The following is a 72,089-nucleotide window of genomic DNA, read 5'->3' on the forward strand; positions in this document are numbered from 1 at the left end:
AGGCAGCAAATTTGTTGTCAGTAAAAAAATCCAAGAATAAACACAATCCAGTTCCTACCTTGATTAAAGCTCAAATAACTAAGATACAGGGATGCCTATGTTGGGGGTTCTGTAAAAAATCATCTAATAATTGTCCAAAATATTCATAATTCTGAAATTCCCTAATATAACTTTAGAGAAGTAGGTCATAAACTAGGGCTTAAAAATGACATGTAGTAATTGGGGTTATAATATATTTTACATACTGTTCTCTTATTTAATCTATCCTTCTGGTTAGTTTAATTTTAACCTTGTCTGCTTTAATACCCATGCAAGCTTATTTTTCTCTACACCCATTCTGTGGAAATAATAAGTATAAAATATACCCTTCATATACTGTTTCTTCACAGTATGGAGTAATCACATTGTTCCTCAGCCATATTCTAAGACTAAATTACAGCAGTGCTTTGGATTATTCTTTCCTTTTCTTTTTTTTCTGGTTTCTAGAAACCTCTTTTCAAACTTTTTATAAAAACTTTGGTTGTTTTTTCTCAGATTCTTTCCAGTTTTCCCAGGATGATGTTTGAAATGAGATCCAGAAATTTAGTGAGAACTTGACCCCTGTTAATTAGACATTTTAGGTAACTGTGGAGAACGTGAGAATGCTATTTTCTCGTGGAAATTTGCAACCCTTGGTATGTTCAAAGAAGATTGGAGAATTTCCAGTAGAGCAGAGCTCATTTGATGCCAATCCAATGATCAAATGGGTTCCTATCCTGTATTTTCTGCTTCGTTTTGTCTTCCAATTGAATCTGTAAAGTGAGGTGGTTCCTTCCATTAATTATGAAACTATAGAATTGATGCACCTGTGCACCTGGCTCCATAGGCAGGTGAATAAGATGGTGGCAAACATGGTGTGACAGAAACATCCAAAAGTTGCTTAAATAATGTCCTAGAGAAAGATTTCCTGTCAATAAGGATTTTTTCTAAATTCAGGAACTTTTTTGTATTTTCTGTGGAAATCTCTGAAATATAATATAAATTATTTTATCAGATAACTTTCTCTGAATGACTTGAGAGAACCAAGCGCAATGTGGAGTAGGTAACTGGAAACAGAAAAATACAAACCTTATCTCACTTTATATTTTGCTTGGAGCTGGTTCTAGACAGAAAATACTCTAGTAGAGACAGATAGACGTCTACTAATTCCTAACCACTTCGGTGGATGAAATGTATCAGTGTTCCCTAGTGTTTTATTTGTAATCCAATTGCACTCCCACCCAATGTTGGGAGTGAATGTGAGGGTAGAGCAGGGGAAAATAGATAAAACGATATCTTAGAATATCCTTTATTTTCTTATGTGTACCTATGATTGTTAAAAAGTCCAGAAGCAGTGTAATCCTGATTTCTCTTTATATTCTTTACTACAAAATGTGTCACGGTGGACTTTTGTACATGCCCCGTGATAGGGGTCATTATCCTTGGCCTCTTCTCTTGGTGATTAGCATCTCCTAGCCACGGTCCCCATCCCGAGTCTGATGCTTCCCTAAACTTTAAAGGTTAAGATTTTATTTTTTCTTATCCAATCTTCACAAATTTCTCAACCTCTGTGACCTGGGATAGTTAATAAAGACAAAGAACATGAATTTCTTTTCAATTGTTCCTAAGTGATCTGTTTCCTAACATAAACATTTGCAATAACAACTAACCCTTGCACAGTATATCAATTCATTGTTTACAAGGTATTCTTCATTCAATTGGATACATTATTGAGTTTCTGCTATGCAGTAAGCATTGTGGTGTGGGAACAAAGATGAACAAGAAATATTTCTTCATCTTGAAGGACTTAGCCATTTTTACTTGTGGTGTTCATAGACACATTATATTTGATTCTCAAAGCAACCTTGGAAGATATTATTATCACTATATTACATTGAATAAACAAAGAATAAAACTCAGCGAGGCTTAATACTTTGCCTGAGATTACTCCATTGGTAAGTGATAGCACTAGACACTGGATCTACATACTTCCTTCCCTTGTCCTTAAAGGATATTATTCTGTCTATTAAGATAATGGAATGATTAGCATGCTCTCATCACCTCATGTCCAGGTCATTGTCCCCCTTCTCAGTTTGTTGTGAATGCAATCTAAAAGCATTACAGCAATAAAGGGTTGGAAGAAATCCAAAATAATCCTTGTTCTATTGTCATAGGAGTGTACATTTACTACCTCATGAACTTGCTTCAATTATTTTCATCCTGAAATATGATTCCATAAACACTGGATTCATAATGTGACAATAAATACATTGCCTTTTGTCTTAAATCTCTCTTGTTCCAATTTAATTCTTTGTCTAGGTCACTTGGTATTCTCAGCTTGATGAAAACAAAAAATGATTCAAAGGTGACAGAATTTGTTCTTCTGGGCCTGTCATCCTCCTGGGAGCTGCAGCTATTTCTCTTCTTAATATTTTTGTTGTTTTACATGGCTATTATCCTGGGAAACCTCTTGATAGTGGTAACAGTGCGAGCTGATGTTCACCTGCTCCAGTCTCCTATGTACTATTTTTTGGGCCATCTCTCCATCATTGACCTGTGCCTGAGCTGTGTTACCATGCCTAAAATGTTATGGGATTTTCTACTGCAGGGCAAAACCATATCCTTTTCAGGATGCCTGGCTCAGATCTACTTCCTCCACTTCCTAGGAGCTAGTGAGATGTTTCTGCTGACAGTCATGGCCTATGATAGGTATGTTGCCATATGCAACCCTTTGCACTACCTGACAGTCATGAACTGCCAGCTATGCCTTCAGTTGGTTTTCGCCTGTTGGAGTGGGGGTGTCATCCACTCTATCACACAGGTCGTTCTGGTCCTCCAGCTACCTTTCTGTGGCCCCAACGAACTAGACAACTTCTACTGTGATGTCCCACAGGTTATCAAGTTGGCCTGCATGGACACCTATGTGGTAGAGGTGCTGATGGTCTCCAACAGCGGTCTGCTGTCTCTCATCTGCTTTTTGGTCTTGCTATTCTCTTATGTTATCATCCTGACCACCCTGAGAACTCGTTTTCGCCAAGGCCAGAGCAAGGCACTCTCTACCTGTGCCTCCCATCTAACAGTGGTCAGCCTGATTTTTGTGCCGTGTATATTCATCTATTTGAGACCTTTCTGCAGCTTCTCTGTGGATAAGGTATTCTCCGTATTTTACACAGTGATCACACCTATGTTGAACCCCCTCATCTACACACTCAGAAATGCTGATATGCACATAGCTATGAAGAAACTGAGAAAAAAGCATGTGGCATTCTGTTGCTTTATTAGAGGATGATCAGAAAATGGTGTAGAAAACATAAACTTTATTGGGGAACTCAACTCAATTTTGCTGATTTTGGTATATAAGAGAAAACCATTTTGATGACTGGTATAAAAGAGAAGACAGCATGAAAATGATAATGCATCACTCTTGAATATAGTCGGAAGTCATAGGTTGCTTTCTTGGGTGTTCAGTATTAATTAGGAAATGCAGGAGAATTTACCAGCCCACAAATGATAACAGAAATTAATTGAAGGCTAGAGTCAGAAGACACCTCGAAAGATTAGCTCTTCCACCTTTATGTCTATAAGTAGTCTTCATTTATTCAATTTGTTCCACTCTAACTCTACTCAAATGAAAGAAGATATTATATCTCCTTCTTTCTCCTGCTCCTCCAGGATTTAACAATTCCTAGTGTCAGACAGTTTCTTCTGATTTCTCGACAAAGTTTCTTCTGAAGCAGTGTGAATTCCTTTCGTCCTGTGACTAACAAAGCATGAAAACAGTACCAACAACACTCTATATTAGTGTTTACTTAGGAACTCTGTTCCATGTTATGCTAAATTTTAGAAATGCAATTGAACAACCCACTTGAAAGAACATATGCTCTTAACAAAGTTTATGTGTGAGAGAAAGTCTGAGAGTGCTGAGGTGATAGAAGCTATAACATTCTGTTGTAAATGCTTCTCAGGAAGAGGCATTGCATTGCACCTTGAGTTTTTCTTTGAGTGTAATTACAGTGGGGCAAGTTGATAAGCTAGCTCTTCAACTGATCATAATGTTTAAGAGCTCTAACCTCTAAAAACAAAAGAGGAAGAAATGAACTGTGGTTTAAAGCACTCTCCCTGTCCTTGAGGTGCTTATAGTTATTACCTCTTAGAAAAAGTGCAATCAACCAAGAAAGCTAGTAATTTTATAAAATTAAGCTATTATGCATTTTTTTTATACCCAGGAAGAGCATTTATCCTAATTATATGAACTAATTGCTTAATTTCTATTATACTTTTATAGGAGCTCCAGAGATAGGAGATCCCTAAAAAGTTCATGTAAACATTTATATTTAAGTGTACGTATTTCTGACATAAGCCTTCTTGCAATTTTTATGTCTGTAGAATGATATTTATCCTAATTACTAAATAGTATGTTAATGACAAACTTTTAGCAATATTTTTATATTTGCTCACTTTATTTTCTAATCAATTGCTACAGAGAGGATTTTCTGATTAGTTAAGTGAAAAACATATCTCAGGAAAAAACTATTTGGAACTTTACCTAGTATGTTCTAGGATTTACTGGATAACTTGCAGCACCTCCAGTCATGTAAGAACTTTCGTTATATGAGAACAAAGAGTAAGTTTTCATTTTTGTGCTGATGGTTGATGATTTTATGTTTAAAAAACTGTATGTATGTATGTTTATATTGCTACAGAAGAACCCCTCACAGATCAAGAAAAGAGCTGCCACTTGGGAGGTTTCCAAATAGGTTGGGTGAAAATGGGAATGGAATCCCTGGTACAGATCACATCCTCCCCTTTTCCCTTCACTCGACTCAACATTTCCAAAGATGTTCTTTGCCTGCAATGAATATCCCGAAGAGCAGGATAACATCCTAAAGAGAATATCCTGAAGAGGAGGAATCTGTCAGCCAGCGTGTAGTATATGTGTTGACACAAAGATTTATGTGGTGCTGTGGTTCAGCCAGGCACATGGCAAAGACACAAAGCTCCAGGCTTTCTTTTAGTATCAGCTGGCTACATGGTGTCCTTTTTCTGATGTTCCTCTTTTACAGCGAAATTTAAAGTCTTGACAAATCATTTTAAATGTCCTGTTGATAGCTGGTATTAGAAGCATTATATTAAGAAAAGCAAGAACCTTGTGTATTTCCCTTTGCATTTTCTATCCTCCTATATTTGCTTAACCAATTACTTATATTAAAATTCCTTTTATTAATAAACTGGCAAAGTTTCTGTTTTTTCAGCCTGTACTTGATTGATATTATCTGAGTGCCTGGCACTCTAGAGTTCCCTGCTCAGATACATGAGCACACTTCCAGAGCCTGCCTGAGACTCTTCTTTGGATCTCTCCAAAGAAGAAAGTGAACCCTAGGCTGAGGAGGTGGTTGAGACACAGTGTGTAAAGTGTGTAGACACTGGACATCTGGGCTGCAGGGTCCACATTCATACATGAGATGGACAAATGTGGTGGTTTGGGGAACCAGTAGAAGAGGTAAGTGGGGAGCTGAGAGCCAAAGGCCTACTGTCCACACTGCCATGTTCTGGTGCAGAAATTCAAAGAGTCTGAGGATTTTAAACTGAAGATTGGCCTTCCAGTAATTATGGTGGTATGAGAAGATATTTTAAAAATTGATAGCTCAATTTGTAGCTTTTAGACATATGTTACATGGGCTCCATATGTACTCTCGCCCTGTGTCCCACAGATATTAGGGGTGACTCTTTTTTCTAGTTCTTGTGGCCCTTTGAGGTACCGAAATAACTGAAAAGAGACAAAGACAAATTTGATTCATGAAATCACAGGAGAATTATTGACTTCATCTTTCCAAAATGTATCATGGGAACTAAGGTTATGCACATTTATACCCTGGCTCCAAAGTACACATTGTGAATGGGCCAATATAAATTAGAAAACCCTACCCTCCCATTGCCAAATTCATCTCTCTAAGAGCCCTAGAAACTAGAATGTTTATTAGAAGTCAGCATGCCATTACATTTACTCATAATTTAGAGAAAACACTTTCTGGAATATGGTCCTCTAATAAATAACTCCTAGTGATTTTTTCATCCTCTAATATCAATTAATTCATTATTAATTAATTCATTCACTAGTAAATTATTAAACATTTATCAATTCAACAATTATTTACTGTGTGTCTATTTTGTGCCTGGAAATGTGGTAGACATCTTGCCATTTGGGGCTTCCAATAAATTATCCAAATATCTAGATATAGAGTCTGTCAAAATCTACAGTGGGAGATGAAGAGCATTCTAAGGCAATATGTTAGCCTGCCCAGATGACTGAGGGGAGTAGAGCAGAGGGTTCTGAAATGTGGACTCTGTGGTCAATGACCTCATCATGGCCCAGCTCTACCACATACCGCAGGACAAGTGACTTAAGCTCTCACTATCCTTTTGTCTGTATAATGAGGACAATAACAGTATCTATCTCATAGGGTTCTCAGAAAAATTAAGCAAAATAATACTTTTAAAGCTCTCATAAGAGTGTCTAAATTTGGTCAGAACTCAATAAATATTGACTGATTTTGTTACTATTTTTACTAATTGTTCTGGTAAATTGAAAGGGAAACAAGGCTAAAAGAAAATTGTACAGTTGTTTGATCCTAGAGAATCATAGGACAGAGAGGTGAACTTGACTCCAGATCATTGCCATGTGACAGCAAAATCTCTAATAACTCCTCTATTCATAGTGAAACCAGACTTGACACAAGGAATTTCATGGTAAGTTATGAAATAACTTACATACATTCCTAAAGTTATGTAAAAAAATCATATTTTAATTGTTTTTTAAATGTTCTGGTTAACATACTTTCAAGGCTCTTATACAATCATTTTTTAATTTAAATAATTTTAAAAACTTTTCAATAGGTTTAGATTTACTGTAAAGTTGCGAAGATAGTACAGTGTACACTTCACGTCATTTCCCCTGTTGTTATCTTACTTTAGTAAGATACACTGGTACATTTGTCACAACTAATGGACCGATATCGATGCATTATTATTAACTAAACTCTACCCTTTGTTCAGATTTATTTAGTTTTTCCCTAATGAATAAGTTTACTTAAGTTGCCCATTTTTGACTTATCATGCCAGTTGTTGATTTATTGTTCTTATGCTCTTTATGTTCTCAAGAAGCTTTTTGTAATTATTCTCTAAAGAAATACTTGGAAGTGCCTGGTGCACTACTGTTACATGGAGGAAATGGTAAAATCTGTAATGTAAATATAGTGCAGTTCTAGTTCCTATCTCTTTAGTGAACAATACTTTGACTTCCTTTTTTTTTTCTGTGCTTGTCATATTTATTTGCCTATTTATTTATCTATTTATTTATATATTTACTTGAGAAATAAAAATTGTTTTTATTTGTCATGCACAACATGATGTTTCGAAATATGTCTACATAGTGAAATGGCTTGATTGAGCTAATTAACATATGCATCCTGCACCTACAAATCTCCTCCTCTTCTTCAAATCTATAGTTTCTCATCTGCAAGTTCTATCCTATCTCAGATTCTGGTACAAATATTATAATGAGATCCTGTAGGAGAAGGAGTATGCATGGGGTTTAGAAAATCTAGGATAATACTTAGGAGTTCCCATATTACTGACTTTATTACAGTAACACTGTGTACCTTGAGCATAGCTGTAGTGACTAAGCTTATTCTGAGACCAAGTCTTGATCCTAGTTCTCACTTATTGTCCCAGTCCAGTCCCATTGTATGAACCTCTGAACTAATTACAGTTTCCTTATATCTCTAAGCTTCTGAATTTGTTTCTTTCTGTGCTGGAATTACCGATCTAATTTTTACCCTCAATACTCAAAAGTGTCATCTTTTTGGAAGTCATCGCTGACCCTGTCCTTGTAGAGTTTTATTAACTGATCCTTGTATGGATTCTCATAGCATGCTGTGTTTATCTGTAATTAGCATAAGCCTTACCATATTAATTGCAATTTTTCTTCTTACTTATTGGGCTGCCCCATTATTCGGTGTCTTTGTATCTAGAGCATTCAGCTATAGCTCAGGGTAAATACTCAATAAATGTTTTTTTGCAGGAAGGAAGAAAAAAAGGAAATGAAGAAATAAAAAGAAGGAGCACGGAAGGAAGGAAATGAGATAAGGAAGAAAAAGAGAGGAAGAGAAAAGCATATGACACCATTCTTCATTTCAAAAGGAATTTGGGTAGAGAGACCTAGTGAAAACAGGACTGCCACAGTTAGGCATTTTCTTGTTTAAACAGCCCTTTTATTTGTAACCTAAAGAGTTATAGAGCAATAAAATGTTAATAACAACAAAAAAAAAAACCACTTTTGTGCTGCAACATGGTAATACCTTTTGCCTCTGAAAATCACTGTACCCAAGGTGAATGCTATCTGGGTTACTATATTTTTCCTGTTGTTAATGGTTGTGCCATTCAAACACTCAGAATTTTAGGCTTGACCTGAAAGTTCTCAATGTGATTTAGTGATAAATTTTACACTAAATTCAGAGGTGTAATCCTCAACTCAAGTCAAACTGCCTTGACCTAAATCCCTTAGAAACGCATTCATGTAATAATAGAGCTGAGGCAATATCTAAATTAAACATTTTGCTTGCCTACTTGAGCTGCCGCAAATTTTAGAATGAAATGAAGTATTTTAATACTCTTATAAGCAAATAGACTGTATTGTTGCTGGGTTAGTGGGCCAGTCTAGTGAAACTAAGCATCACCCTTTTCCTTCCTTTGCTCCAACTTTGAGTTAACTGTGCAAAACTCTGGAAATGGCCTGACTGTTAACTAGTTACTTGCCAAGTAGCCTTTAATATGGTTTTACAAGGAGTTGTTTTGTGGAGATTACACTTGAACTTTCTCTGCCTAACAGTACTCTCCAGCTGCTACCCAGTCACTAGCCCAGCAATTCTCTCGGGGTCCTGATGATGTGTGAAAATCGCTGAGAGTTTCTTCCTCCAGGTAGCCAGGAACATAGAAATAAGCTCTTGCAGGCCATGATCAGGATCCATGGCATGGCTGTAAACTCATGAAATCCTTTTTTGAGACAGAGAGAGAGAGAGAGAGAGAGAGAGAGCGAGAGAGAGAGAGAGCGCTCAGAACCTTTTCGTGGGCTGTAGGAGAGGAAATGTGACACATGTGAAGGAAGGGAAGCATCATGCAAATCTCAGTCTTTGAGTGTGAATATCCGGGTTTTCATTTATATCTCAGACAGGTTTATTGATCTGAAATCACAAGTTCTTCAAATTCTCGTTGTGGTACCACATTCAGGAAGATGGTCAGAGTAAGTTTTCCATCTGGAATGACACCTTAATGACCAGTGAAGGAGGCAAAGGAAGTTTTCATTGATTCAAATTATATTTAAGGATGATTATATTATAGTTTTCACCCACTTTACAACATCTGTCTTAATAATTCTACAAAGTAATTTAGGAAATAGTTTATCATAGTTTAAAGAGTGTATTGATATTATTTCAATTGGAATTTAGTCTCAGCCTTACCACTAACAGTAAAACTCAAATAATTCAATTTCCTCTCTGTGCCTCATTTGTTTTACCAATGGTTAAATGAGTGAAGTAAAATCAAGTGATTTCTAAGATCTGTTTAACTGCATAAGTATAGGAGTTTACATAAGCGATAGTCCAATTTAAGATAATTTGAGGAGGTTATTTAAAGATATTACTCTGAAATGAATGACTTTATGTCAGGAATTGGATTTTATTAATCTTTTTTCAAATATTTCCATTTTTTTATTGAAAAATAACTGATTATGGATATTAGTGGGGTACAGAGTTAACTATCAATACTTGTGTAAAATATGTGATGATCAAATCAGGATAATAAGCATATTCATCATTACAAAATGTAATAATGCTTTGTGTCCTTTAACCAATTTCTCACTAACTCCCTTTACCTTCGTCTTTCCCACCTCTAGTAACCAAAGCCCTTTTCCTGGAAGTTCAACATATTATTGTGATTCTTTCTCTCTTTATTATTTATTATTTTTATTTATTTATTTATCTATTTTTGTTTTTTATTGGGACATAATTGATTGTCTATGTCTGTGGAGTACAGCATTGACTATCAATACTTGTGTGTATTATGTGATGATCAAATTAGGATAATTAGTACATTCCTCATTATACAATGCAATCGATTTTTGTGGCCCTTTACCAATTCCTCCCTCCCCCTCCCCCTTTCCCACCTATGGTAATCTCAGTTCTGTTTTCTTCTTTTAAAAGTTCAGTGTATTACTGTGATTGTTGTAACTTTCTTTCTTAAAATTTGTCTATTTATTTATTTTTTATTAGCTCCCACATGTAAGTGAGGACATGTGGCATTTCTCTTTCTGTGCCTGGCTTATTTCGGTTAACATAATTTTCTCTATGTGCATCTATGTTGTTGTGAATGGCAGTATCTCATTCATTTTTTATGGCAAAGTTGTATTCCACTGTATAAATATAGCACATTTTCCTTATCCAGTCATCCAACAATGGACATTTAGGTTGGGTTCAACTCTTGGCTATTGTAGATAGAGCTGCAGTAAACATGGGAGTACAGGTATCCCTTGGCCATGATGATTTACATTCCTTTGAGTATATGTCCAGCAGTGGGATTGCTGAGTCAGATGGTAGTTCTATCTGTAGTTGTTTGAGGAACCTCCATACCATGTTCCACAATGGCTATACCATTTCACTGTCCCACCAACAGCGTAGAAGGGTTTCCCTTTCTCCACATCCTCACTAGCATTCTCTGTCTTTAGATAATAGCCAGTCTAACTAGTGTGAGATGAAATCTAAACATGGTTTTGGTTTGCACTTCCCAGATGCTGAGTGACATTGAGCATGTTTTTCATGTGTCTGTTGGCCATTTATATATCTTCCTTTGAGAAATGCCTGTTCAGCTCTGTTTTAGTCCATTTTGTGTTGCTATAACAGAATACCTGAAACTGGGTGATTTATAAAGAAGAGAGGTTTATTTGGCTTATGATTCTGGGACAGCTGCATCTGGCATGGGCCTCAGGCTGCTTCTACTCATGGAGGAAAGGAGCAGGCAGCCGGTGGGTACAGGCAGATCACATGGCGAGAGGAAGCAAGAGAGAGAAGCAAGAGAGAGAGAGAAGGTGCCAGGGTCTTTTAAAGCAACAAGCTCTCGAGGGAACTAATAGAGCAAGACCTCACTCATTAATCCCCCCCCCCCAGGGAGAGCATTAATCCATTCATGAGGGATCTGCCACCATGACTCAATCAGTTTCCAACACTGCCACATTGGGGATCAAATTTCCACATGAGTTTTGGAAGGGACAACACATCCAAACTCCATTAGTCTCCTTTGCCCATTTTTTGATTGGGTTACTTGTTTTTTTACTGTTAAGTTATTTGAGTTCCTTGCATATTCTGTATGTTAATTCTTTGTCAGATGCATAGTCTGCAAATATTTTCTCCCACTCTATAGGTTGTCTTTTCACTCTGTTAATTGTTTCTTTTGCTGTGCAGAAGCTTTTTAGTTTGATATAATCCCATTTGTTTATTTTTCCTTTGGTTGCCTATGCTTTTGGGGTTGTATTCATGAAGTCTTTGCCCAGTCCTACTTCCTGGAGTGTTTCCCTTATGTTTTCTTTTAGGAGTTTTATAGTTTCAGGATATATATTTAATTCTTTAATCTGTTTTGAGTTGATTTTGATATATGGTGAGAGGTACAGGTCTAGTTTCATTCTTCTGAATATGGATGCCCACTTTTCCCAGCAACATTTATTGAAGAGGCAGTCTTTCCCCAACCTACGTTTTTGGTGCCTTTATTGAAGATCAGCTGGCTGTAGGTATATGGGTTGATTTCTGGGTTCTCTATTCTGTTCCATTGGCCCATGTGTCTGTTTTTAGGACAGTACTGTGCTGTTTTGGTTACATTAGCTTTGTAGTACAATTTGAAGTCTGGTAGTGTTATGCTTCAAGCTTTATTTTTAATTTTTATTTTTTGCTCAGGATTACTTTAGCTATTCGGGGTCTTTTGTTGTTCCATATGAATGTTAGGATTGTTTTTTCTATTTCTGTGAAGAATGAATTTGTAGATCACTTTGGGTAATACGGACATTTTCATGATGTTAATTCTTCCAATCCATGAGCATGGAATGTCATTCCATCTTTTTGTGTCCTCTTTAACTTCTTTCAACAGTGATTTGTAGTTCTTATTGTAGAGATCTTTCACATCCTTGGTTAACTTTATTCTTAGGTATTTTAATTTTTTGGTGACTATTGTAAATGGGCTAGCTTTTGTCATTTCTTTTTCTGCTAGTTCACTGTTGGAGTATAAAAATGCTACTGATATTTGCATGTTTATTTTGTATCCTGAAACTTTCCTGAAATTGTTTATCAACTCTAAGAGTTTTTTTGTAGAGTCTTTAGGCTTCTGTCTATATAAGATCATTCATCTGCAAATAAGTTCAGTTTGATTTCATCTTTTCCAGTCTGGATGGCCTTTATTTCTTTCTCTTGCCTAATTCCTCTGGATAGTACTTCCAATACTATGTTAAACAGGAGTGGTGAGAGTGGACATCCATGTCTTGCTCCCATTCTTAAGGGAAAATCTTTCATAAAGACTTAGAAAATTATGATTTTATTAATCTTTTTATCTTCATAGCAGAGTACCAGATACAGAAAATGTGCTCAGTACATATTTGTTAAGTGAAAGAATGAATATTAGTGTGTATAAAATATAGAAGATCAAATAGATGATGCCTTAAATAGTCTCTTCATTGTGTTACATTAACTCTTCTGCAGATTTTTTTTTCAAGACTTTAGTTGCTCAGGTTATTATTTCATATCTTTTAGCTCATTGGTCAGTAAATTGTTTCCTCAATTGTGGCCAGTTAGAGAAACAGGATAGGACTGGTAGGTAATAAGGTGGTGGCAAGTCACTAGAGATGTGAAAACATGCACATGTGTCATAATGCCGCTATGAGGTATATTGAAGTCAAGGGCTTTCCATGGGGTGGAGCTTGAGATTAAGAAAGAGATCCAGAATGTTTGATTTCTGCTCTCTGTAAATTTTTCACATGAGGAACTAAAACTAAATCTCTCTCCCAAAGAATTTCAGAAGCTGCATTCTTTGCTAATTGTTTTATTTAAAATACAGTTTAGGGGTGCTGACCTCCCTACTCCCAGCCAAAAATCCTTATATAACCTGACTCCCCAGACACTTAACTGCTGTTGACTAGAAGCCTTACCCATAACATAAATAGTTGATTAACACTTATTTTATAGGTTATATGTATTACATACTCTATTCTTCCAATAAAGAAACTAGATTAAAGAAAATATTGTTAAGAAAATCATAAGGAAGGGAAAGTTTATTTACACTACTTATTGAAAAAATCCGTGTGTAAGTGGACCCACATAGTTCAAACCCATGTGGCTCAAGGGTCAACTATAATTTAGGTGGGTTCTTCAAGTTAAAAAAGGGAGAAACCTTGTTTTTATCAGCTCGACACATCCTATTATAACTAGTATATACTCTTTGGCATTATCCTAGAGAGATTAAATTTGACCTAAGAACCTGGGTAGACCAGTGGAAATAATTAGTCCCACTAAGGCTCTGGTCCACAGAGTTCAGATGTATGACACTGATGTTTCTGAAATTCCACCACTAAATTGACCATGACTTATATTTGCAGATTGTTTATTGCTTTTGTGTACGTTATTTAATTTGGTCCTTACCGTGGGTGGCATTATCTCAGAGGGTCTGACTCTGAGGTTAGTAGAAGTTAGGAAACATATAAGAGGCAGAGCTGTGAGTCAGGCCCAGTTGTTCTATCTTTAAATCCCCCCAGTGTTCTTTCTCCCAGTAGAAAGATCACTGTAGAAAGACCTTGGGTCCTAGACTTTCACTAATTTTATGAGCATCTGAGGGGGATCCTAGATAAAGTTGAGTTACCACTGGGAAAGAATAGAGGAGCTTCCCAAACATCTTTTGGTATCCATGCTTAAACTCCTAAAGGTAGCTATGGAAGGACATGGACTGTACTCTGTTACTGCTTCAGTCAGAGGATTATATTTGAGAAAGTGGGTGTCATCAGTAGATACACTTTCTAAGATGGCGACCAGCATAAAAATACATATAAATGGGAATTAGAATATGAAATGGTAAGGAGGTTAGTGTCCTAAAATGACTCCTATCCAGGCTTCTCTCTCCTTCCAGTCGGCATTTTCTCCAGTAGCTAAGAAGAGTAAACTTGAAATATGTTATGTACATAAGTTGCTTTATATGTAATGTATATTTAATCCTTATGATACTGTCTGTGATATGTACTAAGATCTATTCTCAATAAATTTCAAGTATAATATAAAGTATTGATAACTGTAGTCACCATGTTGTAAATTAGATCTCCAGAACTCATTCGGCTTGCATAACTGAAACCTTGTAACCTTTGACCAATATCTCCTCATTCCCCACCCCTCTGCCCTGCCTGTGGAAACCACCATTCTATTCTCAGTTTGAATATTTTAGATTGCACATGTGAGTGAGATCATGTAGTATTTGTCCTTCTGTGTCTGGGTTTTTGCTGAATAATATTCCATTGCATATATACACTACATTTTCCCTCCAGCTTTATTGAGACATGATTCACAAATAAAAATTGCATGTATTTAGAGTATAAAATGTGGTGGCTTGATGTATGCATACATATAAAATGATTACCACAATCAAGCTATTTAAAGTATTCATCACTTCACAGTTACCACTTCTGCCTGTGTTAAGAAAACTTGAGATCTACTCTCTTAGCATATTTTAAGTCTACAATACCTTATTATTAACTATAGTCATTAAGCTGTACATTAAGTCTACGGTATTCATTCATCTTAGAGCTGAAGGTTTGAACTCTTTGCCCAGTATATCTTCTTTCCCCCTAACCCCCAGCCCTTGGTAACCACCATTCTACTCCCTGTTACTATGTTTGTTGGGTTTTTGGATTTTTTTTTTTTTTTTTTTTTTTAAGATTCCATCTATAAGTAATACCAAGCAGTATTTTTCTTTTTGGTGCCTTATTTCATTTAGCATAAAGTCCTCCAAAATCCTCCAAGTTCATCCACATTGTTGAAAATAGCAGGAATAAGACTTCCAGTACTATATTGAATAGAAGTGGGGAGAGTGGGCGTCCTTGTCTTATTCCTGATCTTAGGGAAAAAAATTTCAACTATTCACCATTGAGTATAACATTAGCTATGGGCTTGTGATATATGGCTTTTATTGTGTTGAGGTGCATTCCTTCTATATGTAGTTTGTTGATAATTTTTATCATGAAAGAATATTGAATTTTGTCAAGTGCTTCTTTGTTTGTTAAGATCATCACAATTTTTATTTTTATTCTGATAGTGTGATGTAGCACACTTATTGATTTGCATATGCTGAATCATCCTTACATCCTAGGGATAAATGCCACTTAGTCATGATGCATGATCCTTTTAATGTGCTGTTGAATTTGCTTTGCTAATATTTTTTTGAGAATTTTTGCGTCTATGTTCATAAGGGATATTGATCTGCAATTTTCTATTTGTATTGTGTCTTCATCTGGCTTTGGTAGGAGGGTAATGTTAGCATTATAAAATGAGTTTGGAAATATTGCCTCCTTTTTAATTTTTTGAAAGAATTTTTGAAGGATTGGTATTCTCTTTTAAATGCTTGGTTGAATTAAGTTGCGTAGTCATCATTGTCTAGGCTTTTCTTTAATGAGAGATTTTATCACTGATTCGATCTCCTTAATTAGTACTGTAATATTCAGATTTTATATTTTTTATGACTGAGTCTTGGCAGATTGTGTGTGTCTAGGAATTTATCCATTTCTTCTAGGTTATGCAATTTTCTGGTTTATAATTGTTCATAGTATATCTTATGACCCTTTATATTTCTGTGGTATCAGTTGTAATGTCTCCTTTTTCATTTTATATTTTATTTATTGAGTCTTCTATTTTTTTCTTAGTCTAGCTTGTTACTTTTGCACTGCTCTCTTTTGGTTCCCATTTGCATGGAATACTTTAAATTTCATCCCTTCATTTTTAGTCCACATTTGTTTTTAAAGGCAAAGAGAGGAAATTGATACCACCAAGATGGTGAAATAGATAATTCCTGTCATTGCTTCCCTCCAGAAAAGACCAACTTATGACTCTTACAATGCAAAAACTGCCACCCTGAGATTGACAGAGCTCTAGGGAAGAGGAGGATGGACCCATGGAGTCTGTGAAGGCATGAAAGGCTGTGGTGAGTGGGAAGAGGAACCATGATCATTCCAAGCCTCAGCTGCTCCCTGGATCAGTGAGGCACCTGTCTGGAGATAGCAGAAGAAGATGGACCCATGGAGTCTGTGAAGGCATGAAAGGCTGTGGTGAGTGGGAAGAGGAACCATGATCATTCCAAGCCTCAGCTGCTCCCTGGATCAGTGAGGCACCTGTCTGGAGATAGCAGCACACTTTGTTTGAAGCTACTTGGAGTCTGCAGGTGAGGAGGGAGCCATGACCACTGGCTAAATAAATAAATAAAGATCACTTTGGAGAGCACCATTCCATCTCCCAGGAGAGCAAAGCCACTCACAAGCTTCCCTTGGGCCCACAAAGGAGGGAGGGGCCACAGCTGAGGAAGAAGAGAATCACCCAGAGGTCAGTGAGTCTTCATGTGGTACTTATATGCAGCCTGCCCCATGAGAAATATTTGCAGTGCTGGGGCTGAGGAGGGTAAGGGGGGTTCTGACCTGGCAGGGGAGCACTGGGCACAGTGTTGGCAGCTGTTAGGCCTTCCGTTTGGCATGGTTGCCACACTCTGGAGACTGGCCAGTGTGATAAAACTGCAGGGGGCACAGTTTGTGGAAAAGACTCAGTCCCAGGCTGGAATTTCCACATAGCCCATTTGTGTCTGTGGTGACCCCATGTGACTCAGAAGTGATTAAAAGGCCAACATTTAAAATCTGGTCCACACAAAAAGTTTTTCCCACTTTGAGAAACAGCTATAAGGCAGCAATTTAGTTCAGGCACAGAACTGATAATTCCCAATCTGGGAATTAACCACAGGACAGTAAATTAGTTCCTGTGCATTGTGTAAGTGACAGTGATTGCTATTAATCCACCACAGAATGGAAAAAAGAAAAAAAAAAAAAACAACCACAGACCAGAAACAAAGTTCTGATATTGAGCAGAAAATAGCTAACACCGCCAAATGATACCTATAAAACTTGGAAGAGGTAGCTGTCTCCTCAAATGTACAGGCATTAATGTAAAGACACAAAGATTGAGAAACAACAGAAAAATATGACACCACCAAAGGAAACCAACAAAGCACCCACAATGAAGTCCGAAAAACAGCAGATTTGTGAGATGTCTGACAGAGAATTTGGAATAAACCTCTTAAAGATGTTTGGGAAATCATAAGAAAATACGGATAGAAAATTAAATGATAACAGGAAAGCAGTCTAGAAACAGAATGAGAAACTTGACAAAGGAATAGATTAATTAAAATAAAAATGAATAGAAATTCTAGAAATGAGGAATATGAACTGATTCAGCAAAAGCAATTCTAAGGGAAGTTTATAGCAATAAATGTCTACATCCAAAAAGAAGACTTCAGATATACAACCTAATGGTACACCTCAAGAAACTAAAAACCAAGAACAAACTAAACCCAAAGTATATAGAAGGATAGAGAAAACAAAGAATCATAGCAGAGAAAAATTAATTAGAGATTAAAGAACATAAAAGATTTATAAAACAAAAAGTTGGTTTCTTGAAAAAATAAGCAATATCAATAAACCTTTGGCTAGACTAACAAAGACATTTAGGTTGTTTTTATATCTTGGCTTTTGTGAATAATGCTGCAATGAATATGGGAATGCAGGTATCTCTTTGAGAACCTGATTTTAATTCTTTTGGACTTATACCTAAAAGTGGAATTGCTAGAATATATGGGAATTCTTTAAATACATTGTTTTTCATAGTGGCTTCACCATTTTACATTTCTGCCAGCAGTGTACAAGACTTCCAATTTCTCCACATTCTGCTAATACTTCTTATCTTTGTTGTTGTTTTTGTTGTTGTTTGTTTTTATAATAGCCATGCTAACAGGTATGAAGTGATATCTCACAGTTGTTTGATTTGCATTTCTCTGATGCCTAATGCTGCTGAGCATATTTGTATATACCCGTTGTCCATTTGTATATCTTTGAAGAAATACTTCTTCAAGTTCTTCACTCATGTTTAATTTGCATCATCATTATTATTATTTAAGTGTTCCTTATATATTGTTATTGTATATTTGTTTTTCCTGTTACTATTTGCCTCAAATTTGTCTTTATTTTTAAATGGCTTGTAATCATTTAAATTTGAAACCTTTTTTTCTATATATTTATTATTTTTAATAAGATACCATTTATTTTTTAAAAAATTTAAAAAATAATGCAGACATTATTTCATCCATCTTCAGGCCTGCCCCCTGCTGCCCATCCACCTCACAAGGGCTCCGCCTCCTTCCCTGGCTGTCCTGTGTAATGAAGAGAAAACAATGAACTGGCTTAGTGACGCACAAAGGAGAACACGCAGACCCAGGGAGAGAAATAACGATGCTACAGTAACTTTGCCCTGCATCATGGCAAAGTCAAGCACGCTGATATAAAAAAATTAGTAGAAAAAGCGAGGAGAAGGTATGCTGGGCACAGCAATGAGGGTGAATTGCTTTCTTATGCTCAGAGACTTATGTCCCCCAGATAGAAAGACTGATAAAATGAGGAAGCAAGGGAGAGAGATGCTCAGGAGAGAGAATTCGGAGGGCTAGAGGCAGGGGCTTGGCAGCTTGGGAGCTCCCCCTGCTGCTTTCAAGTCAAGGGTACACCCCAATTCTTGCCCTGTCTCTTTCCTCAGGCCCAGCTGGACCACTGGCAGATATCTATGGACAGCAGCTTTAAGGGACCTGCTGGCCTGAGGTGGCACAAAACCTCAGCAGGTGACAGCTGAAAAGGCAAGGCTTATCTCCACAGCTCTAAGAGGGAGGAGGGAAAACAATTAAAGATAGAGAGCGGGTCCAGGGAGAGAGAGACAGAGACACAGCTGGAAGGAGGTGGGCTGAGCCTATTGGTCAGGAGGCTGTGATGGCAGTGCTGCCACCCCAGCTTGACAATCATCTGCTGGCAGTTGTTGCAGGATCGCTGGTTGCCCACCTTCTCCAGGCTGCAGATTGCAGATGGCCTCCACCGCCCACTGGCCCAGGGAGGAGAGGAAGGAGAGGGGAAGGTGGTGGCAGGCCAGCAGATAGTGGCGGCAGGCCAGCAGATAGTGGCGGCCCACTCTTGTTTGTCAGGTCAGGTGTCCACCTCTCTGCACTTCGCATTCTGCATGGTGCCCAGCTGCAGGCTGTGTTTCAGCAGCTGATGGGTGTGAGTGGGGCTGTTCCTGCCATTAGGTGCACTGTGGCTTAGTGCAAGAACACCTTGCTAGGTGAAAGCTGTGTGCAAGCCTGCACAAGCTGCCCAGTGTTGCTGGAAGCCAGCCAGCTCTGGGCTTGACCCATGTAAAGTTTCGCCCAGGGCCTGGCTGGTGCCTGCCTGCTTTTGCCAGAGTGTTCTCTGTAGAGAGAGTAGCAGGTCATAGGTGAGCAGCTGAACCACGTGATTGAGGGCAGGGTAAGAGGTGGTCCCGCTGACATTGAGGCTGCTCCATAGGTGGCCACTGGTCCTCTTGCAATGGCAAAAAGAATTCTGCTACCCATCTGTTCTCCTGGAGAGTGAGGCTTGCATGGTTATGAAGGTGTGGAAGACGACTTCACCAGGGGGTTCTCAGTTACTTCCAGGGCCTGAGGACATGCTGTGCTTTGGTAAAATGAGAGCACACAGCTATGTCATCTCCCTGAAGCCAGCTGATGTCCATAATGATTGTGGACATCCACCACTGACAGATGATGTCCAGAACAAGGGCTCACTTGAGAGCTCCAGCTGCTGGAGAATGGTGGGGTCATGATCCTCACAGAGTCCACAAAAGAATCAAGTAATTTCAGGCACTCCGGAGTACTGGAGAATTCACAACTCTCTCCTTCCTGGTCTCCAGGCTTCTTCTTGGCCTGAGGTTTCACCATGGATTCCATGGCTTGTTACAGCAGGTTCTTGCAGAAGGCCCAGTGGACCTGGCAATGAGATTGTTTGGGTTCCTCTGGGCATGGTACAGATTCTCCGTGGCAGCCGACTTCACTGACCAACTCTGCTCCATGAAAAACTTGCTGGCCCAGGGGCTGGCAGAGTCAGTGTAGGGAGTCAGGGACAGTATTGTGCTCAGGGCCACATAAACTCTGGGTTTGACTGGTCAAGTAGCTGGGCTCCCTGGTCTCCACACCGGGTCTTGAGTCCCAAGGCAGCAGTCAGATGAATCTCAGCTAGCATGCCGGGTGGGGATCTTCTCCTCTCCACATTCAGCCAGGTTCATAGCACACAAAGCCATGCATACTGCTGAACTGGCAGGTCTTTGCAGGAAGTTTCCCTGTGATGTGCAGCTGGTCAGCATGTGATAGGCCAGGGCCACATCCTGGGCATTGGTCTTAGCTTTGTCCTCAAAGCCCTCTTCAGTGGCTGTGATGGCCCAGCATGCTAGAAGACTTTCTTGAGCAGCCAGCGCACCGGGCACAGTTGCTGCAGGCTGTAGCGATTACATTCCAGGAGACGCTGCAGGCCAGGTGCAGGTGGGAGGGGGGCAGTGCCCAGCCCAAAACTGACAGGCAGGCTTTTAGATTGCCAGCAGTATCAAAATCCCCCCAGCGAGGTTCTGGTTTGCCTGCTTCTGGTGCCTCCAGAAGGTGACTGAGGACCGCAAGTGTGGACAGATCACTGGCTCCCAGTGAACCAGCAGCTTCACAAAGATGCTCAGGACAATCACACCATTTACCAGCCATAAGAGAAGAATGGGCATCATCCAGTCAAACCAGCTGCCGAAACCTAACTCAAATGAAAGTACGCTGCAGCCAGAGTCCTAGTATGGCTGCTGGTCAGAATCACGGGGCCCTCTCCATTGCAGCAGGGAAGTCATGGGGTTAAAGGAGAGGCACAGGAAGGTGAAGACGTACAGCAGAATTTATGAGCGAATGGACAATTTGGGCATCTCCATGTCCAGCACTACAGGAGGAGAGTCAAGTTGATATTTGACCTTTGCCGCATCCAACAGAAGGTTTCCTGGCTCATAGTCGATAAAGTAGGAGGAGAAGATAGCCTGGGACCTTGAGTCGGAGGCCAGGGGTTGGGGGGAATATCATTTTGTTTAAAGCCATCGATCTTCAGGCTCACCTCATTGTCCACCAGACTGCCTAAGTCGATACCATTCAGGAACTTGTTTTTCTGATTTGCTGGCTTCAGCACCATGTTTTCCTGGTGCAGTTTATGATTGACCTGCTGTAAGTATTGGATGTAATCAATGGCCTTCCTCAGAACAACAGACTTGTGCATTTTGGCATCTGTCCCCATGACCAGGTTCTTCAACCCAATTTTGTCGTTGATGGAGGAGTGCTATCACTTTTCAATGATATTGCGTGTCATCTGTCTTTCTCCTTCTTTGGGGGGCTCGAGCTGCTTGACCTCTCAGAGTACCTGCTTAATTGGCATTTTCTCTTGCTGCACCATCACAGGCATTGTGGTCAGAATGGTCCCATTGTGGCCCATAGGGTTGGTACTTGAAGGCCAGCCATCTGGATGGGGGTGGTGAGGGCTGGGTTCTGGACAGCAGATGTGACAGGGTTGCCCTCTGACTTCAGTGTGGTCAGAACAATGGAATCTATCTTGATGATCTGAGTCTGGATTAGGACCTGGTCCTGCTGAACCTGAGGTGCAGCAACCGTCCGCATCGTGGCTGGGGCAAGTGTTTGCAGCATGTCATTGGTTGTTTGTGTCAGCACCCGCTGGTTCCATACTGTCTGCACTTGTTGCTGGATGGTGACTGGCTGTACCTGGGAGGATGTCATCAGGCTTTGGACTTGAGGCTAAAGGACTTGAAAGCTGGTAGCCGCATTCCGGTAGTTCAAAGGCTGCTAGATGATTCTCATTTGCCAAGCAGTGCTGAACGTCCAGGTGATCATTACCATCTGTTGCTGTAGCTGAGGTTGAGATTGGGGCTGGGGAAGGGCTGAAGAACAGGAGTTGCCCTCAGGTGGGGTGGAAACTGTGGTGGGAGGGACCTTACCTGCAGGGCTGGAACCTGGGGGGAGGAGGCCGGCTGAGAGAAGGAAAGTAACGGGATCTGGCTGAGTGAGGGCTGCATCAAGGGGCAATGGCTCTGCCACTTCTGCTCCTGCCATTGCTGCTGCTGCTGCTGCCACTGCCACCACTACCACCGCTGCCAGGTAAGGAGCTACACAGCTGGTCTGAAAACAAGTCGGGGAACTCTCCCACTTGATGGCTGACAACCTGCAGCATCTTGATGGCTGACAACCTGCAGCATCTTGATGGCTGACAAACTGCAGACGTCCCGCCCCCAACCCTGGGTTCAGCTTGTTGCACAGCTTGTGAGGGTTTCCATGTTCTCCAGACTGCCCAGCTCTCCGCTCTCGTACATTGACTGGATCAGCGCTGAGGCCCCACTGCGGTCCTGCTCAGGGAGACACAGGGGTCGCACCGCCGCCACCGCCCATGACCCTCCCCAGCCCCCGCTCGCTACCGCCTCATCCGCGGTGCCGGTCACAGGTCACAGCCGTGCTGGTGCTGCTCCCCGGCCGCGCCTTAAATCTTGTTATCAAATATGCTACAGTTCTTTCTGCGGGGTGTGGGGGATATGCTTAAGAAATCCCTGTTTATTCCAAGGTAACTTACATAGTCTCTCTGCATTTTTAGTAGTTTTAGATTTAACTCTTTTGCAATTTATGTAGGTATACATTATAAGATACGAGTTTTCTTTCTAAAACCTAGCTAGTCAATTGTTACAATACAATTTATTGAGTGGTTTATCATCTCCTAATTAAAAAGGCCAATATCTAATTTGTCAACTGCTAAATTCTGTTATACTCAGATATGTTACTGTATTTGTTCCTTTAATATATCTTTATAAAGATATCACGATATCTTTGATATCAAAATATTTATATCATTATCTTGCGCTTACAAAATATTCTTGATTTTTAGCACATTTATTTATTTCCAGCTGGAATTTAGAATCATTTTGTCAGTATCCTCAAAATACTATTGAAGATTTGATTTGTACCTCTTAATTTTATATATTAATTTAAGAAAATTATTAATTTTCAACATTATTTCTGGTTAGTACCATATTATGTCTTTTTATTTATTCGAGTTGTTTACATATATCAGTAAACACTTTTTATTTATTAATACAAGTCCTTTGTGCTTTTAAAATTAGGCATATTTTTAGTTATCTTATTATTGTTGTTATTAATGTTGGCTAAAATATTGTAAATTGTAGAGTTCTCAAATACAGTTACAAGCAAAAATGGATGCAGGCTCATGTTTGTTGATCAAACTTTGTATGAATATTTGGCAAAGCAGTAAGATTAAAGTTGGCAACTTTTGTAAAAATTGAAATTAAATTAACATTGTTTGTGTATGTTGTGATCTTAAAATTCTCTAGGTTTTTGTTTTCCATGTAAAACATTTCGAAGTATATTGTCTTCTAATGATTGTTTCATGTTTTCTTCCTTTTCCATTTTTCTTAATTGCTTTTCTCTCAATTCATATTCATTATTTTATTTGAACTCAGTCTCAAAGAAGGAAAGAAGTATTCAAACTCTATGTTCTGCTTGAATGTCTCTGTAATCCTCATCTCAAAAAAATACCTGAAGGACTAGTTCTAGCAACTAGTCCACTTTCACCTTGTGCACTTTTATGTGGTCATTGGTCTGTCTTTTTCTTATCTTACCTGGCCCATTCTCTTTTCTAAGCAAATGTGACACAGAAAAATAAATCTTTCAGTGTGTCTTGCTATAGCAATAGTTCCTGCCCTAACTTGCATTTACAGCACTTTACTTGTAGGGATTATAGCTCCTAGAATATATGGGCCACTTCTAACCTTTCACAGTTGTTCTGAAATTTCAGTTGCTGTGATTGGTTCTCTGTAAGAGCACATTTTGAAGGGAAGAAGTGATGGTTGCTCAGTTTTTCTGAGTCAGGGCAAGTGCCATGGAATTTTCAACTGGTCTTTGTTTCATGAAGCAGTTGTGAGATGGGCAACAGGCTAAAATCCAGGTATTTTTTTTTTCTTTTTTAAAAATAATGATCTGGCACTATTTTCTCAGTAATCAATGTTTATTCTCATGAGAATATGAAATACATTATGTATTAGTCTTATTGACACTTTCATTATTTCTGTATCTTCACGTACCTTTAATAAATATTTGAAAGAAGATGAATTGAGGTTTTTCAAGCATTTAAAATTAAACATAAACTGAACTTCAAAAATTTTTGCTTTGAACTGAACTCCCTACAAATATTTGTTCTGATTTATCCCCTGAAGCCATTCAAAACAAAGTACATTTTAAGCCCTTTCTGAGTCTTTTCATCTCTAGCAGTTTATGGAAGAATGTCTCATAGACTTTCCATGCATCACTGAGACAATTTTTTTTTTTTAATTAAGAAATAATTCTGTAATCTTTTGTCATCTTTATAACTTTCAAGTATGGCCATTGAGAGTATTACATGCAAGTAATTTTAACAGAACAATTTCTGAAAGATGTGAGATTCAGATCATACTGTTAGAATAAAATTGAGATAGAACCAAATGTTATTTTTCATAGAACATTTAATTGGTTAAAGTTTATTCTGTAAGAGAATTTTAAATTAGTGTGAGGCTATGGGAATGAAAATTGTGTATGGAGTAAAATACAATTTAGTGCATCACATATTGTCTTGATATTTACAGGGTACTATTTATTATGGTCAATGTGGTGAGTAGCCAAAAACAAATACCTGCCGCCCTGTAACCAATCATCTAGTTTAGGAATTACAATGTTCACACACAGAAGGGAAATTACTAGTGCAAGCCTGTTATTTCTAGGTGAGAGGTTCAGACAAACCACTTATGGTTTCATACATGGGAGAGTCAATTACAGGTTGATTTATGAAAAAAAGGACTGTTTCTCTCTTGTTCATCATTGTACAAGTATGTCTGGTGCCTAGCACAGTATCTGACATAGTAGATAATCATTAAGCACAGGTAGAAGACACTAATAAAATTAGAAATGTAGTTTGGGTTAAGGAATTAGTACTTAAGGCCTTCTTTGCAAATGTGAGTGAACTGCTCAAGCAATGTATGCAGTTGGATTACTTTTGGGTTTGGACTTATCTCAATTTTCCCAAGGATCCAGCATCTCTAAGTGATACAATTTTGTGGGAAGTGTAATTGGAAATATACATCACACTCTAGAGGGCGTGTCATACATCCAAACATTTCCCACCACCAGTCCTGGGAAATTAGCCATTTTCCTTACTTGTTCTGTGCAATTCAAAAGTTGTGTTTCTATGTTCCTTGGATGAAGCATATATCAACTTTTAAATTATTCCTTCAGGACTTTTATTCCTACGTGGCTGCCTCTGGCCTCCAGAGAATTGATTTTCCTAGTTACAACTCACGGTGCTAGTTAGCTCCTTGTTGCATCAGGATGGGAACTGATATATACCAAAATAAAGAAGACAAAGCCCTCTGTTGTGGATGGGGAAGAGGCATCTTCCACCCCTCTTCATAACCCTGACTACACCAAGACTGGCACTGTAGTTGGTAGGTGGAATGGTGTTATACTAGTAATACAAACCACTCTATTTTTGAGACAATGGGATGGATATAATGATGGAAATAACTACGTGATGCTCAGAGACCAGTGGTAAGAAGCAGAAAGCCTCGAGCCAGGAAATGTCACAGGGAAAGGTGGTGACAGTGTAGAGCAGGTCTTAAGTATGAACTTGGTGGACCAAATGTTTCTTCTCTGGCTTGATCTCAGCAACTAAGGCATTTTAAACTCAGGGCTGAACAAGGCATTGAACAGGGCATCTTTTGGTCACCTCACACTTACAGTATGAGCCATTCTTCAGTGAACTCAAACAGAGAAGGCTGTTCTGATTTATGGGTCTTCAAAGCATGGCAAGTCATTAAAATAACCTACCAAAGTTTTGCTTCTTGTCACTCCTGAAAGGAAGTCAGAAAAAAACCCAAAATGTTTAGCTTCTTCTCATGATGGTTTTCCAGGGTAAGCTCTATGAGTAGGATGGGGGAGCTGGGGCCTGGGGTGTTTCATTTTGAAGGGATTGGAATGGGCAGTAGGAACAACTTTGAAGTAAATAGAAAAATAAAAAACTTAAAAGCAAAGAGGATCTTGCTAGAAAGTAATGTGAGTGGAATAAGTATTTTAGAAAGAGAATTCCAGGAAACAAAATCAAGGATAGTAAAGCAGAGTCAGGAAAGACTAGATAAATCATAAAAAATTAGATTTGGAAATATTTAACAATTTTTCTTTCAAAGTCATTTATTTATTCTATTATATATAATAACTATTATTAATATTAATATATATAATATTATTATAATATATTATATCTATATCTATATTAATTACTACATATATTTTATATAATAACTATTATTATTATTATTATTATTATATTATTATTATTATCTATTATTATATCTATTTATCTAAATCTACTATGAGAGAAATACTTAAGCAGCAAATCATCCTCAAAACATTCTCATATTGAGATCAACCCTTCTCTGTGATCCTAAGGTTTTCTTCTTGCCTAGTTAACTGCGGGCAACAATGTGTACAGGAAATGAAGATAATTACTGTATCTTGGTATTTTCTGCTACTGGTTTATTTGAGACTTGAGGTCCCTGGATCTCCATATACCCATCTAGATTGCTAAGGTGCTTTTGTACACTGCCTCCTCACCATCTCACAGAATAAGATAGGTGAGCTCAGTATGATACAAATAGGAAAATCAATTCAAGTTATTTCTTTAAGGTTGTGGATATATTCACAATGGTGATAATATCACTTTCTCTACATTGTCACCCACACTATTCTTAATTTACTCTTCTAGCACTTTTACTCTCACCCCCCTTTGACTTTTATAGAATCATAGAATTTTAAACCTAGAATTTTTAGAAATCCCTCATGTTGCTAGGAAGAAACTGCCATAGGAGAAGATTAAATGACCTTCTTAACATCACACAGATACTTGTTTTTCCCTAAAGTAATGGTTCTGTCAAGGAGAGTTCACAGTTCATTCATCTACAGGGAGAGCTCCTGTACTCCTAGGTATTTCCACAGTCATTCTTTAGACACTACATCCCTGCAGATTAAGTAAACAATGGGAATTCACTAGGTGTTGTTAAAAAAGGAGCAGAGTCACATCCAGAAACTTGGAAGGAGTAGGTGGGTGAACACAGGATGAAGTAATACCTCCTCAAACAACTATCTAGCTGATCTAAAAGTAAGCACTGGTTTGGAATAGACACTCCCTGCTACATGGCAACCTTGGAAAGAAATCCTCTAACTCAGTCACCATGGATAGCATATCTCCCCCAAGAATTCCCCACAAATATTGAAAACTATTAAAATCCAATTTTCTTATTGTGGGCTACCTTACTTTGTCTTTGGCTATCTCTTTGTTTCTATGCTTCTATCAGTTGCAAGTTTTCTGCTATAGTTGCTAGAAGCTCTTCCCTGCGGTAGAGCCTTTATATTTGCTCTTCTCTATTCCCCAAATGCTTTTCTCCTGATTTTCAAAATTAGTCGACATGTAACCAATACAGAGAAGCTTTTCTAAAGCACTCTATCACTACACACCACCATCACCCCACCACCATTTACTTTCTATCATGATCCCCTTTTTATTTCCTTCTTGTCTCTTATCACTACTGCAAATTATTTTACTTCTTTATATCTTCTTTTATTGCTAGTGCTAATTATTTAAGTTTTTACTTATTTGTTTGTTTGCTTATTCATTATCTATCTATATTTTCAGAATATAAGTTCAATGAGGTTGAAACTGAGTGTTGTTTCTTTACTTGGCCATTGTTGTATTCTCAGCAGATAGTACATAGTAGATGTTACAAAATATTTGTTAAATACAGAAATGAATAATTTATAGAAGTGACACAGAAAATGTGTACTTTGGGATAGAGCTTTTAATATCATTTATCGAGCTTTGTTTTGACATGTGTTAAATGACAAATGCTGGCTAGGTTCAGAATTGTTGTGTGCTTTATGATATTTCAGGGCATGGTAATGGTAATGTAGGAAATAGATGTGTTCGTCCCTCATTGAGGGAGGGGCATGGTGTGCACGTGTGTGTGTGTGTGTGTGTGTGTGTGTGTGCACGTTATGAAAAGTGCCTGAGCATTGCTAGTTTTGGGAATAGGGAGTTTGGTTGGTTGCCTGATTATTGGATTGAGATGCTCAAGTACAATATTTCTTTTCAACTTGATAGTTGTGACGAGTGGAGAAAAAAAGGCATTCACCAAAGAGTGAGGGATGAACGCTCTGTATTTCTTTCCAAAGGAATAAGTGAGGTTAGTTTTGGTTCTTAATGCAAAAAATATATAGCAGTTTCTAATTTTATGCCACATCTTCAACATTTTTGGATAAAATAACACTTTCTATTTCATAATAATTGGTGTGCATTTGTCTTTCCAAGACTCATTTACTTAATTTTTTTCTTTCTAGATTAGTGCCATTTTTGAATTTCTTTTTGAAGGAATGGGCACAGAATAGGACAGAGGAGGAAGGTGTGACTTGTGTGACAATAATCAGAATCATCATATCATTATCCCCCATGGAAAAAAAAGTTTAGGGTCTTGTAATAGTATTTACTGCTTTCAAATATGCATCTCCTTTCAATAATAAGAGGACAATTATTTAATTAAGAACAAATAATCTAATCACTTCCATCTGTTCAAAAACTAAATAGCATAATATCCAAGTGAACTGAGTAATCATAATGTTTCAGATGCTTTTGGTAGTTTTTTTGATTGTTGGAAAGTCATAGTTTACTTACCAGTGAATGTAAATGAGCTCGTATACTGTGAGTCTACAATTACATACTTACTGTGTTATTAGGAAAGTATGGATTGCCTCCTTTAGCAAAATCAGTGCTTTCTGGGATTTATAGGAAATATGTCATTCTGGATAGCCAAGTTTTTAAGAAAGTTAAGGATTAAAAACTGGCAGCCTTATATTTCTTTTGATTAAAATCTTTCTAAACCAAATTTAAAATTTCCCTATCTTACTAAATATAATTAATTAACTCACTGAGGCCCACACTGGGCAATTCATGTGCATGGGGATATTTCTCCCTTCGCTAAATAGTCCCACACTATTGAGCTTTCTCAGTGTTTTTGTCTTTTCTGCCTCTTGCTGTCAGATTCCTGGAAAACACCAGTCTTTTCTCGATGCGCCTACTTGTAGCAAGCCATCTCTTCTTCATAATATGATGCTACTATAACATACTGGAAATGTGTCTATGTTTGTTAAAATTATGTACAAATTGAATCAGTAGGCTCTAAAGAAGAAACATTGGATTTCGTTAGTCAATAATATGCATTGTGTCCATAAGTGTGTAGACACTCACATCTACCTGGTTTTACAAAACCTTAACTTCTTTAGTATTTGCTTTTTCTAAGCAACATTGGGAAGAAGCAGTATCATAAAATATCACATCAGAAGCAACTCTCTCATACTGGCTACTGGTCACAATAAATACTTACTTTGGTGTGGCAATTTTAACTTTACTTAAAAGAGGAAGCATATTTCGTAAGGTGAATGATTATCTTGCTTTTACTTGGTGGGTCTTGTTCTGTCTAGTAGTGTCAGTTTCAATACTGGGCTTAAGCAAATTTTTAGAAATAATCTTATTCCTACTGTCACCTTGAAGTGGCAAAGTGTATCAGAACAGGGTCCACTTGGGTGGCAAGCATACCTATTTCTCAAATCATTATACCTTCCTACCTTTCTGAAACAGTGGGCAAACTCCATGGTCAGTGTAGTAATGGGTATTGAGGGATCTGGTCATAGCCAGAAGAATTTTCATATAGGGCCCTGCATTGCTATATATTATGGCTGCTTACCTATTACCAAGTACTAAACTGCACAAATTTTGGTTGTGAAAGAAAAAAAAAAAGTCCATTCACTACACTTGAAACCCTGGGATCACTCTTACAGATTACAACTAAAATACTGCCAGATCTGTATACATGATACTAGACTCTGAGCCTAAGTTTATAATGCAATATTTCCCAACAAAAAAGATCTAGAAAGAACAGGCTTTGTGTCTGATTATCAGTCTAGAATTTGGCTAAACTGAAAAGTAGCTTCATGTATTTATTACTAAGGTAGATGTTTGAGGGAAAGATTTAGAGCATTGCTGAGCTTCATAAAAAATAAGATTTTATAGCATTAACAAGCTGAGATTTGGGCTTCAGATATGTGACACATTTTGTATTGTTTCAATGTTTCCTGTTTTAAGGGTCATCACTCTTTCCCTTTTTTGGTTTATCAAATATAAAATGGGGCAATCATATGTATCCTAATGCAATCTCTTAATGATGGGAACATCTGCTAATTCTGAAAGTGGTGATGTAACTCTAGTTAATTGCTATTTGGAGTAATTATAATTTCTTTGTTTTTCATAGCCATTTTGTGAGAAAAGCTAATTGAAAAAATGGAACCTGCAAATTATACCAAGGTGACAGAATTTGTTCTCACTGGCCTATCCCAGACTCGGGAGGTGCAACTAGTCCTATTTGTTGTATTTTTATCTTTCTATTTGTTCATCCTTCCAGGGAACGTCCTTATCATTTGCACTATCAGGTTTGACCCTCATCTGACTTCTCCCATGTATTTCCTGTTGGCTAATCTGGCCTTCCTTGATATTTGGTATTCCTCCATCACAGCCCCTAAAATGCTCGTAGACTTCTTTGTGAAGAGGAAGATAATTTCCTTTGGTGGGTGCATCACACAGCTCTTCTTCTTGCACTTTGTGGGGGCCTCAGAGATGTTCCTGCTGACAGTGATGGCCTTTGACCGTTATGCTGCTATCTGCCGTCCCCTCCACTATGCTACCATCATGAATCGACGTCTCTGCTCTATCCTCGTGGCTCTCTCCTGGACGGGGGGCTTCATTCATTCTATAATACAAGTGGCTCTTCTTGTTCGACTTCCCTTCTGTGGGCCCAATGAGTTAGACAGCTACTTCTGTGACATCACACAGGTTGTCCGGATTGCCTGTACCAACACCTTCTTGGAGGAGTTAGTGATGATCTTTAGCAGTGGTCTGATCTCCGTGGTGTGTTTTATTGCTCTGTTGATGTCCTATGCCTTCCTTCTGGCCATGCTCAAGAAACATTCAGGCTCAGGTGAGAGTACCAACAGGGCCGTGTCCACCTGCTATTCCCACATCACCATTGTGGTGCTAATGTTTGGGCCATCCATCTACATTTACGCTCGCCCATTTGACTCTTTTTCCCTAGATAAAGTGGTGTCTGTGTTCCATACTGTGATATTCCCTTTACTTAATCCCATCATTTACACATTGCGAAACAAGGAAGTAAAGGCAGCCATGAGGAAGTTGGTCAACAGATATATTTTATGTAAAGAGAAGTGAAAGATAAATGATATATTTTATAGTCCTCTTGGGGACCATTATCCTAAAGTAGGATCCATTTGCAGTGGTAATAATGCCATTTTCACTTCCTCCTTTTATTTGAGTTCTTAAAATCTCACTATGATTTTCCTCTATTTCTCTTTATGGTGAAAAAAAACAAACAAAGACATTTAGATGGAAATAAATTTACTCATAACCACCATAACATTTCTGGCAGAACATTATTAGAATTTCAGATAAAATAATAATATACTAAAAACAAGCATTTTCACTAATTGTTCATTGAGTACCCACTCTGGAGAAGCTCTGGCTGTGATGAGGCTGTGTGTTGAAAATAATAATATAGGTAAGACCCAAGAGACACTTTGACTATGAATATGAAGAAGTGGCCAGCATATGAATGTGACTAGCTTTAAGTAACCAAATTAAACATTGTTGTCATATTTTAATCTTGGCTCAGTGGGATGGTGTTTGGTAAATCATCTTCCTGGGCCTGGAAAAATAATCTATTTGTCCTTTATCTCTTTCTCTTCATATAGTTATTGATGGAAACAGGATTCATTTATATAATATATTTCAACTTGTATTTCAGGTGGTAGCCATTTAACAGCATTGGTGACAGAACTCCAGATTCTATCACGTTATGGAAACAACTTTTGTGAATTCAGAACAGAGTATAGTTTGGTTGCTCTATAAGACTCTTCTTATTCCAGATGGAACCTCCAACCAACTAATGGTTTATAAAAACCAGTAGAACCAGTCTCTACTTACAAGCTTCAGAGTGAAAGTAGGCTTGGGGGTGAAGGTTCCTAGATTAACTGGGATTAATAGACAACTAACTGAGCGATAAAAAACAAAAAACAAACAATCAAAGAAACTATTTTTGTTACTTTTGTGTGTCTTCTGTATTAGCTAATTCTATTTCTTATGTTAAACTAAAATTAGTAGAGTGTTGCTTTTTTATCACTTTAATTCAGAATTCTTTCCCATTAAGCCATTATTATTATTATTATTTTTAGTGTATATGGAAGAGACTTAGATGCATTGATTCCCATGATCTTCTAGTGAATTATTTATTAGGTATTAGTTTCCTATTCCCTGACACTGAGAACTCAATTATTGAACATGCTTCAGAATGTAAAATGTAGATTTAAACTTTTGAGTTTGTAGGGTATGTTTATTTACTTAAATTCGACTATTAAATTTCATCAGAGTGTGAGAGCACTTTTCGTGTCTTTTTTGTTATTTGATGATGTAACATGACTAGACTTTGAGGAAAGTTGATTCCTATCAGCATCAGGAATGGATATATATGAATGAATAATAAAAATAATCCAGAGTTGTATTGATTTACAGAAATTCTATTAATTAATTGAGGAGGTAATCAGTGCCAGGCCCAGTGTACCTCAGGTATGTAGGATGGAATGATGGTACATGAACTTTGTTCTTTGCTTTGGGAATTTTTCCCTCTGATAATCTTCTTCCATCTTCAATCTAAGTGACTTCTCTTCTAGGATCTCAAAGGCACAAATTGGAGCTGTGATTCCTGAACTGAGTTGACTTCTCATCACCAGGAAATAAATGAAGCAGTAGATTTCTCTAATGTTTTGCAACAGAGTATGAAAAAAAAATCTGAAATACAAAATATATACATATACATAATAAAAATGATGAGTTATGTTTCTAGGTTTTATATTTTCTTATTGTAATTTCTCCATATCTGAACCAGCCAAATTTCTATTCATTTTGGCATTTGTCCTTCTTCTCACCAGGATTAATGTTCTTGGGAAAGAGACCACTTACTCAACATGCTCTAAAGATATCAGTATAGTGCTACTACCGAAAGATATTTGCTGAAAATATTGATGATAGTAATAAAAGGAGGGTGGGAGGATAAAAACAGTAATATGATGAATAATTTCTTACTTAGAAATATTGTCTGAAATTAGGAACTAATATTGATGGAGAGGGGGGAAACCCATTGGCAAACTAGTAAGCAGTAACTTAGCCTGATTCATGGAAGACATGATTGGAGTAAGAGTTGGGGCAATTTCATCCCCTAGGGGACATTTGGCAATGCCTGGGGACATTTGGCAATGCCTGGAGACTGTTGGTGGTCACAACTAGGGACTGCTATTGGCGTCCTGTGCTGCTGAAATCCTACAAGGCACAGGACAATCCCTACCCCCAAATTATCTGGCTCAAAATGTCAATAGTGCCAAAATTGAGAAACTCCAACTTAGATAATCATCAGGGATAAGGCAACCTAATTTAGGAGAAATAGGTGTTAAACAATTTCACGTACAATCTTGTCATGTGCAGTACTGCCTCCAAATAACCCAGTACCTTCAGCAGTCATCCTATTTTCTCTTGGTTACTTCTAAATGTCTTTTAATCATTTTTTTGTCTTTCAGTCTCTCCTGTTTGTTCTTCCTTCCAAAACTGCTGTTAAGTTTCTATTTTTAAAATCAGCAATATCTGTATTGAGTGAATTACTATCTTGAGTTGAAGACTGTGATTGTATTTTTAATTACACACTGACTTGAATAAGATTTTTTTAGAACTCAATAACCATCCATCTTGTGGTTTTTTGCTAATATCAATATTAGCAAAATGGATTTTACTGTTGTATCTGGTAAAAAAAAAAAAAAAACAACAGTTTTATTATCCAAACAAAATTAAAGTTCTCCTGTTTTTAATTACTAATATGATATATATTTCTTAAAAATTTAAAATGTATGAATATAAGGAAAAAACCAAACATCACTGGCAATCTTTTTTCTCAGAGATTTAGGGTATTTCTTTAACAAGAGTTATAAAGTCTCACCCACCAGCTCCAAACTGGCCTATCATGCATTGCTCCATAATATAATTCACTATCATTAAGTAAACAGAGATGGGGATGGAGTGCGTAGAGCTAGGGCTGGGTCTGGAGATCACAGACCCCTCCAGCCCATTCACAAACCCTTCACACACAGGTCTATGAGCTATATAACCGGCAAAAAGGTCCTTGGAGCCTTGGCTGAAGTAGGAATAGTCTTTATTCAACACACATATGTCTGAGAGCTAAGCAGTACAAAGTGAAACTCCCAAACTCAACTGCTATGGGCAAAGTCCAAAGAGAAACTGAGCAGCTGCCAGCAGAGTAAACATGCTCCATTTTTAGACATGAGCTCTGCCAGCCAGCTCTGCTTCACAAACTGCAGAACACAAAATAGCAGCAAACTAAAAAGATACATTGGTGCACACGCCCACTAACTCCACCCACACACAACTTGTTTACAAGAAATGTCCAGGGAGCCTGACTAAATTGTCCTATTTTCCTCACATAGTGCAAGCTACAGAATTCTTCAGATGAGTAAGTGTAACCCTCAGATTTTATATACAGCAAAATTGGCATTTAAATAAAAGGGCTAAAAGCAGTTTTAAATATGGAACAAAAATCTGGGAATGTTGTTTCCAACAATTCTTTCAAAGATATTACCAGAGAACTAACTTCGGTCAGCTATGTAAAGACTAAGAAATTAGGACAAAAGGCTTGGTACTAAATATTAAATATACTATTTTAAATATAATATTAGGTTTATTAAACTGTATTAAACTATAAACCGAAGACTGAAACTAATGTGAGGATTCCCATGGCAGAGCCGTATGAAAGGTTGTGGCAATACAGAAACTGTAGAACTGCATTCTATTTCAATTAAATAGCTTTACTGGATCTCTCACTAAAAATAAACACACATCATATGTTGGATAAACATGTAAAATATTTTGATAAGCTGACAAAAGACTCAAAACCGTATAGAATTTTGAGAGTCTAAAAATCAAATGAAACTGTCAACTCAGAGAAACAGAAATCAGCTTTTACTGTGAAGACATGTTTTGTTTTCAAGGCCACAAGTGGTGGTGGTGGGGGTGAAGATGAATAGGAGACAGAGCCCAGTGCGCACCCAGTGATGTATTTACCCGATATTATATTCTACAACTAGCTAAGGTCCCAAAGGATATATTCTATATTCTCAGGGTAGTGAAGAAATAGTTTTGTTTTTTTTTTAAATACCACCCAAAAGATGCAAAAGAGAAAAAAAAAAAAAAAAGAACAGAAAATTATGAACCACAGTGGGCTCACATATTTTTTAGTTTCAATTTCACTGAAAGCTGATAATTTTGTTCAACATTTCTGGTTTCAGAGGGAAATACCAATATCCTGTGGAGGATCCTGTGTTGATTCAAGGACTCAAAATATTTTACAAATGAACTTTCAAGAAATAACAGCTTATAATCAGACATCAGTTGAACATATAGGAAAGCAAGCCTCGGTGAGGGACAGCCAGGACTACAGACAGAAGGGTCAAAACCACAAAAGAACCACAGAATACAGATTAAGTAAGCTTAGTATACTTGAAGAAATAAGGAGATTGAAAGTATAAATAAGAATAAAGATACTACAAAAATAAACAGGAATATCATAAGAAAAACAAAGAGAACTTCAAATTTAGATTACAAATTCAATAAATGTCTTTAATATAAATTAGAAACCACTAGAGAAAAATAGTAACCTGGAATATAAGACTGAGGAAATGAACAATGCAGGGCAGAGACGCAATGGGATGGAAAGATGAAAGAGAGGTTAAGAGATATTAAAAACAAAATGAAAAGGTATGCCACGTATCTCATCAGTTTCAAAGAAGAGGATAGACAAAATGTGGAGGAAGCAATATTGAAGAAATGATACTGAATTTTTTTCAAAACTAATAAAAGACACCAATTTCTATACTCAGGAATTCCACAAAAATATTAATAAGATAATTTTTTTTAAATGCGCATTTAGACACATCATAGTGACACTGCAGATCAATGAAGACAGCAGAGCAGATGTTGAAAGCGTCTGAATAGAAAAGCAGAGATTATCTTCAAGTCGGTTAGAATGTAAACCAGTGAAGAGCAAAAAGGGAAACCAGTGAAGAGTTATAATCAATGTTCCATGAGAAAATAATTGTCATCTCTGTGAAAATAAAAGCAAATAAAAACATCCTCAGAAAAACAAGAATGGAGAAAGTTTGTCATAATACACAGTCGCTGACAGACATTTCAAAGGATGTGCTTGAAACAAGAAAGTGATGGCAGATGGAAGGTGTGAGATGAGAAGGAAAAAGAATGGCAAGTATGTGGGTAAATATCAAATACGTACTGTGCAAAATAGCAGCAACAACAAACTTCTAATGGAATATTATTTTATTTTCCTAAAGAAAGAACTAAAGTACATGAAGAATAACACTTACATAAGCCAAGAGTTGGTGTGATTGGAGTTAAACGTACTAAAGTCTTTATGTTTTTCTAGAATATGTGAGGATGTTACAGAACCCTAGTGAGTTCTCCCCACCTGCATGCAGGCTGGTCAATAAATCTGTGCTGGAAAGATAAGCATTTACTGGAAGGCATCAATCAAGGAGAACGAGCCAGCTACTGCTGTAAAGACCTGAACTCCCTGAAGTATCAGAATCATAAGCATTTACAGGGCAAAATTTCGGGCATGGGTCTTGGGGGTCATAGTGGATTTTGACTGGCTTTGGGGTGACGTCAGCATAGCTTGATTAATGTCTTGGCTTTTTGGCATCTGAGTAGTATGCACTTCTCATCAAGGCCACATCTCCAGGTATTCTTCAAAACAGCTAGATATTTATATACATGATATCATCCTGCCTTATTGCCAAGGAGTAAAATATCTAGTGACCATGACAGAAGAAAGAGAACTCAACGAAATACATGCTTATCTAGTCTTATGCTTATCTTTATAATTAAGCAAGTGTGCTCCTATTTCGGGCAATTCAGCCAGCAAGTTTGAGGCTTGTCTTGCAAATCTCCTCTAGGGCTGAGGCCTGCTGAAGCCCTTAAGGAGACTCAAATATGGAGATCCTGCTGGTTACAGTTCTGATTCAAGAATATGTATTTACTTTTCACTTTGGCTGGTTATCAGTTTTCATAGGTTACACCACAGAAACACCACCAAAATCTCATTGGTTTTATGCAAAGGTTGTCACAGTTTTGGGTGGCTTTCTTGAACACTAAAAAAAGGAAAAATGAAAAATAGCAAAGAAATTAGAAATAATATTATTTAGGTTAGTTGATTTAAACTTCTTGTGTTATTTTAGAGCTGTACTATCAAATTCAGAGGCTACTTGTCGCACATGTAAATTTAAATTAATAAAGAAGAATTAAAATTTGTTTCCTCAGTTGCAACAGCCACATTTAAAGTTCTCAAATAGCCGCATGAGGCTAGTATTTACCACACTGGGCAGCATATTTGTAGGGTTTACATTCATACCTTGTATAATAAAATTATTTCTAGAACTTTTAGATAATATCTATTAGGTTCATGGTATAAATAATAATAAAATTAATATGTACTTTTCTTTCCTCTCCTCCAGCTCAGATTACAGTGATTAAAAAGTGCTACATTTTTAAATTTTACCTTTCTATTCTTAAATATGCTTATACATTAATTATTTAATTATAGCTTTAATAATATCCTTTGACTTCCAGAAATGACAGATGAAGCAATTACTGTATACTTTCTCCCACCTTTTTATTGCTTCCTAAATTTTACTAATTATAAAACTCCTTTTTCTTATTTGTACACACATTGTCTATTGAAGAAATATGATAGGCACATAAATCATGATAATATAAACTCAGGCATACTTACTACCTTTTAAAAAAAGGAATATTATCATTGTCTTTGGAGTATGTTAAGTGCCCCTTCATCCCATCCTTTTTTCTCCCCACTCAGAAAAATCCTAATTATATACTTTTGCCGAACATTGCTCAGTCTTTTCTTAGTTGAAATGAATTTGTCCCTTAGCATATCACAGAAGAAAAGCTCATTAGTGTATGATTTTCTGGGTTAGTGCATGTTTAAAACTGTTTTCTGCATAGAAAGACTTAAGACTTGACAGATAGCCTGACTTAATTTAAAATTCTCATAGTATACTTTCTCTGTTTTGTTTTCTATGTTTCCATTGAAAGAAGCCTAATGTTAACCTGCAAGAAAAAAATATTTTGTAAGTTTTTTGTTGTTGTTGTTGTTGTTTGCATGGATGTCCGTAGGATTTTTTCTTTATGTTTAAGGTCTTATGGTTTTGCTACATCATGTCTCAGAGTTAATGATTCTAAGACAATTTTTCCTCATACATTCAGTTTATTTCAGCAAATATGGGTACAATACTTATAGTTTTAAATGTTTGTATTTTCTTAATTGTAAGACTGCTGTCATTTGATATAGATTAGCAAAAAGAAAAGCAAAAGAACAATGTTTGAAAACTACCACCTTATTTCAAGACTTGTTATGAAGTTATGGTAACCAACAGAATGTGGTATTAATGCAAATATAGACAAATTGATGGAACAAAATAAATGTGCAGAAACAGACTCACACAAATGGTAAGTTGACTTTTCATAAGGACACCAATGCCATTACGAGAGAAAGGAAAGTTTTAAACGAATAATGCTAGAGCAACTTAATACTAATATGAAAAATAATGAACTTGGATCTCTATCTCACTGCCTACACAAAACTTGACTTGAGCTGGATTGTGCACCTAAATGTAGTAGCTAGAAATATTAAGCTTCTAGAAGGAGACATAAGTGAATATGTTTGCTTACAAAATTGGATAAGTAATGACTATTTAAACATATTGAAAGCAGCTGTAGTCAGAAAAAGTGACAAATTGAACTTCAAAAAATTAAAAATGAGTGCTTATCAAGATACACCATTATGAAATTAATAAGCAAATCACACAGGGAGGGAAAATTGGACTCCCTCACTCTCTGTCTCTCTGTCTCTCTCTCTCTGCAGCTAAAATATGGGCAAAAGATTTCCACAGGCACTTCGGGAAATAAGATGTACAAGAAAAGAAGACTAGGAAGCACATGAAAAGATGCACAACATCATTAATCACCAGGGAAATAACCCACAACACATGACTGAAAGTTATGGCAGAGTACTCTCCCACTACTCTGTGGAACAGGCCAAAATTTGCCTCAGAAAATCTCAGAAGGAAAGAGGAAGTAGTTTATCAACTGCCCCTAGGAGCATATAACGGCCTGGAGACAGACACTTTCATGCAATTGACTCAGTTACCCGTTGCTTGTCAGTGCTGCCTGGTCAGTGGATCAGACTCATCCCATGACACTAAGAGGGTAGTTACTTCCCATCCCCTTCAGAGGGACCTTTCTAGAAACTGATGCAGCCAATTACCTGTACACCCCCAGGTCTTCTGTCCTGGAACCTGCATGCTCCACCAACAGAGAGAAATATGGTGAGTGCCTCCATGTACTCAGTTCCAGATCCCTGACACTCTAGACTATGCAACAGCTCTAGGAGGACTCAGCTTTTCAAGCTCTGCAGTTCTAGGTTGGGAATCTATGGTAACTACAGACAAAAACACCACAATGCCATGAAGGTTCAGGCACAAGGTGCAGACACCAAGATGCAGGACCTGTTTGCTGCATTAATTGTTTTAAAGGTAGCCAAGGGCTGGCTGGTTAGCTCACTTGGTTAGAACACATTGGCTGATAACACCAATGTGCTGATAACATAGATCCCCATATCAGCCAGCCATCAAAAAATAAAAAAAGTAGAAATGAAGGTACCCAAGATTTATTTTAATCAAGCATGGTGAGACACCCTGTGAGGAAAATGGAGTCAGTATAGTCAGGACCCCTCTCCTCATATCCTGCTGGGTATGATTCAGCACACCCATTGTAAACAAGTTATATAACAGTGGTGTAACTGAGCATGCGCACCCATATACTCCTTGGCTCATTGCCACTATTGTGTACTTCTGTTATAAAAGGCAGCATCTCTGAACCACTGGCCAGCAGAGCTCCAGAGGTAATAAAACATGTCTATTCTTTTATCTGCTGCCAGAATCTTTTTCCAACTCCCTGGCTCTCAACTACCTGACTTACAACCTGCACAGGATGGGGCAGAGGGGTCTGTGATCCAGCCCGATGCTGTCACAAAAATGACTGTCTTGAAGGAACAAGTTTTTATACTCACCGATCCCTAGAAACAGGATGTGTGGCACACCATGGTGGGGCAGTGCAGGGGGACACAGAGAGAAGCACCAGGGTTGGTTAGGTGATGGAAGAAGAAGGAAAAGAAAGTGGGCAAGAGCCTTTATGGTAGGTTCTGTGGAAACAAATGGGTGAGGCAGGGTAAGCAGGTTTAGCATCGGCTAGTCTGAGTAATTTCATTGGGCTGTGAAGCACAGGGGCTCTCCCTAGTTATCTGGTACCCAGTACTGGAGTGATTAGGGCAGGGGAATAGTGCAGGAGTGTAATAGCCCTATGAGTACCTGGTAAAAGAAGTGGCTGGGGTATGGGCTGTGGATTCGTTACAGGTGAGGTTTTTTTTATCTCTAGAAATTGGCTGGCTGTTGGAGGTGCATTTCCTCCAAGTGTTAGGAAGGCCCAAAGCATCAGAAATAGAGCAAATAAAAAGTCATGATTGAAACATAACACCAAATATTGGTAAGATGGTCTAACTTGAATGCTGATACGTTGCTTTGGAAATTTAAAATAGTTAATCACTTTGAAAAACTGAGTGGAAATTTCAGGTGACATTAGGTAGTTGTAAACATATACCTTATGACTCAATGATATCACTTGTAAGTGTTTAGCCAAGAGAAATGAAGACACATGCCTACAAAAGGACATATTATCATGTTCATGGAATTTTTTTATAGCCTCAGATTTGAAGCAACCCAAATGCCCATAAAAAAATCAAAATGATTTTAAAAAACTGTTTGGGTTGTATACATACAATGAACATTATGCAGCAGTAAAAATGTACAACAGCAGATAATGCGATGGCATTCATGAATCTCAATGTTATTATGCTGAATTAAAAAGCCAGATACGTTCCCAGGTCCGCTTGAACCTGCCGGAGAGCTGGCTGCAGGTGGGCGCTAGATTCAGTCCATGCTGGGGGGATACAAAGGTGAACAAGTCCCGAGAAAGATCTACACAGTGCTACAAAGGCACCCAGAGCAAGCGCTCATCTGTGCCTACCAGAAAACTGGTAGACTTCTTGCGCAAGGCGGTGCCGAGCAGGGTCTTGAAGGCCCAGCTGATAGACGAGGGTTGTAGAAGACACGTCCCAGCCCAGCACAGTGCGCACAGAGTGGGGAGACGTGAGGCCAGGGAGGCGGAGACTAGACAGAAACAACACACCCGGTGGGGTCGCCACTGCACAATCCAACAGCCTGGGCCAGAGCACACGGAACAGGGAGAAGTCCTGCACAGGAAGTGAAAGCTCAACAGAGATCACACACCCTGCCGTACGTGATCCACCAGCCCAGCAGAGTCCAAGCTGACCAGAAAGGTGGCTCCCCGGAGAAGCCCAAGACCCGAGGCAACCATACACACAAGGCACTAGAGGCCAACAGAGCAGTCATGGAGGTAGCCATACGAAATTGGCAACCACAGCAACATCTTATGTAGTCATTAGTCTCAAACCAGTGGACTGTGAATCTCCCTGCCACAATGAATAAACACCAAAAAAAAAGATACCAGAAATACAAAAAATCAAGAAAGTACACCACCAAAAGTTAATAAATCTCAAACTCCAGATCCGATAGAACAAGAAGCCCTTGAAATAACTGACAAGGAATTTTGAGTGATAATTCTAAGGAAACTGAATGAGATACAAGAAAACTCAGCTAGACATCATGATGAAACGAGGAAAAGTATACAGGATCTGAAAGAGGAAATATACAAGGAAATCAATGTCCTGAAAAAAAGTGTAGCAGAACTTGCTGAACTGAAGAAGTTATTCAGCGAAATAAAAAACACGATGGAGAGTTTAACCAGCAGGCTTGTCGAAGTTGAAGAGAGAACCTCTGAACTTGAAGATGAGCTGTTTGAAATAACACAAGCAGAAAAAAAGAAAGAAAAAAGAATCAAGGACATTGAAGAAAATCTGAGAGAGATATCAGACAACCTCAAGCGCTCAAATATCCGAGTCATGGGTATTCCAGAAGGGGAGGAAAATGGAGATTCCATTGAAAACATATTCAACAAAATAGTGGCAGAAAACTTCCCAGATATAGGAAAAATCAAAGATCTTCAGATCCAGGAAGCTCAACGATCTCCAAACGTATTCAACCCAAAAAGGCCTTCTCCAAGACATGTCATAGTCAAACTGACAAAACTCAGAGACAAAGAGAGAATCTTAAAAGCTGTGAGAGAGAAGCATCAAATCACCTATAAGGGAGCCCCAATCAGGCTAACATCAGACTTTTCATCACAAACCCTAAAAGCTAGAAAGGAATGGGATGATATTTTCAAAATACTAAAAGACAAAGATTGCCAGCCAAGAATACTCTACCCTGCAAGGCTGTCCTTCCAAAATGAAGGGCAAATAGTATATTTCTCAGACAAACAAAAACTGCGGGAGTTCACTACCACACGACCACCCTTACAAGAAATCCTCAAGGGAGTACTGGGTTTGGTTCCTGAAAAATAACGACCACTGCCATAAAAACCCAAGAAAAATCAATACCCACTAGTATAATAAAAATGGCATCCATGAAGAGAAAACAAGGAAACAAAAACACTATCTACAACCCAAGGAACCAACAAACACAGAAACCAAACAGTAAATCAGAAAGCAAGGAACAAAAGACACCTAAGACAACCAAACAACCAATAAAATGCTAGGAATAAATCAACACCTTTCAATAACAACTCTTAATGTAAAAGGCTTAAATTCCCCAATCAAAAGACACAGACTGGCTGACTGGATCAAAAAGGAGGACCCAACTATATGCTGCCTACAAGAGACCCACCTCACCCATAAAGATTCACACAGAATAAGAGTGAAAGGATGGAAAAAGATTTACCATGCAAACAGAAAAGAAAAACGAGCTGGAGTAGCTATTCTTATATCTGACAAAATAGACTTTAAACTAAAAACCATAAAAAGAGACAATGAGGGACACTACTTAATGATAAAAGGACTGATCCATCAAGAAGACATAACAATCATAAATATGTACGCACCCAATGTTGGAGCAGCCAGATTTATAAAACAAACTCTATTAGACCTAAAGAAGGAAATAGACACTAATACCATAATAGCAGGGGACCTGAACACCCCACTGTCAATATTAGACAGATCATCTAGGCAAAGAATCAGTAGAGAAACACAAGATCTCAACAAGACTCTAGACCAATTGGAATTGGCAGATATCTACAGAACATTCCACCCAACAACCTCAGAATATTCATTCTTCTCATCAGCACATGGATCATTCTCCAGGATAGATCACATATTAGGTCACAAATCAAGTCTCAATAAATTCAAAAAAATTGGAATTATCCCATGTATCTTCTCAGACCACAATGGATTAAAACTAGAAATTAATAACAAATGAAACTTTGGAAACTATACAAACACATGGAAATTAAACAGCATTCTACTTAATGACATATGGGTCCAAGAAGAAATCAAGCAGGAAATCAAAAAATTTATTGAAACTAATGAAAACAATGATACATCATACCAAAACCTGTGGCATACTGCTAAAGCAGTATTGAGGGGGTAATTTATTGCATTAAATGCTCACTTCAGAAGAATGGAAAGATGGCAAGTGAACAACCTAACACCTCACCTTAAAGAACTAGAAAAACAAGAACAATCCAAACCTAAAGTTAGCAGACGGAAAGAAATCATTAAGATCAGAGCAGAACTGAATAAAATTGAAAACCAAAAAACAATTCAAAAAATCCATGGGGGTGGGGGGTAGAAGATATAATAACCACAATTTCTTGAAGTTGATACGACAAGCAAACAGAAAGGACATTGTTGGGGGGAGGGGGGGAGGGAGAAGGGAAGGAGGTTTTGGTGATGGGGAGCAATAATCAGCCACAATGCATATCGACAAAATAAAATTAAAAAAATTTTTAAAAAATTTTTTAAAAAAGAATAGGCATCTATAAAATTCTGCTATAAAAAAAAGATCAATGAATCAAAAAGTTGGTTTTTTGAAAAGACAAATAAAATTGACAAACCATTAGCATGGCTATCAAAAAAACAGAAGAGAGAAGACTCAAATAACAAAAATTAGAAATGAAAAAGGCGATATTACAACTGATTCATCTGAAATACAAGGAATCATTCGAGACTACTATAAACAACTATTCGCCAACAAATTTGAAAATCTGGAGGAAATGGATAAATTTCTGGACACACACAAGCTTCCAAAACTGAACCATGAAGACGTAGAAAATTTGAACAGACCAATAACAATAAAGGAGATTGAAGCTGTTATCAGAAGGCTCCCAACAAAGAAAAGCCCAGGACCAGATGGATTCACAGCAGAATTTTACCAAACATTCAAAGGGGAATTGACACCGATTCTTTACAAACTATTCCAAAAGATTGAAATGGACCCAAATCTTCCAAACTCATTCTATGAAGCAAACATCATCCTGATACCAAAACCAGGTAAAGATATAAACAAAAAAGAAAACTACAGGCCGATATCCTTGATGAGTATAGATGCAAAAATCCTCACTAAAATACTAGCAAGCAGAATACAGCAACACATACGTAAAATTATTCACCACGATCAAGTGAGATTCATCCCAGGGATACAAGGTTGGTTCAACATACGCAAATCAATAAATGTGATACACCATATTAATAAACTCAAACACAAGGACCATATGATCATCTCTATAGATGCTGAAAAGCATTTGATATAGTTCAGCACTCATTCATGACAAAGACCCTCTATAAGTTAGGTATAGAGGGAAAGTATCTCAACATAATTAAAGCCATATATGCCAAACCCACTGCCAATATCATCCTGAATGGGGAAAAGCTGAAAGCTTTTCCTTTAAGAACAGGAACTAGACAAGGATACCCATTCTCACCACTCCTATTCAACATAGTGTTGGAAGTACTAGCCAGAGCAATCAGAGAAGAGAAGGAAATAAAGGGCATCCAGATTGGAAAAGATGAAGTCAAACTGTCTCTGTTTGCAGATGACATGATCCTATATATCGAACAGCCTAAAACCTCTACAAAAAAACTGTTGGAATTGATAAATGATTTCAGCACAGTAGCAGGATACAAAATCAACACACAAAAATCAGTAGCATTTCTTTTCTCCAATAGTGAACATGCAGAAGGAGAAATCAAGATAGCCTGCCCATTTACAATAGCCACCCAAAAAATAAAATACTTAGGAATTGAGTTAACCAAGGAGGTGAAAAATCTCTATAATGAGAACTACAAACCACTGCTGAGAGAAATTAGAGAGGATACAAGAAGATGGAAAGATATCCCATGCTCTTGGATTGGAAGAATCAACATAGTGAAAATTTCCATACTACCCAAAGTGATATACAAATTCAATGCAATCCCCATCAAAATTCTAAAGACTTTTTTCTCAGAAATGGAATAAACTATCCAGACATTTATATGGAACAATAAAAGACCACGCATAGTCAAAGCAATGCTGAGCAAAAAAAAAATGAAGCTGGAGGCATAACACTACCTGACTTTAAGCTATACTACAAAGCTATAATAACCAAAACAGTATGGTACTGGCATAAAAACAGACACACTGACCAATGGAATAGAATAGAGAATCCAGAAATCAACCCCCACACTTACTGCCATCTGATCTTTGACAAAGGCACCAAGCCTATTCCCTGGGGAAGGGACTGCCTCTTCAGCAAATGGTGCTGTAATAGCTGGATATCCATATGCAGGAGAATGAAACTAGATCCATACCTCTCACTGTATACTAAAATCAACTCAAAATGGATTAAGGATTTAAATATACACCCTGAAACAATAAAACTTCTTAAAGAAAACATAGGAGAAACACTTCAGGAAATAGGACTGGGCACAGACTTCATGAATACGACCCCAAAAGCACGGGCAACCAAAGGAAAAATAAACAAATGGGATTATATCAAACTAAAAAGCTTCTGCACAGCAAAAGAAACAATTAACAGAGTTAAAAGACAACCAACAGAGTGGGAGAAAATATTTGCAAAATAAACACCTGACAAAGGATTAATATCCAGAATATATAAGGAACTCAAACAACTTTACAAGAAGAAAACAAGCAACCCAATTAAAAAATGGGCAAAAGAGCTAAGTAGGCATTTCTCTAAGGAAGATATACAAATGGCCAACAGACATATGAAAAAATGCTCAACATCACTCAGCATCCGGGAAATGCAAATCAAAACCACATTGAGATACCATCTAACCCCAGTTAGGATGGCTAAAATCCAAAAGACCCTGAACGATAAATGCTGGCGAGGTTGCGGAGAATAAGGAACTCTCATTCATTGTTGGTGGGACTGCAAAATGGTGCAGCCTCTATGGAAAATGGTATGGAGGTTGCTCAAACAATTGCAGATAGATCTACCATACGACCCAGCCATCCCACTGTTGGGAATATACCCAGAGGAATGGAAATCATCAAGTCGAAGGTATACCTGTTCCCCAATGTTCATCGCAGCACTCTTTACAATAGCCAAGAGTTGGAACCAGCCCAAATGTCCATCATCAGATGAGTGGATACGGAAAATGTGGTACATCTACACAATGGAATACTACTCAGCTATAAAAACGAATGAAATACTGCCATTTGCAACAACATGGATGGACCTCGAGAGAATTATATTAAGTGAAACAAGTCAGGCACAGAAAGAGAAATACCACATGTTCTCACTTATTGGTGGGAGCTAAATATTAATATATAAATTCACACGCACACACACACAGACAAAAAAAATGGGGGGGGGTGGGGATGAAGATATAACAACCACAATTACTTGAAGTTGATAGGACAAGCAAACAGGACATTGTTGGGGGGGAGGGGGGAGGGAGGACGGAGGGAGGTTTTGGTAATGGGGAGCAATAATCAGCCACAATGTATATCGACAAAATAAAATTTAAAAAAAAAGCCAGATACAAAACATATATGTCATCTGCTTCTATTTTCATAAAATCCAAGGAAGGCAAAACTAATCTGTGATATTAGGAATCGCAAAGTGGTAACTCACCATGGTGGTAGCTGAGTGGGACAGATGGCCAGGATCAGAAGACAACTTTCTAGGGGGATGGAAATATTCTTTATCGTGGAATAGTGGTTATTTGAGTGCATGTGTTTAACAGAAGTCAGCAAGATGAACACATATCTGTGCGTTTTAATGTGTATAAGTTATATTTCAAGAAATATAACAGAAAATTTATTTTCATCTTGCTGTAAATACATATAATTTCTTGAAGGACACAAATGAATATTAGCTTTCTGTTTTGAGGTGTGGGGAGAAATGGTCATAAGAAAGACTTAGATGGACAGGGAATTTCTCACTGTGCAATGTTTTTTAATTATTAAAAAATGTGAATATGTTATCTATTACAAATTAGATACATTTGAAGAACTAAATACATTTAAAGCAGAATGAAAAATCCTAACCGTTATTCTTGCTTCCACACCTCTCATATTCATTCAACAGGTCTCACTGGCTGTCTCTCAGAAGTTTGTCTTTCATGTAAATTCTTTCCTCTATCTCCTCTTCTACCTCCTAGCCTAACTTACCATCATGTCTTGTTATAATAATTTAAATGCTCCCTAACTGATCTCCTTGCCTCCACCCTTTGTTTTCTATAACCCGTTCTTCACTCAGTAGCCAGAACAAGATTTTAAACATGTAAATCAGAAAATGGCATGCCTCTGCTCATTACATCTCACATAGAATGATGACCATTTGCCATCTCTGTGTCTGGCCCCACCTCTCTGTCTTGCCTTCTGTGTTTTTTCCATTTGCCTGTTACTGTCTTGTCACACTGACCTCCTTTCTGCTTCTCAATGTACCAGTCCCTTCCTGTCTCATGGCCTTTCAGCAGCTCTTTCTTCAAATCCTCACAGTGTTCTGGTCATTGGCTTGGTTCTATTCATTCAGATTTCAGTTGAAGAGTCACCTCCTCTGAAAGGCCCTCCCTAGCCAGCTCACCTACAATACCTGTCTCTCCCCACATCTCATTCCAGAACATCACTGTGTTGTATTTTCATCACAGCACTCATCACAATCAGATGTTTTCTCTGTGGTGTGTTTGTTTATTGCCTGTCTCCATGCATTAGAATGTAAAATCCCCAGGAACAGGGACCTTTTTTGTCTTGTTCAATGCTGCATTGTTGTCACTACAATAGAGCCTGGTTCATGGTTTTAGCTTCTAAGATGTCTAAGATGAACACTCTTTCCCAGCAGGAATAACAAACTTCCATCCTGAGGTCTGGTTTGTATCATCAGATTAATTTTATTTTAAGTATTGTGGTAAACGTTAGGAAGCAAGGTCCTTGATTATGTCTATAATTACAAAAAAAACCCATATTTTAAAAAGTTTTTGGTGGCAAGAATGACTGTCATATACTCCAAAATAGGAATATTTCTCTACATGTATTTCTCCACATATCACTTGTTTTCTCTCTATTTTTTTAAAAAATAGCATTCTTTTATCTGCTGAGTTTATTTTGTATATGTGATTTTACAGAATATGAATTTCTGTGCCTCTTTGTGTTTGTTTCTTATTTTCCTATTACTGTCTCTAAATTTGTTCCTGTTCTTTAATTTCCCGTTCTTCTTTACATTTTTATTTTTATAACTTTGTACATCTCTTTTCCCCTCCTTCTTTATTTAATCTTTTTCTCCTTTTTTACTCCTCCTACTTCTCTTTCTCTGAATTGGACATAAATAGAAGAAAACATGTTTGATTATGTATTGTACTAATGTAAAAACTGTTTAGCATTTTAATTTTTAAAATAGAAAATCTTTCCATTTGAAACAAAACATTGACTAAAACCTAAATTTTGTTGTCTTCTACTACATGATTCTTAATTATTTTTCTTTTGTTTAATAATATTTAATTGAAAAAGAAAGAGTTCCTCATCATTGCTTTAGTGGAACATAGGAGACATTCATTACTAAAATGAAAACATCAAATGTCAAGATCACAATAGGGTATATTTCTGAGGAGACCTCCTCTTGAGGAATTAGTCAGTCCTACCAACGCATAGTTCTCTTCTTTAAGAGGGATTATACCAAAAGAGTCTTTGTAAACACTTTTAACATTTTTATCTTTGCCTTTGTCTTTGTTACCAGAAATATGTTGAATCTAACATAGTTGCTACCTACTTGGCCACATTACTTCCTTTCTCGAGGTATCAATGACTTCCTATCAATTACACAATTTTTGTCTTTTTTAGTTGCAATGCAAGAAATAAAATAACCTCTCTTGGCTTTCTACCGACACCGACATAAAACATGTTTGCCATTCTGTAATCTCTGTCGCTGACAGAATGTTGATTTTAGAACTCGGAAGTGACGCAGTGACTCTTTAACTGATGTATGTTTGAGTATTTGTATTTAGCATATCTCTAGTCTTATTCTTTTGACTATATCTTGTTGGCATTCTAATAATTCCCATTGAAAGTGTTCTGCAGCTTTGTTACCTTTGAATTCCCAAAGTACATTCTCCATTGCATCACAAATTGGTTGTGTATTTCAAAATGTAAGAGGCCCCTTTGTGAGAAGAAATACTTAAGAACAGGGTGGAAAAAATCAGTTACTGTCCATTCCATTAGAAGGAAGTAACATCTCCTCTGTGAAAGTAGTGTTAGATTGCTAGAGAGGTAAATGTTTTTTTCACTCTTTATTTTTATAAGAAACAGAATGAAAAAAATGGAAACAGATATTGCAACTTTTCAGGTGCAGTTGGGACATCTGCTGTCTTGGAACACAAAGATCAGAATGATAGCAGAAGTAGAATAATGTGTGAGGTCTGAATTCAATTATACAGCAGCAGCTTTTACCTGTTCTCTCAAAATATGGTCCTAGTTGTCTTGATATTTAGAATTACTTTATTAGGAATATACACTTGTAAGGGCTTTATTAAAATGCCAATTGCCTTGGGAAGGTTAATAGTTGGTGTTAAATTTACATATCATATATTAAATGAAAGAAGTGAGGGAATGGGAATCATAACCACTGCAGAAATGCTGGGCTAAGGGTTGCAGAGAAAATTTTCACCAACTTCGTGATTCTGTAGAAGACTAGCTCTGACCGGTTTCCACACACAGCTGCGGTGAGAGGTTCTCCTTTTACAAATGGTCCTAGCACATATCATTCTGGGGCTTTGACAGCTGGCTGAAGTGAAACCTCCATAAATTCCTATCTTGTCATCTCTCAGATTTACACAGCTACCATTTCCTCAGGGATTCACTCCACAGGCAGGAACAGAGGATCTATGTCACAGATTTACTTCCTAGAAGCTAAAGCTCCTCTTAACATCTACATTTTTTCTATTTTAGTTTTGGTTTAATCAGTTCGGAATATGCTACTTATTATTATCATCCTCATCTCAGATTCTAACCTGAACACGGTCAGATGATGAAAAAACTCATGCTGAGGACCATTGAGTGACCTTCCCAAGATCTCATGGTTAAAAAATTGCAGGAGCAAAAACTTAAACCCAGATAGACAGTTGCCCAGACAGGGGCTTTTTCTATGATATTGCTTTGCCTAGAAATCATGGCATTGAAGAGCTTTAAAGGCTAATGATTTTGTTATATGTGTATAGTGCCTTTTAGAGCCACCATTAATATTAGTATCAGTTAAATATTTTATGATGCTCTTTAACTTCATCCACATTTCTCAGAACATAAAGAAACTGGTAATTTTATATTCCAAAGGGTTACAAATGAGATAGCACATATTAATAGACATCACATTTTTACTTTGGAGAAATTTGTTAAATCTATTTTTACTGGTAGGATGGATTAATGAGAAACTTTTTTTCAAGCATAAAGGTAAATCTCATTTTTATTAAGATCTCTTACAAAAAGACAAAATATGTGAGGGAATGGAAAATGAAAAGTGTTTGCACTATGTATTTTAAGGAGGATAGTGTTCAAGAAAAATAATTTATTACTAAAAAGTAGATTAAATCTCTTTGATCCTTAGAATAATTGGTGCAGAAAAGCTTTATCTACTGTTCTCACTGTTGCTTCAAAAGAAAACAATAGCGAGCCTTCTCAGAATTAATGGGAAGACAAACATGGAATCTTATAAAGGAGAAATAAAGCCAAAAGCAGAAAGTGAAAATATATTGCAAACTAAAGTAACTTTGGGAAATCAAAGGAACAAAGGAGAAAGAATATAAGTAAGATAGAGAGATGGAGGAAAAAGCAAAAGGAATAGTTAGAAAACAGGTATGACAGAAAAAAAAGAGAAGGTAAAATAGAAAACAAGCCAACTCAAATTTAAAAGTATTACTTAAGAGAATAAAATACAGAAATATTTAGTGAGAAGGGAGTGGAAGATAATAAAAGAAATATTAAAAAAGGAGGCATATGGAAATATAAAAAAGAAAGACTGGGAGAATTAGTAGCTGTGTGTGGAGATCAAGTCTCCAAACACCTGCTCTATGAACTTTCTGAGAGCCCGGACTGCAAGCGTGAACAGTGCAGAGAGCAGCCGGTAGGTGGCATGTGTGTCTGCAGCCACTTCAGCACCCTGCCCTCCCCTGCACTGCTCCGGCATTACCAGCACCAGATGCATTTTTGTATAAGCTGAAATAGAAATATAGGATAAAGGTAGAGGCAAGCATTCAGATTTCTATTTCAGCTCGGCTGACAACGTTCCTTCTCTTAATATCATTAGGACAGAAAACTGTTCTTCACAGAGATTTCTGTGTTTTATTTTACAGGGACTTCATTTTACTAGGGGAACGGACATATTATGAACGTATATCTTTGGCCTCTGAATCTGTGATGAGCACGCTGTGAGAATCACAGGTACCATATAGGAGTATAGAGGAAATTACGCAAAGGGAACACAGTGAATCAAAGATGTTAGATGATAATGACACTCGTATGTTAAGAAGTCAGTAGAACAGAAGTGAATGATAGAGAATGAACACAAGGCACAGTAGAAAAACTTGTAACCTCTAACCTCAGAGATATTTAAAAATTTCTTCTATGAACTAGATACATCTTCAATTTTAGAAAGAGTGTGAAATAACCAATTGCCTAATAATGTGTAAGATGCACACAACTTAAGAGTAAGTAGAGGGAGATTCCTGACTTACTCTTCTAATAGCAGGTTTTATGTACAGGGGTGTTAAATATTAAGGCCAATAGATGGCTAAATGAAAAAAGAAAAAAAAAGAAGGAACAAAAGAAAAGAAGGAAACTCGTAAACCAATTTAGATGGCGCTCTATGTAAATTTTTGTGCTTCAGTTTTGCCTAGGATGCAGTGTGTACTTATGTGTGTATGTGTGTGTGCATGCACGTGTGTTTGTGTGAACATGTATTTGTCTGCATGATGTAAAGTACTTCTTTTATAATTCCCAATTTTGACTATACATGGAAACCTTTGTGATCAATTAATTAGGGTTAGATATAAAAAGGGAGATCTTTTAATGTTTTGAATAGATGTGCCATTGTAAATATTTCCCTTTGAATCTTTGTTTTTATTTTCCTTCTTTCCCTCTCTTCTTTCACTTGTCTTCCCTTTCAGTTAAAGTTAATGAACCTCTCTTTCCCTCAACTCTACACTCCATATTCTGTATTATTTTTTAAAAAGTGTTCTGTGTAACTGAAAACATATGAAATATTGGTCTGTATCACACTGTAGTATTTTGCTCTAGCTCAAGTCTTCAGCTTTTTCATTTTTTTTATCTCAACCACAATCCATTTTGGGCATGCTCTAGTAACATCCTTATTTTATTTGTATATTTTATATCCAAATATATCATGATTCTATATAAACTATAAAACTTTTGAAAATAGAACTTCACAGAATGATATACAATAAAATATGTACAGAAATTCTACTATTATTGTTTTCATACCAATAAATTATCATGTGCATCCCCTAGGGTGAGCACATCTTCAATTTGGAGACCATTGTGTAGATAAGCCTCAGATCTTGTTTTCTGCAGAGGGACCAAGAGTCTTTTTATTTAAACCAGGTTGATGGATTGATGTTCTATAGAGGAAATGGAAATATTTCCAGTAAGTACAGTTGTATTATTAAAAACTTTTTATGTCAATGTTCCTAAGGTATGATTTACATACAACAAATGTGTACCAATTACTGTATAGTTCAGTAGTTTGGTAAGTTTTGACAAGTAAATAAAATAGACACATTATAATCAAGATATGAAATATTTCTGTCACCTTAGAAATCTGTCATTCCTCTTTGTTGTCAATCCTCACCCCATACTCCATTCCAATAACAACCTGAAGATCTCAATAACCGGTTTTAAGTGTTTTCTCAGAGAGGAAAATTTTTATGTACTTCATGCAAATCAGGAACAAATCTAGGGCAGCGGCATCTCAGCATTCCACATGAGAGAACAGTTAAATAGAAGCACAGGACTGAAGCAGAAGTGTGTGGCTTCAGGACGGTGTTGACAATTATGCAATGTAGAGTCATGACAGGCAGGAGAGATTTCTTAGGTTGTGCAGAGAGGTAGTATAACAGAAATGTAGCATAGCCTGATTTTAATTCAAGAAGAGCCATGATCTAGATGGAAGAGATTAATTCTTTACTCCCTGATGCTCTGTAGGCAGAGGAGATGGAAATAGAAAACATCACAGTTGTGACAGAATTCATCCTTCTTGGTCTGACCCAGTCTCGAGATACTCAGCTCCTAGTCTTTGTGCTAATCTTAATTTTCTATCTCATCATACTCCCTGGAAATTTTCTCATCATTTTTACCATCAGATCAGACCCCGGGCTCACAGCCCCCCTCTATTTCTTCCTGGGCAACTTGGCCTTCCTAGATGCTTCATATTCCTTCATTGTGGCTCCCAGGATGTGGACTTCCTCTCTGAGAAGAAGGTAATCTCCTACAGAGGCTGCATCACGCAGCTCTTTTTCCTGCACTTCCTTGGAGGAGGGGAGGGGTTACTGCTTGCTGTCATGGCCTTGGACCGCTACATCGCCATCTGCCGGCCTTTACACTATTCAGCTGTCATGAACCCTAGAGCCTGCTATGCATTGTTGCTGGCTCTGTGGCTTGGAGGCTTTGTCCACTCCATCATCCAGGTAGTCCTCATCCTTCGCTTGCCTTTCTGTGGTCCAAACCAGCTGGATAACTTCTTCTGTGATGTCCCGCAGGTCATCAAGCTGGCCTGCACTGACACCTTTGTGGTGGAGCTTCTCATGGTCTTCAACAGTGGCCTGATGACACTCCTGTGCTTCCTAGGGCTTCTGTCCTCCTACGTGATCATCCTCTGCCATGTTCGTAGATCAGCTTCCAAAGGGAAGAACAAGGCCTTGTCCACATGCACCACTCATGTCATTATTATATTTCTTATGTTTGGACCTGCCATCTTTATCTATACTCGTCCCTTCAGGGCCTTACCAGCTGACAAGGTGATTTCTTTCTTCCACACAGTGATCTTTCCATTGATGAATCCTGTGATTTATACCCTTCGAAACCAGGAAGTGAAAGCTTCCATGAAGAGGTTATTGAGTCATCATGTGGTCTGTTGAATAAATTTTATAATAAGAAGTCAAGAAGGAGAAATTCTGGCTGGAACTTATTTATTCATTTAACAAACGCTGTTTTTTTTTATTGAGGATCTCCCACTTCTCAGGTACTATTGTAGGCAGTGGAGGTAGAGTTATGCATAATGAGAAAATAAATTTGGTATATTTAAAGAATATAAAAGAAGCCCCAGAGTGGTTGAATTATAATGAATTATTATGAGAGATTTAGGGGTTAAATTTTATGTGACAGTAAGGGTCAAATCCCTAAAGTCCTTTATGCTGGGAGTTTTATCATATTTTAATTGCAGTAGAAACTTATTTTCATATTTTAAGAAAGAGAGTGACTCATCTACAATTTTTTCCTCTATGAGTTAGAGTAACATCATGGATTTTAGGCAGAGATGCATAGCTATAAAACATCAAGAGCCAAATGTTACATTGCAGGTATGTTTTGAAAATGACTACATATATGTGTGTGTATATCTATGTATGTAAACACACACACAGACATATACGTATACGTATATACATATATATATACATATACACACACATATATTTCCAAAATTTGATCAAGGGATAAGAAAGATGTCAAAAATTATGTCACTTGATTTATTTTTCAGAGCTTTGTGATTATTATTATTCAGTACTACAGAGTATGTTGTAGATTACATAAATCACTCTAGTTATTTTGAACATATTGGTGTTTTAATGTGAGAAACTAGATACTTAAAGAATATTTTCAAAGGTAAAAGACCATTCTTTGTGCTGGCTATCCAGAAATGATTGCCAGAAAAACACTGTAAAGCTGACCTACTGAGTAACCTATCCCTGCAATAACCTAACCAGGAGACTGGAAAAACAAGAAGCCACTTTGCCAGCTCTTGGTGCAAAGACCGTATAAATTAGTCATGGTTTTGGATCAGGAAAATAGCACAGAGTGCCTCTCATGTTATTGCCTCTCTCCAAATAATTTTATTCTAAATTTAAGTTTTACATGAGTACATTTGACAGTCAGAATCTGGAAGGTTATTTGCAAAAGTTCTATTAAAATCTGTGTATATGTTGACAGCTTCTTCAGAAAACAAAACAATGCAAAAATGATAGAAAAATATAAAAATTTTGCAATCATGGAGGTGAATAAGGACATTGAAGTTTGGCATAAAAACTAGAAAAAAGAAAAAATTACCATTATATTTGATACGTAAAAATGAAAAAAATGTATGTGTAGGCATAAGGCAAAAAATCTGCCCATTGTATATAGATGTGTAGATTATTTTTTGCAAAATTATAGAGATTTGTGTGGAAATTAAAATGAATGTTCTCTACAGGATTTTACAAGAGAGCACCCATGCATTAAAAATTAAAATAAAAAGCTATTAATTAAGGAAATTGATATAAATGATAAGAGATTATTTACGTAATGCGTAAAGAATATTCGTAAGTGAATATGAAATAGGTACATACCAGAAGGAAATGTGGGCAATGGAAACTAATAGGAAATTTACAAAGTAAAATTTGGAAAAGCTTATAAACACAAGAGTAACTTTATCCTCATAAACCAATCATAGGAATAAAGACCACTGATTCTGGTTAGCATTCAGAAAAATGTTGCTCATGTTTTATCAACAACAACAAGAAGTAGAATTAAAATTATGCTTTTCTAGGAGGCCTTCTTGTATTGAACTCCAGAGAGTGGCAAGGCCTTTATCAGGAGCAGAGAGCTATGGCAGCTTCCACACCTGTGGGCAAGTGGACAAGTGATGCTAACACAGATTTAGATACTTTATAAAAGAGAGGAAAAACAAGCTGAGCTTTTAATGACATATGGGATGTAGTCAGATCAGAATCTGCAAAAGCTTCAAACAGAAAAATAAATAGCTCACTTTAAAAACTTTCTTCCTTCTTTCTGCTAATACCTATACCAATAATTTGCATAGAAAAGAGGTAGTGAAGGAAAAAATAAGTCAGAGGGAATTTTTTCATTCTTAATTATTATTGAAATGCTTAAATGTTGGTGTCTGCAGAGTTGAATCCAAAGAGAAAGAAAACTATCTGAATCGTGGCTCAGTCTCTCCTAGCTCAAGTACTAACAGATCAAAGGTATGAGTTCCTCACTGGCAGTGATACCAGAGTGTGAGGTTTAGACGAATCAGAGATAAATACAATCTAATTAAAGATAACTCGAAGCCCCAGCTCGGTGGGCCTTTGGAGAAATCTGAATAATTAGACCCTCATTGTAACTTTTAGACAGAGGAAAAGAATTTAACTTTCTGAAAAACGAAACCTATAAAATTAAATATTATTTTTTCTCCGTAATTTTTAAACAAAGTGTTAAAGATACAATAGAAAATTAGAAGATCTGTCAAAACATAAAAGAAAAATGAGGAAAGAATATGTTATACTTAATAGAAAAATTATTAATAGAGGTAGACTCTCAGTTGTACTATTTAATAAAATTATCTGATAAGGACTTTAGAAAACTATTATGAATATATTGAATAAATAACTAAAATAAATAAATAATAATTGATGGGATAGTAATTTTAGGAGAGCAGTGCAAACTCTTACTGTAAAGGATATTCTAGAATGGAAACAATAATATTTGAAATCAAAAGAATTCCTTAGATGTGCTGAACAGCATTTTAGACACTACCAATGAAATGACTGATGACTACAACAAAACGTTGAACTTTCAGAAGGAGAGAACAGACCTATAGTTACTAGAAGTGGGAAAGGGGAGGGGGAGGAGATTAGTGAGTAATTGGGTAAGGGATGCAAAGAATAATTAAAATTTGTAATATGAACATGCTAATAATAGTGATTTGATCATCACACACTGTACACAAATACTGATAGTCAATTCTGTACACCATAAATATGTGTAATCAAAAAATAAAGCACAATGTAAATGCCATCAACAGAAGATGCAATATACTAATTGTGTTATGTTCATACAATAAATAATACCACAGTGCGGTGAAAAAAATTAACAAATACCAATCCTTCTTAAACATTTTCAAAAAGTTGAAGCAGATGGAATTCTTCCAAACTCATACTACAAGGCTAGCATTGCCCTAATACCAAAACCAGGCAAGTACACAACAACAACAAAAATCTACAGGTCAATGTCCCTAATGAACATAGATGCAAAAATCCTCAATAAAATACTAGAAAATTGAATCCAACATCACATCAAAAAGATTATACATCTAAATCAAGTGAGATTTATCCCACAGATGCAAGTATGGATCAACATATACAAATCAATAAACATAATACATCATATCAACAGAATGAAAGAAAAAATATGATCATCTCCATAGATGAAGAAAAAGCATTTATTAAATTCAACATTCCTTCATGATAAAGACTCTCAACAAATTAGGTATAGAAGAAAAATATCTTAAAACAATAGGGCTATATATGAAAAACCCAAAGCTAACATCATACTGAACAGGGAAAAACTGAAAGCTTTCCCCCTAAGAACTGGAACAAGACAAGGATGCCACTCTCAACACTTCTATTCAATATAGCACTAGAAGTCATAGCCAGAGCAATAAGGCAAATGAAAGAAATAAAGGGCTTCCAAATTGGAAAGGAGGAAGTGAAGTTGTCCCTGTTTGCAGACAACATGATTTTATGTAGAGAGAGAGACACAAAGACTCTACTAAGAATCCCCACGACCTGATAAACAAATTCAGTAAAGTTGCAGGATACAAAATCAGCATACAAAAGTCAGTAGCATTATTGTACACCAACAATGAAGTAGCAGAAAATGAAATCAAGAAAGTGATACCATTTACAAAGTCAAGAAAAAATAAGATAAAATACCTAGGAATAAATTTAAGCAAGGAGGTGAAAGATTTCTGCCATAAAAACTATAAAACATGAAGTAAAGAAATTTAAAAAGATGAAAAATAAAAGAAAGATATCCCAGGCCCTTGGATTGAAAGAATCAATATCATCAAAAATGACTATAATACGCAAATTGATCTAGAGATTCATTGCAATCTCCATCAAAATACAATGAGATCCTTCACAAAAATAGAAAAAAAAAATTCAAAAGTTTATCTGGAACAACAAGAAACCCCCAAACCAAAACAATCCTGAGCAAAAAGAACCAAGCAGGGTGGTGGGTAATCACACTCTCTGACCTCAAAGCATACTACAAAACTATAGTAATCAAAACAGCATGGTACTGGCATGAAAACGGACACATAGACAAATGGAACAGAACAGAGAATTTGGAAGTAAATCCATGTACCTACAGCTAACTGATCTTTGATAAAGGAACCAAGAACATGGATTGGGGAAAGGACAGTCTCTTCAATACAAAATGCTGGGAAAGTATGAGATCCACATGCAGAAGAATGAAACTAGACCCCTATCTATCGCCCTTTGGCAAAATCAACTCAAAATGAATTAAAAACTTAAATGTAAGACCTGAAACTACAAAACTTCTAGAAGAAAACATAGTGGAAACACTTCAGGACATAGGACTGTGCAAAGATTTTATGAATAATACTTCGGAAGCACAGGAAACTAAGCCAAAATTTGTCAAATGGCATTATATCAAACTTAAATTCTTCTGCACAGCAAAGGAAAACAATTAGCAAAGTGAAAAGTCAACCTACAACAAAGGATTAATATCCAGAATATATCAAGAACACAAACAACTCAATTGCAAAAAGCACATAATGCAATTTTAAAAATGGGCAGAGGAACTGTAAGACATTTTTCAAAAGAAGACATACAAATGCCCAACAGTTATATGAAAAAATGTTCAACATTACTAATCATCACATAAATGCAAACCAAAACCACAATGAAATATCATCTGTCCCCAGTTAGAATGGCTATTATCAAAAAGACAGAAATCAACAAATGTTGTCAAGGATGCCAAGAAAGGAGAATTCTTATACCTTATTAGTGGGAATGTACATTAGTACAGCCATTATGAAAAACAGTATGGAGATTTCTCAAACAACTACAAAGAGAACTATCAGAGGATACAGCAATCCCACTCCTGGGTATATATCCAATGGAATGAAAATCATCATGTTGAATGGATACCTGCATTCTCATGTTTATCACGGCTGTATTCACAATAACCAAGAGTTGAAACCAACCTAAGTATCCTTCAGTGGACGGTAGGATAAAGAAAATGTGGTGTATACACAATGGAATACTACTCAGCCATAAACAAGAATGAAATTCTGCCATTTTCAGCAACATGGATGAGCTTGGAGAAAATAATATTGAGTGAAATTTCTAAGAGAGAAAAATATCATATGTTCTCACTCATACATGGACGTTAAAAAGGTTTATCTCATAGAAGTACAGTGTAAAAGGGTTACTAGAGACTGATGGGGGATGGGGTAGATAACACAGGAGGAGTGTGGTCAGTGGATACAAAATTCTAGAGATAGTAAGAATGTAATCTAGTGTTCTATAGCAATATAGGGAGACTACAGTTTAAAACAAAGTACTGTGTATCTTTGAGTAGTAACTAGTCAAAATAATATTGAATGTTCCTAAAACAAAGAGGGGACAAATGTTTGAAGTGATGGATGTACCAAGTGCTCTCATATGATCATTGTACACAGTATGGATATACCTAAATGTAATATTATAGTCTATAAATATACATAATTATCATGGATCAATTAAGAAAAGTAAATTAAAAAGAGAGATAAAAGAGAGAGATAGTAGAGTAGTGGTTAGCAGAGACAGTGATGAGGGGGCAGGTAAATGTTGGTAGATAGGTACAAATTTACAAAGTTACAGTTAGATAGGAAGAACAGGTTCTGGGGCTCTAGGGTAACAGTAGCTAATAACATTGTACTGTGAATTTCAAGATAGTCAGAAAACGGGATCTTGAATATTATAACCACAATGAAATGGTAAATGTTTAGGTGATAGATGCATTAGCCATTGTGAGTGGATCATTATACAATAAATGCATGTCCTGAAACAACAAACTGTACTCAATAAATGTATACAATAAAAAACCAAAATTTAAAAAATAATAAAAATAAAAGTAAGAAATAAACATGCACTAGACATTTTGATATTCATAAAAGCTGAGATAGAATTTGTTGATGGCAGACCTACACTAAAAGTTTTGCTAAATAAAAATCTTCATGCTGATGGAAAAATATACCTAGCAGAAACTTGGATTTACATGGAAGAATGAAAACAACTGGAAATGGTAAATGGGTGTGCCAATATGGAAAAGGTCTACTTTTATCGTTTCTTCTTTAATTTAAAAGATAATTGATTGCTTAAATATAAAATAAGTACTATGGTGCTTATAATATATGCAGAAGCAAAATATACGATAATAATGGCACAGAGAATTAAAGGAGAATGAAAAGATTTATTTTTTTTTAGTGTTCCTACACTATTCATGAAGTACCCTTGAATAATAATTCAAGTTAGACTGTAGTAAGTTTAAGATGAAAATTGTAATAACTAGAGCAACCACAAAAAATAATACAAGGAGGATTAACTAGAAAGCCTTAACAGGAGAGAAAATGGAATACAAAAAATAATCTAAAAAAAAGAAGCTCAGAGAGCAGAAAAAAAAAAGAAGAAATGAGACAAATAGAAAACAAATACCAATAGTGTACATAAACTCAACTATCAATAATTACATTAAGTGTAAGTGGACTGAACATGCAAATTAAAAGGCAGAGACTTCTAGACTGTATAAAAACGTAAGATCCAAGTATATATTGCTTACAAGAGATCCATCTTTAAATATACACAGCTACGTTGCAAGGAAAATGGTGAAGAATGATATACCATGCAAACATTTAACACAGTTCATGATATTGTATTAATGTCACAGTAATTTTCAAGCAATGTAGGAGATTACTAGGTATATGGAAAGGCAATTTGTAATGATACAAATGTTAATTCATCAAGAAGTCATAGCAGTCCTAAATGTATATTCTTCTAATAACAAAACCTTAAAATGTATGCACTGATATCATGCTCATTTATTAGTATATTTTAATGTAAATATGTTTTTATCTGAAATTTAATTTGCTAAAATGAATAAGTAGACTTAAATCCCCCACAACACTTAATGGACAGGGAATTTTCCCAACATCTTTATGAAAGTACCCTACATCAATCTTTTAGACTACTCACATGGATTCTCCATATTAGTTTTTATGGTTCATAATACTAGTAAGACTAGCAGAAATTCCTCATGATTGCTCATCAGTAATTGTATTCAGCTAATTTTTTTTCTCTAGATAATCTTGAATTAATTTTATAATTAAATTACTTGGATTTTATTAAAATGTCTGCAATTTAAGGATATAAATGGATATATTCAACAATATCAATTATTTTTGTCCAATAACAGTTTGTCTCTGAATTTATTGATTGTTTTTTCTAAAGGAGTTTTACAGCTTTCACATAGGCCTGACATTCGTTGCATTATAGTTTTTCATCTATTTTAAATTTTCTGTTGCCATTATAAAAGGGATCATTCTTCCCACTATGTTATTGAATGTAAATAATTATTTCATGTCAATTTTTTATATTTACTTTATTTACTATATACAACTACATAGAATTAGCTTCCCAATTAATTTATATTTTTATATGTTTTTCAGTTAATTCTCTTATGTTTCCCTGGATAACTATTATTGTGGTATTCACACACTTTTTTGTCTTAAATCAAATAATTTTTTACACTTAGGGGATTTTTGTAACATGTTTACAGTTTTTTACTTCATTCTTTTATTTCATTGTCCTTAAAAAATAGATTTTAAAAATATTTAGAACCAAAATTAGTATTTTTTATGTTTCAGAACAGAAAAAGGATATGGCTAACTACCCGGTAGGAAAATGAACAAAAAATATCAACAGACAGTTTACGTAAAATTAAACTAAAATGTCTCAACTCATAAAAAGATGAATAAACTTCCTCATAATAAAAGACAAGCAAATTAAGACATACCATTTTTTACAATCAGTGTCACAGAAACTGGAAAAATAAACACCCTTATAAGTTGATGTTGGTAGCATGAATTGGTATAGCCCCAATAGAGGGTAATTTGGTGATATTTGTCAAAGTTAAAATACACATATGATTTGACTCTACTTGATGAGTTGTGGGGAATTTATCCTACAATTAAACTTGCACTATAACAAAGACATACATTTAGGGTTGTTTAATGCAGCATTTGTTATAATAAAAAATGACTGATTATAATCTACATATTTAGCATTAAAAGAATAAAGCAAGTATAATAAGTTCATGCAGTGGAATAACAATAACATAAAAAGAATTTTAAGACTCTTTACATATTTCTACGGAAAAGTGTCCAAATTATATTGTAGTTGAAAATGTGAGATGCAGAAAAACATATAGGCATGTTTATATTTGTTAATTAATGGAAGAAAAATAATATATAATCACATTTGTTTATGTATGCATAATGTCTTTGGAAGGTTACACAAAGAATAATAGCTATTTTCTATTGTGAGATGTTCATGGAAACTTAGATGGGGAACAGAGATGGAGAGGAATTTTCCTTCGTTATGTATAAATTTTTCACTGTGTTGCCACCCTGGCCTCTTTCTATTCCTCAACACACCACTTTTTCCTTTTTCATGGCCTTTCTCTGGAATGCTCTTATGGCTGGCTTCTTGTAGATGTTCAACTCTTACTTCAATTTTTCAACTCTTACTTCAACTTCTTACTTTTCTTTCCTGCTTGTTTGCTTGTTGTTTGTCTATCTGCAATAGAATACAAAATCCTTGAGATGATGTTTATCTTATTCATATTAAATTTTTGACACCCACAACACTGCCTGACTCATGGTAGGTACTCAATAAATGAGTGTTGAATTGGGTGCAAAATTTAAGACTATCCCAAAATATTCAGTAAATAACTGAATATTTTTTAAAAAATTGAAAATATCTCATTTACCGGTGAAGAAACAGTCTGAGAAGGGTTGTGTCATTTTCCAAAGCCACAGCACATTTATAGGTTAAAGCCAGGACTATATCCTCAGCCTCTCATTTTCTGTCTAGTAATATTTTCACTATAATAGATATCGTTGTGTGTATGCTTTTTGTTCAGTAAAGCAGCTATACATTGTCTCTGGTCACTTTGAGGACACTCTCTCCAATTTTTGTTTGTTCTTTCTTAAGTTCTACATCTATCCAAGGTGATAAAGCTTCCCCAGATGGGTTAAAAAGTTTCCATTCTGAGGACTATCTTCAGCTTAATTTCATCTTATGTATTGGAATTGATGTCGCAGGTACCGTCCAAGGGGCCTGGTAGTCGGCCTGAACCCACCCCATCCTCATAACAGGTTCTTGACTCCACCACATGAAAGAATTCAAGAGCAGAGTAACAGTAGAAAACGAGAACAAGTTTAACATGATGAATGAGAGAGACAGATTTCAGAGAGAGTGTGGCATAGCTCCAGAGACTGAGCAAGGCCCACTCCAAGTTTAATGCAAAAGTGAATATGTACTTAAAGTTCAGTACAGAGTGCAGGCTGGCTCAAGAGAATGAATAGCTGCTTGCTGAGAGTTAAGTTTGATACAAAAAGAAAGAAATACACACTCCACAAGCAGAGCGCACGCTGGCTCCAGGAGCCTGAGCAACAGCGGTGCCTTCTGCTGGGGTTTGGCTTTTATAGTTTTACTATCTAATGAATATTCAATTAAGAAGATGGTTCCCTTCTTAATTAGTCTTGCACATGCTCTGTTGATCTCTTCTTATAGCATGTTCATTGGTCAAATCCTATCACATGCACTCCACATAGTCAAGAATATTTTGTGCTCTCTAGCATCTCTAGTGGAAGGTCATTGAGAGGTTAAACTTCACTTTACTGAATATGCCTGGCCATCAGGGTTATATAACCCCTCTGTACTGAGCATGCCCAACTATTTCATTTGCAGAAGACAGCCCCTTGTGGCCTTGTTTTCCTGTGTTGCTGCTGAAAATAAGTCTAAGTGGCAACAATAGCTTTCCTCTAGTGGAGGACACAAAAAAAGGAACCTGAGACCTATGGGAGCGGTTTGAAACCCAGGGGTGTGTCCTGAAACCCAAGTCAAGGGAAACTGAGCACCTCCTATATCAGAATGACCATTAAGAGGTGAGAGAGCCCCTGGATTATTTTTATAATTATTTAAAAAATCACATTTTAAAAAGTATTTAGTGGTAAGACTCTATTCTACTCCCCGATAGGGCTGTTATTCCACCTACGTACATATTTGACCTTACAAATTTTCCTTCTCTTTCTCAAAAGTGTTTTTCTCTATGTAGCCCACTTTATCATTAGTTTCTTTTTGTGGCTATGTGGATTTGTGAACGGTGCATTCCTGTAGTCTAATGTCTCTCTGTTCTTCATCTTTTAAAAATTTATTTACATAATTTTATAACTGTCTTTCCATTTATGTCTCTGCTCTTCTTTTTTCCCCCTTTCTCTTGGTTTATATTTTGATTATTCTAACTTTTTCTGTACCTCTTTCTCTCTGTTCTTTCTTCTTTCTTCACTTTTTCTATTTCTCACACTATGTTTTCAACTGAAAATAAATGAGAATAAATTACATATTTGATTATGAATTGTGCTTATTTCACAAAAATGTGTCTTTATTTCAACTATGAAGTGACTAATAAACTCAGTTTTCTCTTTAAAGCAAAAACACCCCCCTGAAAATAAAAAATATATGAATATTAAATTGTTACATTTAACTTCTCTGACCTTCAATTTTTTTTTTATTAATAATCTTTAAAGGAAAAACAAAAACTGCTCTTCGTCCTTTTTTAGGTTGAGCACAGTAAAAAGAAGTAAAGAACACATACTGAAAGGAGGTCATTTTCCCTTGAGGAATTAGTCTGCCTTTCACCAAGAGGTTATTTTCTCTAAGAATAATTATGCCTTGAAAGTCTTCATGAGCCTTTGTTATATTGTCACTGCTATGTTCTTATCACCAGAAAAATACTGCAATATTTAAAGAGGTGACAAAACTCAATAACCTATATAAACAATCCTTTAATCAACATTTTGAAAAATCAAAGTTAATTAAAAATTCATGATGAACAAAGTACCAAATTTTAAACAAAGCCAGGATCAGTAACACTGCTATGCTGAGCCATGTTGAAACCTGAGGTGATGGGAAAAGCCAATCATATTCTTGAAGTATTTAACCAAAAAATTGATAGCTTATTCAAATATTTTGCCTCATCCTGGCTAGCTTGCTTTCTTGATATGTTTCAATAATATTTTATTATTTATTTAAGTTTTTCCTTATTTGAATTTTATTATAATGTGTAGATTAACTTTTCTCCATCTTTTATTTACATCTTTTTTATTGCTTTTTATTGTTATTACTTTTTTCTTATTTACTGAAACATAATTGATTGTACACATCTGTGGTATACAGCATTGGATATCAATACCATGTACAATATCTGATGCTCAAATATGTGATGCTCAGTATATTCAACATTACACAATGTAATAATTTTTTGCAGCCCTATACCAATTTCTCACTAACTACTCCTCTTCCTGCCCCTTTCCCACCTCTGGTGGCCTCAGTTCTGTTCTCTCCTTTTGAAAGTTCAACTAATTATTGTGATTGTTGTATCTTTCCTTTTTATTTAATTGTTTATTATTTTACCTCCGACTTATGAGTGAGCACATGTGGTATTTTCTTTCTGTGCCTGGCTTATTTCACTTAACATGATTTTCTCTAAGTTCATCCACGTTGCTGTGAATGGTAGAGTTTCATTCTTTTTTATGGCAGAGTAGTATACTATTGTGTATATATTCCACATTTTCCTTATCCAGTTGTCCATCATTGGACATTTAGGTTGGCTCCATATCTTGGCTATTGTAAATAGAGCAGCGATAAACATGGGAGTGCAGGGATTCCTTCAACATAATGATTTCTGTTCGTTTGGTTATACACTCAGTAGTGTGATTGTTGGATCTTATGAGAGTTTTACCTGTAGTTGTTTGAGGAAACTTGATACTTTTTTTCATAATTGTTGCACTAATTTACAGTCCCAACAACCTGTAGGAGGGTTCCCCTTTCTCCACATCCTTGCCAGCATTTGTTAATCTGTCTTTTTGATAATGGCCAGTCTAACTGGCATGAGATGATATCTCAGTGTGGTTTTGGTTTGCATTTACCTGATGCTAAGTGATGCTGAGTATTTTTTCATGTATGTGCTGACCATTTGCATATCTTCCTTTGAGAAATGCCTACTCAGCTCCTTTGCCCATTTTTTAATTGGGTTACCAGTTTTTTTACTGTTAAGTTGTTTGAATTCCTTGTATATTTATATTAATCCCTTGTTGGATGCATAGTTTGCAAATATTTTCTCCCATTCTGTAGGTTCTCTTTCAACCCTGTTTGTTTGCTTGTTGTTGTTTTTTCTGTGCAGAAGCTTTTTAGTTTGATGTAATCCCATTTATTTTTTCTTTTGTTGCCTGTGCTTTTCAGTTATTATTCATAAAGTCTTTACCCAGTCCTCCTTCCTACAGTACTTCCCGTGTGTTTTCTTTTAGGAGTTTCATAGTTTCTGGTCTCTATATTTAAGTCTTTTATCATTTTAAGTTGATTTTGGTATATGACAAGATACTGATCTAGTTTAATTCTTCTACACATGGATGTCCAGTTTCCACAGCACAGCTTATCAAAGAGGCAGTCTTTTCCCCAATGCATGTTCTTCTTACCATTGTCAAATATTAGTTGGCTTTATGTATATAGGTTGATTTCAGGTTCTTGGTTCTGTTTCATTGTTCTGAGTGTCTGTTTTTATACCATGCTGTCTTGTTTATTTGGTTACTATAGCTTTGTAGTGTAATTTAAAGTCAGGTAGTGTTGTGCTTCCTGCTTTTTAATTTTTTATATTTGTTTATTTTTTGCTCAGGATTGCTTTGGCTATTCAGGATCTTTTATAGTTCCATATGAATGTTAGGATTTTTTTTCTATTTCTGTGAAGAATATCTTTGGTATTTTGATTGGGATTACATTGAATCTGTAGATTGCTTTGGGTAGTATGGACAGTTTCACGATGTTAATTCTTCCAACCCAAGAGCATGAAATATCTTTACATGTTTGTGTCCTCTTTAATTTCTTTCAGCAGTGATTTGTAGTTCTCATTGTAGAGATCTTTCACCTCCTTAGGTAAACTGGTTCATAGGGTGTGTGTGTGTGTGTGTGTGTGTGTGTGTGTGTGTGTGTGTGTGTGTGTGTGTGTGTGTGTGTGTGTGTGTGTGTGTGTGTGTGTGTGTCTATTGTAAATGGATTTGCTTTCTTGATTTCTTTTACTGCTAGTTTGTTGTTGGAGTATAAAAGTGCTACTGATTTTAGAGTGTTGATTTTGTATCCTGCAACATTATTGAAATTGTTTATCAGTTCTAAGAGTTTTTTGGTAGAATCTTTAGGTTTTTCTATTTGTAGGATCATGTTATCTGCAAACAGGGACAGTTTGACTTCGTCTTTTCCAGTCTGGATGCCTTTTATTTTTTTCTCTTGCCTGATTGCTCTTGCTAGCACTTCTAACACTATGTTAAATGGGAATGGAGAGAGTGGGCATTCTTGTCTTGTTCCTTTGCCTAAGGGAAAAGTTTTCACCTTTTCCCCATTCAGGATGATATTGGCAGTGGGTTTTTCATATATGGCTTTTACTGTTCTGAGATATTTTCCTTGTCCATCTAATTTGATAAGTCTTTATCATGAAGGGGTGCTGGATTTTGTTGAATGATTTTTCTGTTTCTGTTGAGATCATCATATGATTTTTGCCCTTGATTTTGTTTATGTGGTGTATCATATTTCTTGATTTATGTACATTGAACCATCCCTGCATCCCTGAGATAAATCCCACTTGATCATGGTGAATAATTTTTTTTTGATGTGTTGCCGTATTGTTTGCTAATATTTTCTTGAGGATTTTTGTGTCTGTGTTCATCAAGGATATTGGCATGTAATTTTCGTTATTTGTTTTATCCTTTTTTGGTTTCGGTATTAGGTTGATGCTGGCCTCATAGCATAAATTTGGGAGAATGGCCTCTTTCAATATTTTTATAATTGTGAATTGGTATTAATTTCTCTTTAAAGTTTGGTAGAATTCAACAGTAATACCATCCAGTTCTGGGATTTTCTTTGTTGGGAGACTGCTTATTATCAGTTCAATTTCATTGCTTGTTATTGGTCTGTTCAAGTTTTCTGTTTCTTCTTGGTTCAGTCTTCATAGACTGTATTTGTCCTGAGATTTATCCATTTTGTTTAGGTTTTCAAATTTGTTGGTACATTGTTTTTCATAATAGTCTCTAATGCTTCTTTGTATTTCTGCAGTATTGGTTGTAATGTCTCCCTTTTCTTTTCTCATTTTTATTTGTGTCTTCTCATTTTTTCAATTAGCTTAGCTAATCTTTTGCCTATTTTATCTTCTCAAAAAACCAAATTTTTGTTTTGTTGATCTTTTGCATCATTTTTGTGTCTCTATTTCATTTAGTTCTGCTCTGATCTCAATTATTTCTTTCTGTCTACTAATTTTGGGATTGGATTATTCTTGTTTTTCTAGTCCTTTGAGGTGTAGCAATAAGTTGTTTATTTGAAATCTTTCTCTTTTTTTTGATGTATGCATTTATTGCAATATATTTCCCTCATAGTACTGCTTTTGCAGTATCCCATAGGTTTTGGTATGATGTCTCTTTATTTTCCTTAATTTCAATAATGTTTTTGATTTCCTGATTTATTTCTTCTTGGACTCATAGTACGTTCAGGAACATGTTGTTTAATTTTCATGTATTGTATAGTTTCTAGAGTTTAGTTTGTTATCGATTTTTAGTTTGAATCCATTGTTGTCTGAAAAGATACTTTAATTTAATTTTAATTTTTTAATTTTTTAAGAATTTGTTGAGAGTTCATTTGTCACCTAATATTTGGTCTGTCCTGACATTTCTATTTACATTTCTATTTACATTTCTATTTACTTATGAACTAATAAATATCCTTCCAAATAGGATTCTGTCTTATTCACTAATAGGATTTGGGGTTTAAAGCTCAGAATTAACTCAGTGTGACATTTGTGATACATTTTATTTTATTTATTTATTTATTTATTTTTATTGAAGCATAATTGATTATACATATTTTTGGCATGCAAAGTTGACTGCCATCACTAGTGTACTACATATGTTGATCAAATCAATATTGTTAGCCCATTCATTACTACAAATGGTAACTATTCTTTATGACTCTTATCCAATTTCTCCCCATCTCCTGCTCCTGTCACCCTTCCCACCTCTAATAACCATAGATTTGTTCTCTCTTTCTTAAAGATTAACAGTTTCTCTGTTGTTTTTCTGCCTACATGATCATCTGTCCAATGCTGAGAGAGGTGTTCAGGTCCCCGACTATTATTGTAGAACAGATGCTTCTTTTATTACCCTGGAGTGGGCTTTGTGGAGAAAGACATCCCCTTCTTTTTCTGGTCTCCACTGGTAACTCTCCTTGTGTCACTGCAGTTGAGTGTCTGGTGGGCCACCTATATGGTGGCTGTGGCTACTGCTGTAGAGTTGAGCCACTTTAGCATTGGCTGTGGTGGGCCATGCCTGTGGAAATGGTGTTTTTGGTATACTCCTTGCCTGGTTGTATGAGGGTGGGTGGCCCTTGGCTTCATACCTTAGGACCCTGGGCATGGTCCCTTGCTTGCCTGATTGCGGGTAGAGGGTGTGGCCCTTGGCTTGATGTACTTTTAAAACTTTTGTTCTTACAAATCTCTGGTGTTTTCCTTTTCCTAATTTGGTTAGTAATTAATATAGTTAGTCTAATAACTCCCTTTGGTAACATTCAGTGGGTTGTGGCAGTTTCAAATCCCCAAAGCTCATTCTCCATTACAATATAAAGGGAGTAGATTTCTAAATCTAAGGCTCCCTATACGGCAACAAATACTTATGAATAATGGCGAGAATAGTCAGTTAATGTCTTATCATGAGGGAGAGGATGGCTACTTTGTGAGATCAGCATAAGATACGTAGAAACTTAAATTTTTGTGGGGAGGTCTTCATACTTACAAGAAACAAGAAGGAAGGAAAAATAGGAAAAAAATATTACAACTATTCTACTGGTTCATCTGCTGTCTTGGAATGTAATGAATAGAGAAGTCAGAGTTTCAGCAGGGATAGCTGAAGGCTTAGGTCTAGTGTGGCACTTTCTACCCTCTCCATCAATAGATCTCCATCTGCTTTTGATGCTTAGAATTACTTTAATGGTGCACATAAACTTTAATTCATTTATAATTAAGCAAAATTAACAATAGCCTTGGGAGAGCTGACATCTGGTGTTAAAAACTACGGGTCATACAGATGACTGATGTGTGCTATTTTCCTTATAATATATAAAGGGAAGGACAATGCAGAAAAGGTAGACTAAGGGCTCCAGAGAAAATCTTAACAGATTTTATGATTTGGCAGGAGATAAGTCCTTGACCTCTTCATTTCCACACTCAGCAGGTATGAGAATTTCTTCTGTTGCCTATGGTTCTATCATTCATTGATAGGACTTCAACTATTAGAGAGAAAGTTATAGAACTCAGAAAACCTTGATATACAAAGCATTGGCTGCACTGGAAATTTTACATGAAGGCTTTACTGAACCTTCACAACTTCTCTCTATTAATTACTCATATTTATGCAGCTACCATTTCCCAGGGTTTACCCAAAGACACTGACAAAGATCTAGTGGCATTGCGTCTGTTGAATAGAGCTACCTCTTAACACTTAAATATTTTCAGAATTAACTTTGTTTTCAGCATACTTGAGTGAATTCCATATTAATACCTTCATCACCTTATTT

The 72,089-nt window shown here is 36.5% G+C and overlaps 2 protein-coding genes and 2 pseudogenes across 2 annotated transcripts; 3 read left to right on the plus strand and 1 right to left on the minus strand.

Moving 5' to 3' along the window:
* The first annotated feature begins 2,317 nt into the window (after positions 1-2,317).
* Positions 2,318-3,307, plus strand: LOC134373982 (olfactory receptor 4Q3-like). The gene has a single exon (XM_063092111.1). It carries the CDS (start codon positions 2,360-2,362, stop codon positions 3,305-3,307), a length of 948 nt encoding a protein of 315 aa, XP_062948181.1. The 5' UTR covers positions 2,318-2,359.
* Positions 3,308-19,140: 15,833 nt separating this feature from the next.
* On the minus strand, positions 19,141-22,589 carry LOC134373719 (sterol regulatory element-binding protein 2-like; annotated as a pseudogene).
* An 8,105-nt stretch (positions 22,590-30,694) lies between these two features.
* Positions 30,695-31,636, plus strand: LOC134373662 (olfactory receptor 4M1). Its single transcript, XM_063091638.1, has one exon. It carries the CDS (start codon positions 30,695-30,697, stop codon positions 31,634-31,636), a length of 942 nt encoding a protein of 313 aa, XP_062947708.1.
* Positions 31,637-54,315: 22,679 nt separating this feature from the next.
* LOC134373768 (olfactory receptor 4N4C-like) lies at positions 54,316-55,238 on the plus strand (annotated as a pseudogene).
* The last annotated feature ends 16,851 nt before the right edge of the window (positions 55,239-72,089 follow it).

The sequence above is a fragment of the Cynocephalus volans genome, chromosome 3, assembly GCF_027409185.1.
Source record: "Cynocephalus volans isolate mCynVol1 chromosome 3, mCynVol1.pri, whole genome shotgun sequence".
Classification (NCBI taxonomy): domain Eukaryota; kingdom Metazoa; phylum Chordata; class Mammalia; order Dermoptera; family Cynocephalidae; genus Cynocephalus; species Cynocephalus volans.

Excerpts from the sequence above, each read along its gene's own strand:
- LOC134373982 (XM_063092111.1), top strand. The coding sequence starts at position 2,360 with ATGAAAACAAAAAATGATTCAAAGGTGACAGAATTTGTTCTTCTGGGC.
- LOC134373662 (XM_063091638.1), top strand. The coding sequence starts at position 30,695 with ATGGAACCTGCAAATTATACCAAGGTGACAGAATTTGTTCTCACTGGC.